The sequence below is a fragment of the Saimiri boliviensis genome, chromosome X (genome assembly GCF_048565385.1).
Source record: "Saimiri boliviensis isolate mSaiBol1 chromosome X, mSaiBol1.pri, whole genome shotgun sequence".
Lineage (NCBI taxonomy): Eukaryota > Metazoa > Chordata > Mammalia > Primates > Cebidae > Saimiri > Saimiri boliviensis.
Window position 1 is genome coordinate 52,492,766 of NC_133470.1, and position 72,089 is coordinate 52,564,854.

At 40.3% G+C, this 72,089-nt stretch overlaps 1 protein-coding gene across 3 annotated transcripts; it reads right to left on the reverse strand.

The window, feature by feature from the left end:
• Window positions 1-8,179: 8,179 nt before the first annotated feature.
• On the reverse strand, window positions 8,180-39,189 carry LOC101053519 (zinc finger X-linked protein ZXDB). Of its 3 annotated transcripts, none has more exons than XM_074392031.1 (2): window positions 25,819-39,189; window positions 8,180-23,734 (listed from the first exon to the last, which is right to left on the reverse strand). In XM_074392031.1, the coding sequence occupies exon 2, from the start codon at window positions 19,146-19,148 to the stop codon at window positions 16,710-16,712; it is 2,439 nt and encodes an 812-aa protein (XP_074248132.1). In that variant the 5' UTR covers window positions 19,149-23,734; window positions 25,819-39,189; the 3' UTR covers window positions 8,180-16,709. The 3 variants fall into 3 exon arrangements, with proteins under 3 accessions (XP_074248132.1, XP_074248134.1, XP_074248133.1); XM_074392033.1 differs by having other exon boundaries at window positions 8,180-21,585; window positions 23,616-39,189; XM_074392032.1 differs by having other exon boundaries at window positions 8,180-19,230; window positions 19,863-39,189.
• Between the last annotated feature and the right edge of the window lie 32,900 nt (window positions 39,190-72,089).

The window sequence follows — 72,089 nt, forward strand, 5'->3', positions numbered from 1 at the left end:
AGTACTAAAACCATATAATCATCTCAATAGATGCAGAAAAAAACATTTGATAAAATTCAACTTCTCTTCATGATGAAGACTCTCAGAAATTAAGCACAGAAAGAAACTCAACATAATTAAGGTTTTCTATGACCTGCACACAGCTAATACCCTACTGCATGGAGAAAAAGATGAACCCTTTCCTCTAAGAGCTGGGGAAAGACAAGAAGCCTGCATTCACCACTCTAACTCACTATGGTACTAGAAGTCTTGTCTAGAACAATAAGGCAAGACAAAGAAATAGAAGGCATCTAAATTTAACAAGAGATATTCAAATTGTCCATCTCTTCACAGAACACAATCTTATATATAGAAAAGCCTTTAAAATGTGAAGGAACAAAATGTCTTATGAGGTGCAGGTAGTATGTACTTCCTCCACAGAGAGGAATTAGAATGGTAAGTGGACACTCACATTTTTAACAGATTGTTTAGCAGAGAATGCTAGGATTCACTGAAAAGTGAAAGAAAGCACCAGAAGGAGAGGGTTTGAAGCAGCTTGCCTGGCTGAGAACTAGCTGAAAGATGGGAAAGGCTCCTGCACATGGAAAACAGTAAGAGAGAAACACTCAGGGTTCCACACTTTGAAATGGGCTTTTACAACACTGGCTATAGGAGAAACCTTTGACCTACTAGGGCCTCAAGCCTTACACACACAGCTGCCTGAAGACTGGACAGACATTATTCCAGAAAGGGAACCAATATGGAATCCCAAATCTATCCAAACCTAAAGTAGACTCAGCTGGGTGCCATTTTGATAGCCCAAATACTGGGTATCTACAGACACAGTTAATGCTGCTGTGTTGCTCCAAGAAGGAAAAGGGGAGATCAAGTGCTCCCATGTACCCCTGGGAGGGTCTCTACTGCTCTGCTGTGGGCTGCTGTTGAGACTGAGGCATGAGAAGGCTGCATTTCCCACAGCTTCGTTGGCACACTGCTAACCTGAAAGGTGCTCTGTCCTCATGCTGAGTTCAGGCTCACGTGGCTGCAACTGCCAAGAGGATTAAGAAAGATAGGTTATTCTACACATATATCTAAGACAATCCCCACTACCCTGCAATGGGACACTGTGAGACTGAGACATGAGTGAACCACACTCCCCAAAGTTTCTTGCCCATGCTGCTTGCCTAGGTGGGGCTGGCTCCTCCTTCTCTGGTCCCAGGCCCAAGGCAACATTTTGAAAGTTTAATGCTGGGCTGCACCCTGCCCCTGGGGTAAGTTGTGGCTGGCACTGCTGCAGCCACTTACCAGCCAAGGAGGACAAGTGAAAACAGGCTTTCCTATGCATATCTAGGACAATACCCCATTACCCTGCAACAGGCTGCTGTGAGGCTGAGATGCAAGGGAACCACAGTCCCCACAGCTTCCTGCCCATGCTATTTGCCTGATAAGGGCTCCACCCTCCCTTGTTGTAGGCCCACGGTGCCATTTTGAGAGTTTAACACTAGGCTGCACACCATCCTCAGGCCATGGTTGAGATAATGCAGGTACAGCTGCCACCCAGCCAAGGGAGAAAAAGGAGAGAACAAGCTTTTCCAAGCACACATAGAACAATAGGCACTGCCCTGCTACAGGCAGTTATGGTACTAGGGACTAGTATGCCCAACCCATTACACTACCAACAATACCAACATGGACTGCTTGGGTTGCAGTAGGTTGCTCCACCACTAATACTGCCATCAGCCACACCATACCAGATGCCTAGGGGCCTGAAAACCTGTCTACAAACCTGGTTCACTGTTCTCACTGCTAGCTTCTAAGCAGGCCACCTAGAGGCCCAAAAATCAGCCCTCCAGGACTCATTAATATCGGAGCAATTGTAAGCTACTCTGCGGTCTAAAAACAGGCACACTCACATCGCTGCAGCCACTACCGAGGCCCAAAGATTGGCTCAGTTGTCAACCAAGTCCCAAGCAAAACTTCACCACAACCTCAACTGATAATTGTACCCCAAGCCACTGAGAAAATCACAGATATTAATTATACTGTATACTTCTGAAGTCATACAAAGGTCACACTACTTCAGGTACCCCCAAATCAAAGCCAAAGTATCCTACCCAACCAACAACATACATAAATCTTCAAGAAATAATTCTTATCTACAAAAGCAATTTTTAAAAATTGGAATAAGCAACTGCTACACCAAATATGTAGATATCAGTGGAAGGCCACACACACACACACACAGAATATTAAAAAGCAAGGAAAGAAACACACCACTAAAGAAACACAATAATTGCCTAGCAATAGATACCAATAAAAAATAATTCTTCAAAATGTCAGATAAAAACTTCAAAATAGTGATTTTAAAGAAGCTCAGTAAGATGCAAGAGAAATCTGAAAACGAATATAAAGAAATCAGACATAAAATTCAGGATATAAATGAGAAATTTACCAAGGAGATGAAGATGTTAAAAAAAAAAAGCAGAAATTCTGTAAACAAAAATTAATTGAAGAAAATAAAAAATACATTTCAAAGTTTCAAAAACAGACCGAACCAAGCAGAGGAATCTCAGCACTTAAGCCAGTTCTTTTGAAATAATGCAGCCAGGCAGCATTTTTTAAAAAGAATAAAAAATAATGAAAAAAGTTTTTAAGATGTTTGAAACTACATAAAATGATAAAGCTTGCAAATTATCTGTGTTCCTAAGAAAGAAGAAAAATTAAAAGTTTAGAAAATCAATTTAGGTTAATAATAGATAAAAACTTCTCGAGTCTAGCAGGTGAGTTAGACATGAAGATATTAGAGACCAAGTGATCTCAAGGCAAATATATTTCAAAAAGTATTTCACCATGCCATATTATATTCAGAATTTCTAAAGCCAATGTGAAATATATAATTTTAAAATTAGCAAGACAAAAGAATCTAATCACCCATAAAGGAAACTCCATCAGACTTGCAGTGGGCTTTAAAGCAGAAACCTTATGAGCCAGAAGAGAATGAGATAGCATTTACAACGTGCTGGAAGAAAAAAAAGTCAGCAAAAATTTGTGTCTCCACAGACTAGACTTCATAAATGAAAGGGTAATAAAGACATTCCCCGACAAGAAAAAACTCAGGAAATCTGTCACCTCTGGATCAGCCCTATGGCAAATGCTGAAAGGAATATTATACGCAAAAATGAAAGCTCAATAGTCACTGTCATGAAAACATATGGAAATATAAAACTCACATGTCTTATAAGACATCCACACAAAGGAGGAAGAGAAAGGAATCAAATAGCAACATGACAGAATTTCATCAAACCACTGAGACAAGAAGACAAAGAAAAATTTAAAAAACAAGTATTTGAAAACAACAACGTGGTGGGAACAAAGCCTTACACATCAATACTAACCTTGAATGTAAATGGATTATGTTTTCTATCTAAAAGATACAGATCAGCAGAATGAATTTTTAAAATACTGCCTAAAAGAAACTTGCCTTACCAATAAAAACACATATAGACTGAAAATAAAGAGGTGGATAAAATATTCAACACAAACAGAAACCAAAAGTGAGCAGAAATAGCTATACTTCCTTGGATTAAAACAGACTTTGAATGAAAAACGGTTAAAAAAAAAAGACAAAGAATGTCATCACAAATGATAAATGGATCAGTTCAGCAAGAGGATATAACAATTCTAAACATATCCAACACTGGACCACCCAGATTCATAAAACAATATTACTAGATCTAAGGAGAGATATACACAACAATACAACAATACTGGGGACATCAGCGCTTCACATTCAGCATTAGACATGTCATCCAGACAGAAAATTAATGAAGAATCATTGGCCTTAAATCAGACTTTTGACCAAATGGACCTAACAGACATTTAAAGGACATTCTATCCAACACTTGTAGAATATACATTTTTTTTCATTAGCACATAGAACATTCTCTAAGATAGATCACATGTTAGGCCAAAAAACATGTCTCAACAAATTTTAAAGTACTATCATAATAACAACTATCTTCTCAGACCACAGTAAAATTAAAATAAAAATACCAAGAGGAACTATAAAAATCATAGAAATTAAACATAGTGTTCCTGAATGATCATTTGGTCAATGAAGAAATTAAGAAAAAAAATGAAAACTTTTTTGAAATAAATGAACATGGAAACAGAAGATATAATATAGAAGTAGCAGTGTTAAGATTAAAGTTTATAGCATTAAATGTCTACATCAAAAATATAGAAATATCTCAAACCAACAATCTAACATCACACCCTTAAAGAATGGGAAAAGCAAGAAAAAAACAAAATAAGCAGAAGAGAAGAAGTAAGAAAGATCAAAACAACTGAACAAGAGACCAAATAACCACACACACACACACACACACACACACACACACACGTACACACACACATACAAAAGAGAAGATCAATGATATGAATAGTTGGGTCTTCAAAAAGATAAAATTGATAAACTGCTATCCTGCTATCTAGAATCATCATGAAAAAAGGAGAAAAGATCCAAATAAACAAAATCCGAAATGAAAAAAAAGATGTTACAACTTATAACACAGAAATACAATAGGTCATTAGAGACTATTATGAACAACTATCCATACACTCACAAACTAGAAAATCTAGAGGAAACAGACAAATTTCTGGATACATACAACCTTCTAAGTATAAAGGATAAAAAGCCTGAACAGACCAATAACAATTAGGAAGAATTAATCTCCAATAAAACATATCCCAGCAAAGAAAAGCCAAAGACTCTGTGGATTAACAGCTGAATATTACCAAATATACAAAGAAGCATTAATACCAATCCTGAAACAGTTCCAAAAATTCTCCTTAACTCATTCTACAAGGCCTGTATTACTCTGACTCCAAAACCAGACAAGAACACAAGAAAAAAGAGAAAACTGCAGACCAATATCCCTGATGAACATAGACACACAAATTGTCAACAAAACAATAGCAAATTGAATCCAACAGCACATCATAAAGATGAAATGCCATTATAAAATGGGCTTTATACCAGGGACGCATGGATGGTTCAACATATGCCAATCCATAAATATGACATATTACATAAATATAATTAAGGACAAAATCTCTACAAGCATCTCAACAGAGTCAAAAAAAGCATTCAATAAAATTCAGCATCCTTTCATGATAAAAACTGTTAACAAACTAGGCATAAAAGAAACATACTTCAAAATAATAATAATGGCCATATATAACAAACCCATAGGCAACATCAGATTGAACAGGGAAAAGTTTAAACATTTCACCCAGAACTGGAACAAGAGCAGGATGCCCACTTTCAACACTCCTATTCAGCATAGTACTGCCCTAGCCAGAGCAGTCAGACAAGGAAAAGAAATAAAAGGCAGCCAAATTAGAAAAGAGGAAGTTAAATTATCCCTGTTTACTGATGACATGATTGCATATCTATGCAAACCTAAAGATTCCACTCCAAAAACTCTTAGATTTTATAAATGAATTTAGTAGAATTGCAGGATGCAAAATCAACACATAAAAATCAGTGACTTTTCTATACATCAATAATGATCTAGCTGAGAAAAAAAAAAATCAAAAAGGCAATTCCATTTACAATAGCTACAAAAAAAAGTACCTAGGAATACATTTTTAAAAAGAGGCAAAAGATCTCTACAAACAACAACAACAACAACAACAAAACCCTACTAAACACTTATGAAAGAAATTGAAGATGACACAAATAGGAAAACATTCCATGCTCAAAGATGTGAAGAACTAATATCATTAAAATTACCATATTGCCTAAAACAATCTAAAGATTCAGTGCAATTCCTATCAAAATACCAATGTCATTTTTAACAGAATTAGAAAAAAAATCCCAAATTTCATATGAAATCCCAAAAAAATCTTAATTGCAAAAGCAATTCTAGCAAAAAGAACAAAGTTGGAGACATCACTTTACCTTACTTAAAATTATACTAGAAGGCTATAGTAACACAAAGAGCATGGTACTCTTATTAAATACCGACACATGGATCAACAGGACAGAATAGAGAGCCCAAAACAAAAAGCCATATATTTACAGCTTTTGTCTTTGAAAATATCAAGAAGAATATACATTGGAGAAAGAACACTTGCTGCAAATGGTGCTGGGAAAATTTGATTTTCATAAGCAGAGGAATGTAACTGGACCCCTACTTCTTACCATACACAAAAATCAACTCAAGGTAGATTAAAGATTTAAATGTAAGGCTGAAACAAATATTCTAGAATAAAACCTAGGAAAAACTCTTTTGGGCCTAGGTTTAGGCAAATAATTTATGATTAAGACCTCAAAAGCACAGGCAACAAAAACAGAAATAGACAAATGGGACTCTTCTGCACAGCACAGAAAATAATAAACAAAGTGAACAGAGAACCTGTACAATGGGAGACAGTATCTGTAAACCATACACCTAACAGGGCACTAGTGTTCAGAGTATACATACAAGGAACTCAACCTACTCAACGAAGAAAGAATATCCCATTACAAAGTGGAAAAACGGCATGTATGGAGTTTTCAAAATATATACAAATGCCCAACAGGTATGTGAAAAAAAGTATTCAACATCACTAGTCATCAGAAAAAAATGCAAATTAAAATGATAATGAGATAATATCTTACCCCAGTCAGAATGGTTATAATTAAAAAGTCAAAGAATAACAAATGTTGACAAGGATGTGAAGAAAAGGCAACTTTTATACATTGTTGATGGAAATTTAAACTAGCACAATCTTTGTGAAAAACTGAGTATGGAGATTTTCCAAAGAACTAAAAATAGAACTACCATTTGATGCAGCAATTCCACTACTGGATATCTACCCAAAGGAAAAAAAAAAATCATTATATTAAAAAGATAGCTGCATTTGTATGTTTATTTCAGCACTATTCACAATAGCAAAAATATGGAATAAACCTAAGTGTTCATCAGTAGATAATTGGATAAAGAAAATGTGGTTTGTATATGCAATGAAATACTGTTCAGCCATAAAAAGAAGAAAATCACATTTTTTTTTTTTTTTTGCAGTAACATGGATGGAACTGGATGTCATTATCTTAAGTGAAACAAGTCAGACACAGAAAGACAAATATTTCGTGTTCTTCCTTCTGAAAACTCTCATAACTGATGGTGAATGTGTAAATTAGTGCAAACACTTTGGAACGCTGCTTGGCAGTACTTACTAAAATTTAACATACCCAGCTCCACTCCCATTTATTTATTTAACTATTCATAGCAGCATCATTAACACTTGCCAATAACTGGAAACAATATAAATGCCTATAAGCAGAATCTAAAAAAATTATGGGTGAGAATACACTATAATTCCACAACAAAAATAAATTAACAAGCCAGGTGTGGTGTCCTCTGCCTATAGTCCCAGATACTAGGGAGGCTGAGGTAGGAGGATACCTTGAGCCCAGAAGATCAAGGCTGCAATGAGCTATGACAGTGACATTACAGTCTAGCCTGGGTGACAAAGAGACTTATCTCTTGAAAGAAAAATGAATAAATAAATTGTTCACACATGCTAAATCATGGCTGAAGTTCACACCAAAAAAATGTTGAGTAAAAGAAGTCAAAAACAAAAAGAATATATACTTTCCATAAAGTTTAAAAATAAGCAAGGCTAATCTGTAGTTTTAATATATTTACAAAAAAAAACTTGTACACAAATATTGATAGCAAAAACTCATCATAGTTAAAGGTGGAAACAACTAAAATGTCCATTAATTAATTAACAAATAAAATGTGGTATATCTATAAAATGGGATATATTTCAGCCATGAAATGAGTGAAGTACTCATATGTGCTAAAACATGGATGCACTTAAATAACATCATACTTAGTAAGAAAAGTTAGAAACAAAAGACATATATTGTATAATTCCATTTATATTAAATATGCAGAACAGACAAATCCATAGGGACAGAAAGTAAATTAGTGGTTTCCTGGAGATGAGGGAATGGAGAATGATTATGGGATTTCTTTTTAGGGTGGCAGAAGTTTTCCTGGAATTACTCAGTTGCGATGACTCTGCAACATTATGAATGTTTTAAAAATGATTGAATTGTGCATTTTAAAATGGTGAATTTTATATTATGTAAATTTTATCTCAATAATAATAAATGAACAGAAACAAGCAAATAAAAAACCTCTTTTGGTTTTGAAAGTCAAGTTATATTTATTTTGGTACAGGATAGCAGTGACTAGCAAAGGATATGAGTGAGCTTTGAGATTCCAGTCATACTTTCTTTCATCTGAGTAGTGGTTTTATAGGTGTATTCATTTTGTAAAAATTAATAAAGTAATTTTGTAATGTATGTAATATTTTTAAAGTATGTTATTTCAGTAAAAGTTATAAAAACAAAATTTACAATTAAAAAATGTTTTAGAGCCAGTTATAATTCAATACATAGTAACTTAAAATTATATCAAGGAATTATTAAAATACACAATGTAGCCTCACAACTAGCAATCTATAGGTTGTTATCTGGATGCTTATTGAACTGAATAATCCATCAATCTTGAAAAGAAAAATCAAATAATTAGCAATTTTAAAGGCATGAATCAAAGATTCACATTTATTTTTAGTATATGTGCTGCCGAAGCGAGCACAGATTCACATTTATTTTTGAAATATTTGCAGTGGAAATATTTAAAAACAGCAACTACTAAAATTATCATGTAAAATAATCAATAGCCTCCAATTTGAAAACAATGTGGCATTTCATAGTCAGAGGCTACATTTGGAAAACTTTTGCCTTTACTTATTACTGTCTTCAAGAAACTTTCAAAAGACAGATGATATTAGAATACCACTGTTGCAATAATAGCTCTTTGATTTTTTTTTTAATCTCTAACTGTAACTGGAAAATTCTGAACATGCTCCAAAATTGTCACTGTGCTTTTATCCAGATGTTTTCAACCAAAGACACTTAGGTCAAAACACTTGGCTATAGAGCAAACTTAACCATTTGATTATTTATTTTATTTTCTCATTTCTACTTTTGAGAAGAATCCTGCATAATTTTTATAAATATAAAGCAACATTTTATATTTAAGGATTTGTTTTTGTCTCAAAAGAATCTATGGTGAATGACAACCAGAATCACTTCGCACATTAGATTCTATCCAGTGTGTTTTTGCAATATTCAGTAGATTTAGTACACAGATTTAGCAGTGAAAATGACTATACAGTGCCTACTGTAAAAATGAAATATAATACAAGTTAGTCAAATTTTTAGATTTCACAGACTCACTGCTCTAGATAAACAATTCTAAAAATAAACTGGATAAAAATATGCTGAATAATATACAAGAGCAGATTTATCAGCAAAATTTATAAATACAGAATTTGATTTAGTAAGAAATTAATCTCTTCTTCTTCCAATTGAATTTGCCCTTCATTCATTTCCATAAGTCTTCTCTGTTAACTAAAAAAATAATACAGCTAGCATAGGTTTCTCCATTTTCCAAGTGGTCACATTTCTAAAGTTATAAAAACTTATTTTAACAATGTTATTATTAAATCTTATTGCTTTCTAAGTACATAAATGACAGTGACATATCCAAATGGCAAAATGAGCCCTCACATAAAAAAGAGAAAAACAATTTTTAATTAATCAACATTATTTTGGAAAGTGAGGCAAAAATAATAAATAATAGCTTATCCTCTCTTCTAGCATGTCATAACATTTGATGCAATTCCTATTATTAATAATTTAAAATAAAATAAGAATAAGCCCCAGAAAGCACAAGAACATAAAATGACTTTAACAAGAAAGCTGTTGCATCTCTTTGGAAATACCAAGTACCAAGTTTAGCATTAACAAACTAATGCCAACACAAAGTGGGAGGAAAAGTAGTTCTCACTCTTCCTGGCAGCATATTCTAAAATTGGACCTCGCCTGGAATGAACTGCTGCTCTGTTCACTGAGTCATTGCCTATGAAATTTCCATTTTGGCGGTCTAATTTGGCTAATTTCCCACAAATGGACATGAGACAAGCTTATTTCTTTCACATGCAGTATTATGTCATTTCACACTGCAGTTATATCCCTCCACTGTGTAAACAGGAAAGGGAAATAAGTCTTGACAAAGATTAATCATTTCTTGACTTTATTCTAAGGAAAGACTGGCTTAGAGTTGAAATGTTTTCATTTTGGCTACCATTTGCAATTTTCATTGTTAAATGTATTTATTTTTTGAACTAACAAAAATTGTGTGTATTTATCATGTACAATCTGTTTGAAAATATGTATACGCTGTGGAATAACTAGATGGAGCTAATTAACACATGCATTACCTCACATACTTTTTGCGGTGAGAACACAAAATCTACTAGATTTTGATAAACTAGTATTATTTGTCACTATAGTGAGTTTTTATTTTTTTATAATGGGCTTTGTTCTCTTTTCCAAGTGTATTCACTTAGCTATATTTTATTCAGAATGTAAGATACTTGCTTGATAATTGCCCTATCCCTTACCACATGATTGGTGAAGTTTCAGGATTCTCCATGCTAAACTTCAGTAGTTGTTATTCCCAAGTAATAAAGTCTTTATATCCTTATTTTCAGCTAGTGTACCTATGTGAAATAATTACTTTCTAATTAAAGGCCTTGTTATTTTTTGTTTCAGAAAATTAAAATGTGCTTGTGTATCCAATATAAGAAAAGGAAAAATTATTTCAAAAATTACAGGTGTAAAATCATTTATTTATGTGCTATGGCTTTCTCATTTGGGAACAAAATGTTTGTTTTCTATAATTTCCAAAAGATCACTCTCAGGTTTTCCACTTAATATATCTGGGATTCCAATCTAGAATAAATCAAAATATAGCAATAATTTACAAATTATTTCCCAAAGTATTTTGCTATAATTAAAGTTGCCAGTCACAATTCTGTTTAAATTTTAATTTAGAACAGTTTAGCCTAATTGCTGCTTAAATTTTAGATTCTTAGAACTTTTTGAAATAGATTTTGATAATCTGCACATTGAAATATTTCTCATCATAACTCTCTGTCCGTGTAGTGAGAATAACCACTGCCATTCTATTTAAATCTGTTTAATTCTAATACATAACCATCTAGAACTTGATTATATATTATGCCGACTTTTTGTTTCTGTCTAGCTTGTAATGTGTGTAGGTAAAGGGCAGAATTTGTCAAATATGTGCTAAAAATGTTTGTTTGAATGAAGTAATGCAACATACTTTTGTGTTATACTTCATAGTCCCTCACACAGAGTAGGCGTTCAATAACCACCAGCTGCTTAATAAGCTGGTAATGATAAGAAGTAGTCTAAGGATTTATAGCTAGTGCTCATAAGAATAATTATTTCCATTGTTTAAAATACTGAGTTAAGATATTTTCCATAGGCAAAATGATGGTTAATGTGTTTTGCATGTGCATAAATGTCAGCAGAAAACTAGAATGAGATGTATTGTTCTTTTGACAATGCAGGACGGCAAAGTCACCATCGAACAAAATGTAATTGCTAGGTAATTAATTATACTATTATTTACTCTCTCTTTTTTTGCACTCCATGCTCATTGAGTTATCACCACTGGCAGTCAGGTCAACAATAAAATGTGTTACATTAGGGTGAAAAGAGAAAAGAGGATGTGATTTCTGTGACTGAGTTCCCACACACCATCAATTGCCATACCATGTTAGCTAACGAAAGAGAGGATTATGAGTAAGGAGCCCCAAGGATTGCGTCAAAGTTGGCTTTTGGGCAGTCCCAGTCCTGTTTCTTCCAGTTTGGGAGAAATACAGTTAAAACTGAATCTAACAAAGTTTATCATAAGAAACTACTGAAATTAATGACTAAGCAGCATCTTCCAAATTAAAGAAATCTGGTTTGTTATATTAATAAGCACCAAATAAAAATACCTGAATATCTGTAGTAGAAGAGAGTACTAGTAAGAAATAAATGGAAGCCGGAGATGACACAGCTCATTTTGATGCAGAGTAGTCTCGGCTTGTATTGTAAAAGGTTGAAGAGTCCTGCAAATTCTCGAAGGGAAATAACATTATAAACATCAAATGTTAGTCTAAGAACATTTGATGGAGACAAACAAGATAAATTGATCTCAGTGTCTAATACTGTGGAAAATCTAAAACATGCACAGTTTATTCGGAGATAGCCATAGTTTATCACTTCGTAATGAATTAAACATGTCCTATCATCTTTCCATAAATATTCCTGAAAATATTTCATTACATAACTTTGTTAATATTAATCAAATGTAATTTTTATAGTATCCAAGAAATCCTTAGGGACATTTTTAATCTTCCTTTCTCTTTCTGATAGGTGCCTATATATTCAATAAGTCACCAAATTATATTCATTTCCTCAATTCAGACACAGCTCTTATATGTCTCTCTTCTCACCACTCTAGTCCAAGCCTTCATCACAACCAACCAGAATTATTACAATAGACTCCTGACTGCACTATTTCCCCCATCGAATCCACATTATACACATCCGCTATATTAATATTTTTATATAATCACATTCGACTTCCCTTCTCAAGTATCTTCACGGCTTTCAGTCATATCCAGAATAAAGTCCTATCTACTCTGACTGGTTTGCATTGCCCTCCAGAATTTGGCTCCATACTGGCAGTCTAACCCTAATACCCAGCACTTGTCAAATATAAGCCCTGAATTTGGGTTAAGCTGTTTTTCACAGTGTTGTGTGGCCAATTCCATTTTGCGTTATTTCCTTGTGCTTTTCTCCCAGGCTGGAATTCACCAACACTCTTCTTTATATAATTAAATGTAACCACCCATTATACTCCAGCTCCTGCCCCTCCTTTTTCTCCAGGACATTTATTTGGCGTCTGAAAACATGTTTGCTGATTTTGTTTAGTTGTAAAATAGTTAATATGTGAATTTCTATGTCCTCTCCAAAATTAAGATATGACTCTTATTTTACTCTTCTTATCTGTATCTCTAGTATTCCACCTTGCATTCTGCAAGTAGTCAATAAATTAACTTGAAATATACAAAGAGGACCATAGTTAAAAAATGGTTGCCAAAGGCCCCATCTACTTAGACTTGATAAACACATAAAATTCACTTTTAATGACTGTTTTGCTTTTTATGGATTGTTTTGTGCTTAGACAATCTGTTTTCTAAACCCTTGGTCCCTAGCCATTTTGGCACCAGGGACTAGTTTAGCAGAAGAAAATTTTTCCATGGACAGGGGGATGGTTTTGGAATGATTCAAGCACATTACATTTATTGTGCACTTTATATTATTATCACATATTCACCATAATGTACAAACAGTGAGATCCCTGAGCTTGTTTTCCTGCAACTAGATGGTTTCACTTTGGGGTGATGGGATACAGTGACAGATCATCAGATATTGGATTCTCATAAGGAGTGTGCGACCTAGCTCCCTTCCATGTGCAGTTCACAATAGGGTTTGTGCTCCTATGAGAATGTAATGCAACTGCTGATCTGACAAGAGGTGGAACTGAGTTTTGCTCCCTTGCCTGCCACTCACCAAATGCTGTGCGGACCAGTTTCTAACAGGCCATGGACTAGTACCTGTCTGTGGCCTGGAGTTGGGGACCCCTGCTTTAAACCACAGCACACAATTTGCTTTTTAAAAAATTGCTAAGCAAATCTATTATATATATAAATTTCAGCTCGGCCTGACATTTCAATTATTACATATTATGAGTGAGTTGCATTTAATTTGAGTTTCATCATCACGAACTTATCAAGTGGATCTGTTTGATACCAATAATTACCAAGGGATTATGAATATTTCCATTAGGGAGTTAATCATTGCTTTATGTGGAATGAAGGAACAGTCATAAATAACCTGTAATACTAATGCCTTCTCTATTTTCCTGGATGAGAATATGAAACATTTAATCCACATAGAAAGAGGATCCTCATATTTCAAGAAGTTTCAATTTACTATTCAAGGCTTTCAATTATGTAACACTACAATGAGATAACTGGTAAAAATGTCAAGATTAGCATGTTTAAACTCATGATAAATATGCTCAACAGGATCCCCCAGAATCAAACCTTCCTGCAAGGCATTGTTTATTGTGTTTTCAATTGGCAAAATGTTAATAAATCAAAGACTGAAGATGAACAAAGGGCAAATGAGGTAAGATTAAATCATGTCCCATTGTTTAAACAAAAAGGCAAGCTTATGCCAACACTAACAGAAACACTAATATGTTTTTGTAGTCAAACTTCTGTCTGTAATTACATGCCATATCAACCATCATGCTGGAACAACAATATTGAAAGAGAAATCTTTTGGAAAAACTGTAAGCCCATGGACAATCACAAGATTTTTATCTTCAAGAAAAAAAAATAATCCTTTGAAAATTCTATAGACAATAACAAAAGCATAGCTTATGATAGTTTTAATGGGAAGAAATAGATCTGAGGGATAAAGAAAACGTGACAGAGTTTTAAAATATCTATATGGTTATATTTCTTAATGGATGTCTATGAACCTTGTGTTCACCTCAGGTCTCTGCATTTTCTATGGGAAAATAATAATCTACTCAGGAGGACTTAGCTAGTGACAACATATTTCTAAAATGGGCTTAAAATCTTTTTAAAATGCTAAGGGAAAACAGTTAAATGGTTAAAGACAAAATTCTATTTCTTTGAATTACAAATTTATGTATATCTTTTGCTTTTTCATTTAGTAAGAACAACCAACTTAAAAATTATAAAGACAGTAAAGATGCATATCAAGGTGGCAAATATTAAAGTACACTGTGAAAGTGCCATAATAATTGTTATCCCCAAGTATCCACATGTAAACAGTATTGAAAGCAACTAATACTGTTTGCTACCAGGACAACGTTGTAAAAAAAGAAAAAGTAGAAGTACTTCTCATTAATGTCTTATATAAAATATCTCCATTATTATCTGAGTCATGTATAAACACACTGCCATCTAAAATCAGAAAATAACTTCTGAGTGTACAGACAAACTTGCAGTAATACTGTGACTGAAAAATGGGCCATAAGAATAATGGCTGAGAGAGAGATGGTGACCATGTAAGAGATCTGTCTAATTTAAATGTAAATAAAAGAGATGCATGGCCAGAACTGGTATATACCCACAAGGAAATAGGATGGAGTATGAGGGATGTAAAAGAAATCAATAAAGGTGGAAGAGAGCAAATGGTTATAAACAACATAGTCATGAAACTCAAGAGTCGAATGGGAGAGTTGGAAATATTTCCTCTTTGTTTTGAGCTACACACACACACACACACACACACACACACACACACACTTAATAGCTACTAAGTGAAATACATTTGTAATCTGAGCTGGGTAAATTTTAATGTGAATTGTAGTTCTGACTTTGCCACAATTACCTCAGAGGATTGTGAGGATCAAATATAATAGTTGTGAAAGTGCTACATAAACTGTAAAAGGCTATACTCATTTAAGATAGATGGTATCCACTCAAAATATAGACAAAATTATCTCACTTCAGCTCTAAGAGTGAGCCAGCAATGAGTTCTCTAGGGCATAGAAGGGAGAAAAATCTCCCTCTGATCTATGTCCAGATTGTCTTGGAAGAACAGGCTGTATACTCATTGCATGAGCTGGCATTGAATGCAGAGCAAATACATTAGCAAACTGGTCTAATGGACCTGTTGTCAATGACACAAAAGAACTGTGTGGAGAAAAATCCTTCCTAATCTGTAGAAGAAATAAATTCCTTTTCCTCTTTCTTAACCTTTGCAAATGTTTATTGCCTACACAACCCTGATATTAATTTGTGCTAATTTCTCCACTTTGAGGAGGGAAAACAAGGGGTAGGAAAGGAAACGAACATTCACCAAAACATGCTGAAACATATACAACATTATCCTTTCAATACAACCTACTGGGGTAGAAAAATAAGTCTAGGATGTAACACATATATTCACACTGCTATGACCATTTTACATTACAACTAGCAAACTGAGGCTTAGTGAGACTAATAACTTATATAAGGCCAACTTATTCAAAAACACAAAGCAAACATTTCACTCTGGGTCTGAGTGGTAACAAAAGCCCTTGTATTTTCCACAACAAAAACACACCGTCTCATCATTTAAAAAAAAAAAAAAAAAAAAAAAAAAAAAGAATGATAAACAGCTAAGAAGAACCAAAACCTATTTTTAGCTTTTTTTTTTGTTGAGCTCTACCATTAGACTTTCAATATTTTTGTACTGTGTAAAATTTCCATTGTTTAATGTAAAACACCAAATCCTCAATCTCTCATTATTTAATGCTAGAGGGCTCAAACCGCTTTTCCTTACAAGTACAAACAATAACTAATAATTGCAAAATGCCCGAAATCTTTCAAGAAAAAGCACAAAAATCACAAAAAACAAAAACAAACAAACAAAAAAAAACTGAAAAGACCTTATGAGCAATCTACTCAAACCACCTCAATTTATAAATAAGGAAATTAAGGCTCAGATAGGTTAAGTGACTTGCTCAGGGTCACACAACTTGTCAGTTCCAGACTCAAGGTCAGAATTTAGATCTCCAAACTTGTAGTCCAGGGCTGTGCTCTTTTTGCAAACCACAAATAAATGACTGCACTTAAACATTTAGTCCAGAATATCCTCAAAATGGACTGTAATAAAAGTAAGCCACATGGCGAGGAATGAATATAGAGTCGGTTCATACCAAAAATGAGCAGCTGCCAGTCACAGTGATAAGATCTGTTTCTTTCTGAGAACCATGGTTTCCTGCCGCATTGGGGAATCCGAACTGGGCCTCTCCCTCCCGTCCAAAGAAGTCAGAGTCAGGATGTACGTTCCACTCCGCTTTGGTTGGCGTCAGTAGTTCTGAGACACTGTTTTCACAAAGGGTGCTCGAAGGAGTCAGAGCGTCTGTGTCCACCGTGAGCTTACTGCTGGGTGTCAAAGCCTGGGGCTCTGGACTGGAGTTTTTCACGGCCAAAGAGCCCAGAGATCCCAACGGCCCCACAGTTACACTTGAGACCTCATCCATATCTAAGGGGCTCTGCTGAAAACCCGTGGCGGCCGTTCCAAAAAAGAGAGAGGTATCCAGACTTTGAGGAGGGTCGCTGGTGGCCATCAAGGCCGGAGGGTCCACAGCCTGCCCTAAGGAATTATTATTATTATTATTATTATTAGCGGGGAGGTTCCCCGCCAGAGTGGAGCTCACGGAAGCCACGTCAATAGTCAAGATTCCCGAGTTCACCAATGCCGTGTCCAGCACTGCAGCAGAAGTGCCGTCAGGCACATCGGAGAAGAGAGACACTATCTCTGCATCGCTGAGATCATTCTGTCCCTGGCTGGTAAGTTCACTGCTGGGTGTAAGAGAATTTGCCGCTTCCAGCTGAGCTAAGAGATCCTGGCCCACCTTGTGCCTTTTGGCCATGTGCGTCTTCATGCTGTGCTTGGATGTGAAGAGTTTGTTACAAGTGGAGATCGGGCAACGGCTTTTCCAAGTGTCCACATCCTGCAGGTGTTTCTTGGAGTGAATATAGAGGCTACTGCGAGCGGAGAACCTGGCACAGCAGCCTTCCACAGGGCACACGAAAGGCTTCGTGCCCAGGTGGGTTATGCTGTGGCCTTTCAGATGTTCGGCCCTCGTGAAAGACTTCCCACAGCCTTCCACGGGGCAGGTGAACCTCCGGTCATCGTCGTGCTTCCTTTTGTGCCTTAAGAGTTTGGACATGCTGGTGAAGTTCCAGCCACAGCCATCAAAGTCACAAAGGAAAGGTCTCTCGCCGGTGTGACTCCGCAGGTGAATTTTCAGCCGGCAGGCCTTGTCATACTGTTTGCTGCAGCCAGGAAAAGAGCAGGAGAAGAGTTCCTGTTCCCTGAAATGGGCGCGGTTATGGGAAAACAGAGCACTCACTGTGATAAACGTCTTCTTGCAGCCGGAAAACGCGCACTGGTAAGGCCTCTCGGGCTCGAAGTGGCTGCGCTGGTGGGCGCTGAGTTTGGCCTGCGTGGGGAAACTCTCGTCGCACACTTCGCATTTGAACGAGTTCTCCTGCTCGTGGCCCTTCATGTGCGCCTTGAGGTTGTACACGGTGGTGAAGCTCTTGCCGCAGCCCTCCGCCGGGCAGCCGAAGGGCCGCAGTTTGTCGTGCGACTGCAGGTGCCTCTTGAGCTTGTAAGAGGTGGTGAAGGTCCAGCCGCAGCCACCCAGGGGGCATTTGAAGGGCCTCTGGCCCTGGCTGCTGCTGTGCGTCAGTAGGTGCACCTTCAGCTGGTGCTTCTTGGCGAAGGTTTGCCCGCACTGCGCCTCGGGGCACAGGTACAGCACCACGCCTGGGGCCGAGCCCAGCGGTCCGCGGGGGCCCAGGGCGGCGGCCGGGCCCTCCGCCTCCTCCTCGGGCGCCGGGGCAGGCGCGGGTTCGGCCGACTCGGCCAGCAGGAGGTCCGGCGGCAGCTCAGGGCAGTCACCGGACTGCGCGGCCTGCGGGAGCGCAGCCTGCGGGAGCCCGGCCTGCGGGGCGATCAGGCACCCGGGCTGCTGGGCAGGCGCGGCCCCCGGGTCCCAAGCGTGTGGTGGGGGCGTGGCCAGGGTGAGGACGCCGTTCTCAAAGCGCAACAGCAGGTCCTGGTTGTGGATAGTGACTGTGCCCGCGAAGGCCGCGGCGGGGCCGGGGGCGGAGATGGGGGCCGGAGTGGAAACCGCGGACAGGCAGCGAGGGCCCAGCGCAGGGCGGCCCCCGGGGTTCGCGCCGCTCTTGCTCCCCTGGAGCCCCGGGCCCGCCTCGGCCTCCTCCCTCAACACAGGCCCTGCGGCCTGACCCGAGCCCGCGGTCTCCACGTCGCCACCCACCGGGTCAAGCAGCACCAGGAAGAAGTCGTCGCCGCCGCTGCCGCCGCCGCTAGGTTGATCCGGCCTCGGCGCCAACAGGCTCGGGCCCGGGCCCCGTGAAGCCGTGCGGGCCTGCTCGCGCCGCCGCCCGGGCCCGCCATCTTGGGGGCCTCGGAGCAGCAGGAGGCGGCGCGTGGGGACCTGGCCCGCCAGCGGGTCAGGGCCTCGGTGGACCCGGCCGCCGCCCGCGGGGATACCGCCGCTGCCGCCGCCCTGTAGGGTCCCGCGAGCCGGGAGCAGCTTCGGGATTTCCATCTCTGCGTCCGTGAGGCTCGGCTGGAACCGGAGCCGCGGCGGAGGCGCGACCCCGCCCCCTGCCGCGGGCCCGAACACGTTCCTGAAAGGGAAAAAAAAAATGTGCAATGCGCAGAAACTGGCCCTATCAGATATTAAAACGTATTTAACGCCACGGTGATTTAAATATTCTGTTACTGGGTCTCTGGAACAGAACAGAAAGCCCAGAGGTCGAGCCTGGTATGCCTAAATACGTTCTACCATTAATATAACTAAGCAACTAAGGAGGTCTTCTGAGGTAATGGGGAAATGACGACAGCTTGTTCATTAACGCTGTGGAACACCTAAGTAGCTATCCGCTAAAAGCAATTTTAATCCGTGACTCATTGTATATACCCAAATAAACACACCCCGGCCCCTCCCAGTGTTAGACGTGTTGCTTCGTACTTTTTGTGTGTGAAAATTTGATTACGTTCTTGCATGTTCTTCACATGTACCCCAAAACCTAAAATGCAATTTAAAAAATAAATTTAAAAAAATTAAATAAATAAGAAAAAAAAAAAATGATTACGGACTGCCCAGCTGGCTGGCTGGCTGGCTGGACCGATGGATGAAAGATACTTCCTGAGAGAATAAACTGTCTCTGTGTCAGCATTAGACCACCATAGTGTTGGCATTTCTGCTGAAAGTGTCCTTCCCTTTCCCACCTCCCCGCGGGACAACTGCCATACTCACGATTGTCTTGAGCAGAGTCCTCGGTAAAATTTGCCACATAGTTCAATTTTTGTCTTGCTGATACAGAGATTACAACGAGTGAGCAATGTGGCCAAAACACCTTAGCACGGTTCAGTCTAGAAATGCAAAGCCTGGAGGATGAAACAATTTATACCGAAATCTGGAAAAAAAACCAGCCCACTCCAGGCTTCTCCTGATACAGTGCACAACCCAAACCAACTCTTCGCCCTTCCACCATCGGTTGTACCGTGATAAATTTCATGTCCAGGCTCAAAGCACAATGAGGGCCTTCCTCAGTTGACTCCGCATGCTCTAGCACATGGAGGCCTCTGGGCAGGAGTTCCGGTTAAATGTGTTGAGGTTAAACCCTCAGTCACCGCAATGGACTCTGTCGGGGACCGGTCCGGGACGGCACGTCTGCCGGGGGTCTCTCGACCTGCAAGAGGGTCCCAATACCTGGAAGAGAGCGTGCGCTTGAAGAAATAAAGACAGAAAGTACCGGGGTCTGGAGGACTGGGTAAGCCGTGCCTAAACAGCGAATTTTATTTTTCAAAGGCCGGGAATAAATACACTTTCTTTGCTCTGGTTTATGGCATTGCAAGAGGAAATGCAAATCTACACCTTACGTGGCCTGTACAATAGAGAAGTCAGATACGCAATCAGTGGTTGCAAGAGGAAATGCAAATCTATACCTTACATGGCCCATACAATAGAGAAGTCAGATACACAATCAGTGGTTGCAAGAGGAAATGCAAATCTATACCTTACATGGCCTATACAATAGAGAAGTCAGATACACAATCAGTGGTTGTAAAAAGTAACGGAATTTCCTGTGATCACAAAGCTTGTTTACATCCAGACATTATTCCTCATGGCTGCAGGTATTTCTGGTTTGATCTTGTTTTAGGACTGAGATGTGAAAAGGTTTTCTGGTTTTGCTCATCAGAATATCTTTTAACCAGATTCTCCTTTGTCTGCTCCTGACTCAACTTATCTCAACTCCCCCATTCAGGAGTCTCTGAAAGCGGTTCTTAAAGAAACAGTCATAAAGATTAAAAGCAGAAACTGGTTGCTGGTAGGGAGACACTCAGTCTAGCAGCACCGCAGAGTTTTAGGCCCAAACGATATCGTGGTTGATATTAGAAACTGATCAGTCATCTTTCAGTCCCTTCTTTCTGATAGCTCAACTGCCTCCAGTAGGAAACTGTGTTTGGGATCAAGCTCACCGTACAGTGAGACCCACACCTTTTGGGGGTCTCACACGGGAATGAATGTTCCCCACAGACTCTGCCAAGTAAAAGGCACAGACGATCATGTCCAATCGCCCTGGTGTACCTGCTCGCATTTGAGTGTGGTGGCCCAGTCCTGCTGGGCCTGCGGTGCCTAATGATCCTATTAACGGTGACGACATTCCTCCAATTTGTATGTCAGGAATGAGTTGGGAATTGACACAGATATAGGGTGAAATATCTGAGATGAGAAGACTTACAGAGAGATGACTAGATTGGCGGTGGTGGTGGTGGTGGTGGTGGGGTGGGGGCGAGTAACCCGTTGTTTAAATACTCCCAGCTCTCTCGCCCTCTTTTAATGACAGCGGACACTTGGTCTCTTGACTGGAAGATCAAGTTTTTCATCCATAACTATTCAAACCTCTTCAAAATTTCTACTCCACATACTTTTCTTTCTGGTACTTTTCCTGGAGGAAGCGTTTGTCACATCTGAGCTGTAGAAGAGTGCATAAACTGTATCTGTATGGTTTAGATTATTTCACAAAAGTAGACACCTGTGTAACCAGAACCAAGGTCAAGCAATAGGCCACTGCCAGCCTTCCGGAATACAACCACCATACTCCTCCCAATCACAACCCACATTCTCCTATACGGGTATAGTCATTGCCCTGACTTTGTAATAATCATTTCACTGCTTTACTTTATAGCTTTATCACTTTTGTACGCATCCCTAAACAATAGAGTTGATATGCAGTTGTCTAAATGAAATCGTAAGGCATGCTCCCTTTTATAGCTTGCTTCCGTCACTCTGTATTATACCTGAGAGACTCGTCCATGGTGTTCATAATAGCTGTAAGTAAGCACATCCTTTGTCTCCATCGTTGACTGTCGTTCCAGCATACGCTTATAGCAGAGTGATTGTGGTACGATTACGCCACTCCATTCTACAGCGGATGGACATTAGGATTGCTTCTAATTTTCAAGGATTATCATGAACATTCTTGCACATTTCTCATGGGACACATGTGTAAAAATCTCTCTAGGGTGTATATCCAAGAATAGAATCACAGGGCCATAGGGTATGGATATCCTCTGCTTTACTAGATGATGCCAAATTGTTCTCTGTAGTGGTTGGGCCAGTTGTCAATCCCACCAGCAGCACAGAGAGTCCCTACTGCTCCACATCTTCACCTACACCACGTATTGCCAGAATTTAAATGTTGCCAGTCTACTCGTGGGCAATACCCAAATTACTATTAAGCTTTTGCACATTTTCGTGTTTATGAGCCTTTTGGAGTTTCTAGTCTGAGGAAGGCCTATTCAAATTTACCTCTTCTAACCCATTCTATTTTTCACCTGGTACTTTCTGACTTGATGAGTCTGTTAAATATTCTAAATACGAGTCCACACCTGTGGCCAAAATATTCCCCGGCTCTGTTTGTGTTTTCCCTTGCATTGTGTTGTGTTTGGTGAGCAGAAGATCTTAACTATAATATAGTCAAATTCATCATTTTTCCTGATGGTTAGTGCTTTTTTAAGAAATCTGTTTTAATAAATCTTTTCTTTTCTAAGAAACCGTGGGCCATGAAAGCAATCTCTATATTTTCTTCTAAAATATGTATGCTATTGCCCTTCACAGGCAGGTCTTAATCCAACAACAATTGATGTCTGTTTGTGTATGGTGTTGAGTAGAGTTTATTTATTTATTTATTTATTTATTCATTTATTTATTTATGTGAATATCCAGTTTTCTCAGGAACCACTTATTGAAAATTCTGCCTTTTGCCAAGTGATGTACAGTGCCATAAATGAAGTATCTATACACATATGGGCCAGTTTCTACACTCTCTATTAAGTGCTCGGCCCCATTTGTCTGTTTTAAATACCACTGTCTTAATTACTAAAGACCGATAGTCAAGTTTGATATTTGGATAGGGCAAGTCAGGTCTACCTTGTTCTTCAAAAGTGTCTTGGCTAACTTTGGCCCATTTCAGTTCCACTTAAATTGTAAACTCATCATGAAAACTTCAACCAACAGCTAGTTTGGAGTTCTAATTCAGGTTGTGCTGAAATTGTAGGTTTGACCTCTCAGTATTGAATGTTTGATCCATGGTTGTGGTCTGTATCTCCTTTTAATAAGCTCTCCTTTGATGTGCCCAAATAACATTTTATATATTTCCCAGAAGGTAATTTTTTTTTTATCCTAGCCACGTCATAGCTTGTAAATCCTGTGTTGGAAATTTTCATTGTCTAAATTTGTAGCTGGTAAATAGGATGCAATTGGTTTTTGTTCATTAACATTTTATCCTACGGGTGTATAAACTCTTCTATTGATTCTAATAATTGGTCTGTAATACTCTGTAGAATTTTATGTACACTGTCATATCATCTGCAAACAGTGCCAGTCTTTCTTCTTCCTTTCCAAATATCTTATTCCTTTTTCTTGCACCACTGCTCGGTTCGGAACCCCACCCCCACCCCCAGCATACCATTGAATAGAAGTGGCAGTAGTGGACATCCTTACTTGATGCAGCTCTTAAAGAGAAAGCTTTCAGTGATTCTCTACTAAGAATAATGCTTGCTGGAGATACTGAGTTCTGTAGCAGTATGGATCCAGTCAGGAGATAGAAAGCACACAGTGATCTAGAAGGAGAAAGTTTAATATAAAGAATCATTAAACTATGAAAAAAGATCTTGTATAGCAGGCGTCCCCAAACCATGGCCCGCGGGCTGCATGCGGCCCCCTGAGGCCATTTATCCGGCCCCCCCACCACACTTCAGGAAGGGGCACCTCTTTCATTGGTGGTCAGTGAGAGGAGCACAGTATGTGGCGGCCCTCCAACGGTCTGAGGGACAGTGAACTGGCCCCCTGTGTAAAAAGTTTGGGGACGCCTGTTATATAGGATATAAGACAACTCTATCTGGGGTTTTCTGGGGCTGGGGGCAAGTACCCAAGGAAAGACAAATTTAGAATGAAAACTTCTCCCAAAGGCTGGATTTTACACCACATTGGAGAAGAACCCACTGGATGGCAGAGAAGTTCCACAGGTTTGCCAGTACCTGAGCTGCTCTGCAAAGCCAAAACTGGTCTACAGTCAGAGAGGAAGCAAGAAGGCACCCTTTGGAGCACGGTAGTATGGACGAGCCATAGCTCGTGTCTAGTATGTGGCTGTGAGGTAGGGGTTGGGGGTCCTGGCTCGGTTGGAGGCCTGAAGTAAACAATGACCCATGCACAGGATCAAGGTGGGGGGCTCAGTGTTGAGAGGGTTGCAGTACTGAAAGGATTACAGGAACCTGGTCGGGTGTGTGTGTGTGTGTGTGTGTGTGTGTGTGTGTGTGTGAGTGTGTGTGTGCTGGGGGGTGGGGCTATGCAGCAAGTCAGCAGAGGGAAGCAGTGGACAAATGACTTGGAGTACAGGGTGTCCCTATCAAGAGGGCCACGGAAAGCTGATCATCAGGCCACACCAGGACTGAAGGTTTGCTGAGGGACAGTTGTTCTGGGCCTAGGCCTGGGACAAAGCATCCTCAATGTCCTCACCTCTGCACCTCTGAGAGTCAGAAATCATAGAAGTACCACTTCCGTTTTCAATGTCTGTCCCTCCAGAGCCCTCTATTACGTAAGTGTAACATCCTGCTCTTCACTGTTACTTTAAAGGAGAGATACATTAAAAATCTCTCTATTATCAGAGAATATATATTGAAGGGCGAATTTGGAGGTGGGAGGCAACAAACTGATAACCAGCTTCATATCTTTCATCAGGTTCGAGAAGTACCTGCTCTCTGTAGTCGGTATGAACAGTAGGCACCCTACCTGCCAGGGTTGCAGCTGTTGGCTGCACAAGGGAGATGATCTACCACCCTGTTGTTGCTCTGGTAAGCCTAGACTTCACCACTGGGTAATATGTCCATGTAACAAAACTGCACTTGTACCCCCTAAAGGTATACAGATAATACTAATGATTAAAGAAATAGGTCTGTCTATTTCGGGGGGGTTAGTTGACTATTTAGGTTTCTTGGTAGGCCCAGTGCTCCCTGGCCTGGACTGAGTTTGCTACAAAACCCAGCCTCTGGCACAAAGGAGCATCACTGGCTCAGGGCATAGAGCCTGTGAGCCCTGTAGTCTAGCCCCACCCAGGACTTGCCTGCTCCACTCACAAGGAGAGCTTTATTGTGTTGTGAGATTGCTTCTTCCACCACAAATGTGACTAGCAAATGTTCTCTTCAGGAATAGACTAATTTCATTTATACCTTAAATGCTGATCTGTTCTCCTGCACTAGAGCTAAACAGATGGAGAAAAGGTCTTTGGATTTCATTTAAAGTCCTGCCTTACGGAGCCCTATCCATGGAGAAGCAGGGCAGGAGATTCTCGAGTTAGTCTTCCAAAGTGTATCCATCTTACTGTATTGGCATTTTGAGTGTTCTAATCATGCTTTTCTCAGTTTGGTTTAGGGTCTCAAATAGGCAAAAATTCATGGGAGAAAATAGCCCATGTTTTTGCCCTTCTTAACGTGGCAAATAATCCATTATTTAGTGATTGAATTGGCAACTGGTATTGAGAAAGAGAGACATTTTAGTAACCAAAAAAAGAAGAAGAAATCAACAAACCAAAATAACAACAACAGAAAGAAAACAAACAAAAATTCCCTTTTCTTTTGGTGTGTCTATAATCAAGAGATATAATGAGATACCATTAAATCATGAGAAAAAATACTAAAATAGTACTCACCCTTGAATACTCTCTTCCTGGGGCTGTACAGAGCATATTCACCTCTTGTGTTCAGAAGGCACAGATGACAAATTAACCCACAGCCTTCTACTCACATGCAGGACTGTGCTGGCTTCCCACATATTGCTGCACGACCTTGAACACAAGGACGTGTATATGAACTGGGAGTTTATCTTTTAAGTGCTGGTCCTGCCTGCTGCCAGGTCCAACTCTCTTAACTGTCACTCTGGCAATGCTGCAATGCAAATGTAAAATCTGAAATTCATTCACTACCAGGAGAATCCACTACTTAAGCCGGACCCCTGGGTAGCTGTCACCATTAGGCTTCCAATCAGTCACTCTCACTTGCTAGAAATGGCTCAGAACTGGGTTCTGTGGAAAAACAGACCTCCAATCTGCAGTTTCTAAAGGAGGGATGCACAGCTGTGGTGTCTTTCCTTGCAGGAAACGGGAAAGGCGAATTGGGAGCCTCCCATGTTGAACTGTCTGGGAGGGACCAACCAGCGGTCGCATCCTCCCACTGACAATCTTAGTGACCCCTGCCTAGTAACCTCTGACCCCACACACAAGAGCAAAAGGGGGAAAGAGGAAGTGCTAGCAGTGCGAGGATGCGGTTCTTGTTCACCCTGTTCCTCACTCTAACTTTCCTTTCTGTGGCCGAGGGTGCGGAGCTAGAGCCAAGGTTTGGGAATTTCTGAAAATTTCAGTAGTTGTTTCTCTCTCTGGTCCAGGTGGAGGATGAGGGTAGGGGTTAGGGCTAATTCCGCGTTTCTGCCAAGGGTAATTCAGTGATTCTGTCGGAATTTGGGGAGCTTGACAATTACTGCAACACGGAAACCAGCCCAAACACAGAACTCTGTGACCCCTTCCGAGAATGTAATAAAATTTCCTAGCATGACTGGTCTCTGTTACATTAAGCTGCAGTTTTCCCTCTAAGTTTGTAGGGGTGCAGAGTTTTCTTTCTCCCTCTGTTTCATCTTAGTGAAAACACTCTGAACCACATTCAGGGATCATTCGGCCACTCCAAGACTTTGCCCAGGTTCTGATTCCCTTCCATCTGCAAACTTGTCATCTTCTGACTGGCTTAGCAGAATTTCTAAAAAGGGAATCATTTGTGCAATGCTCTCGCAGTGGAGGATGTTCTGATCAGCTTCTTTGTGGGGCCAGAAGAGGGACCAGGGACTGATGGTCTGAGCCTTCTCCAGGAAAATTCCACACTGTCTGCCAGTAGAGCACATCACTGGTAAGAACTGTCTCCGTTATTTGCACAGTGGGGGACTTGACAAGACCTGACCCCCTGCCTTCCATGTCTGTGGAACAATCAGCCATCTTTGTGTCCTATCGGCTTCTGTTGTCTGTCATCCATGTGACCTAGTGAAGATAGAATATCCACATGTATCTTAACCTTCTGGTCATTTCACTGTCATCCTCACCTCTGCCCTCCTGATTCCAGGAGTGTGGTCCCTAGGACCTCAGACAGCAATCAGACAGCCTCACTTGGGCCTGGGCTCTGACTCTGGCTTCTCCATCAGGTGATCTGTGGACTCAGGCTCAGCTCAGGGATCAGGGCCTGGTGCAAAATGAGGTTCAACAGCCAGATGGTCACCTTGATCAGAAGAAAAGCCTTTCCCTGCAGCTGGTTCGGCAGCAGAGTTAGTGGTTTTCACATCATTTATCCCACATGTACAGATGCAAGACCCCTGCTTCAAAGCCCAGTGGACTCAGATGGTTGGCTTTTCTTCCTGAGCTTCTACCGAACTCTCAAGGCCCGGGAGGAGGAGAGGTCTTTAAGTCCTGACTGCTGGCTGCATTTTGCCTCATTCCGCTCTGCACATGACTTACCTTTCAATTAAAAAATAAAAGCACTTCCCCAAAGGTCTGACAAGCTATCAGACCTTTGAGTGGGACCTTGTAGGATGAGGAGGCATTAGGAATGAGAGTTTACAAAGTGTCCACAGGAATTGATTGGAATATTTTGATAATAGAGTGGTCTAAACCCAGGTAGTATGTCTGAGTACTTGACTCATCACGTGGTATTTAGATAAAGTGCTCATCACTTTTTCATTTTCTTACCAGTGGAAAACTAATCCAGAGTGTTCCTTATGTATCAGACTTCCCACCCATAAGCCACGAGTGGTTCAAGTGTGAGTCAAATATGCTTCTATACCATTAAAGTAGAAAGCAGGACCTTGCTTGAGATGCTCTTTACTAATAGTGAAAAAAAAAAAAATCCCATACGTGTACAGAATGTGAAACAATACTTTGAAAATATGACCCGGAATGTGAAAAAGCAATAGCACACTAAAATAAACAAATAGAAACAAACAGGTGTTCACAACTTTTATTTATTATTGATGTTTAAAGAAAAGTTAACTGGTGAATAAGTCATGTTAAGGTGTTGTTTTGAGGGTTCTTTGACGCAAGACATGTTGCCACTCCTTAAATTTAAAACTAAATGCAGTTATATGTAATTTATATAATTTATAACATACATTATAGTTTTATAAGCATAAGCCCTTACCACAGTCAAAAAGACGATCATTTCCATCACCTCCAAAGCTTTTCTCATGTCCCTTCATGTTGCTTCCCTCCCTACCCATCCCCATCCCTGTCCTTAGGCAACTACTGATCTGCTTACTCTCACTTTAGTTTTTGCTTTATAGAATTTTATATAAAGAGAATTATATACTATATACTCTTTCTTGTCTTCTTCAAATCAGCATAGTTATTTTCAGATTCACCCATGCTCTTAATTCTATCAATAGTTTATTACTGTTTGTCATAGTATAGTATGTCACTATACGGTTATTTTGGTTGTTTCCAGTTTTTCCCTAGTACAAATGAAGTTGCTATAAACATTCACCTGCCAGACTTTATGTGGACCTATGCTTTCTCTTCTCTTAGATAGAAACTCAATAACAGTATTGTATCTCTGCTCTTAACGTTTTAACTTCGGGTTAATGATGCTGCAGATTGATCTTACCTTGCTGCTTAGAGTCCTGTTGATAATACAAATTGAGTGGATCTGATCTCAGACCACACCAGACAGATCAATCAGAGTGGCTGAGGAAGTGGCATATTGCTATATCAGTGGGTTAAAGATGGCCTCCATATATTGGCCTCTGTGTTGCCATTATATGTCCTCACAGTGGGCTCAAAGGCTGTCAGTGCCAAGCTCAATTTTTTACACATGCAATTGCTTTAAATATAGCTCAAGTAAGCATATGTGTAGCCATTTAGGGCTTGCCTGCTTTGCATGCCCCACAAAAGTGCAGCGGCATTTGCTAGCCACAGTTAAGGCAAACCCAGGGGCTATACAAGACCCCATGCCACTGCTTGCCTCCAGAACTCTCTGGCCCAGAGACTCCCTCTTTTGCTGCTGAGTCATATCTCCCAGGTACATAAGGTTGTCTCCTATTCTCCTCTACCCCAGGATTTGCCTTGCCCTTTTCCCCTTCTGGGCAGTGGCCCTCTGCTGCTGCCTCGGAAGGTCTCCTGATGTGACAGACTTCCCTTCTCAGGCAACCCGTCAAAGCACCGCCGAAATCAAAAGCTTCTGGACTGGGCACGGTGGCTCACGCCTGTATTCCCAGCAGGCGTGCCTTTGGGAGGCCCAAGCAGGTGGATCACCTGAGGTCAGGAGTTCGAGACCAGGCTGGCCAACATGGTGAAACCTCGTCTCTACTGAAAAATACGAAAATTAGCTGGGCGTGATGGCGGGCTTCTGTAAATCCAGCTACCCCGGATCTGAGGCAAGAGAATCGCTTGAACCCGGGAGGCGGAGGTTGAGTTGAGACGAGATCTCACCACTGCATTCCAGCCTGGGCAACAGAGTTGGGACTCCTCTCAAAAACAAAAACAAAAATCAAAAACGTTCTTGTGCGCTACTGCCATCTCTTGGTTATGTCGTTTTTCTTGATCAGCCCAGAAATCTTGGAACTCACCACAAGTGGTGATAAGGATGGGATTTTGGTGAACAAGAAATTAGCACGCAGTCTACCCAGTCAGTAGTAGGACAATCAATCGGAAAGTCAGTCCTAGGCAGCCTTAAGTTCTCAGAGTCTACATTTAGAATGTCTCTGTAGCAGTTTGGCGTAGCGTCGCACATTGCTGTACTGCAACAATATACTTTTTGCAGTCTCGTCCTATGCCTCATTGACCTGGCCTAGAGGTAGCACCAGTAGTTGAGTGAACCCACGCCGTTAGAACTGACTTTTGAGGTCTGAGATGCCAAAATACCGGGGAAGGAGGTCAGCCCACTGGCCTGGGTCCTCCCCCGCCCCTCAGTAGACATTGGACATTGTACACCTGGGTAGAAAAAGAGAGGGAGTACATGCCTCTGGAATCAGAGTGAGCCAGTCTGGACTGCGTAACAGGCCGGGCTATAGTGGCAAGAGTTCCCTGTGGCTGGCTTGACGATTTCAGGTAGTCTGAGATGTGAGGATGTCTTCCTCCCCGGAGACGGCTAGGCAAGTAAATGAGCCAATAAGGCAGAGACATCAGGCCAAGGCTTGTCTCTTAAGGGCAGCTGGTGGAGAGGTCTTTGCAAGCAGGTATAGCATGTGTCTGCTGTGGTGACACTCAATTATGATGTGGCAGTTGTCATCATGCTATCCCTTGCCCAGAGAGATATTAATATCCCAACCTTTGGGCTGAGCCAGCTAGAGTGTTACTTATAGTGACTGAAGACAAAAACGTTTATATCCGTGCCCATCCCGGGACTCTGCAGGAGGTTGCCGTCAGGTAGACCAGGCATTCCTAACCATGAGGCCTGTGCTGGCCTTGCTGGCAGTAGCTTATCACCAGGTTCCACCCAAACAGGAGGTAAGAGCCCAAACTCCTGGGAGAGACAGTGTGGATGAGAAGTCTCTGGAGAGGAGGATAGGTGGTCTCCAGAAGAAAAGGCAGCACAGTGTCACCATGGTAGGGACTGGGATAATTTACCCTCTGCTTTGTTTGCAGCCACCCAGAAAGTAATACAAATGGAAAAAACCAAAAGGGAGAGCCAAGAAGAAAGGGTCAGTTCTTGCTCTGAGACGGAGTCCCACCCTCTCTCTTACCCGAGGCCCAGCGTCTCTTTGAGACAGGAACCAAACCAAGGGCTGCTTGGCTCACTGAATGTGCCCGGCAGGGAATGAATTCCACCTAACGGGGAATGAAACCAATTAGGAGTGATAGTACATGATGGAAAAATTCGGCCCCCAATTAGGATCCTGTATAATTAGCGCAGAATTTGGGAAGAGGCCACACAGAGGCATTGGACCTCTGTTCACATTTGTATTGCTGATGTGTATTTTTGTGGCTTAGAAGGCTGCCCACCCTACATTAGACCTCATAATGGCCTGGGAGGTCTGTCGATGGAAAAGTTTAGCCAAGGCCAAAGATCTCCTCCACCCGTTAGACATGTTGGAGTGAAGACAACAAATGAGGTGGGGCAGGATGACTTGACAAGACTGGATGAGTCTGAATCTAGTCCTGAGTCTACTCGATTATTTCTCAGGGGGCGGAGCTCTTGAGAAAATCTTTACTGGGCGTGGTGGTTAGTGCTAAAATGATTCAGGAGGCCATAGCTGCACTGGATTTAATAGAAACTCTTGAAAGACAAACTCAGAGTCAGATGTTGCCTACTAACACTACAATATCTTACCTGGCCTAAATCAAAGTTACTGTCAACACTGAAGCTGCCCACTCCTGGGCCAAACAAACCACCTATGGCCAGGCCTCCATGTATGCATCAACCCTGAGGTGAACAAAAGAGGCTATCTTAGACCCTAAGGCGCAAGAAGGTCCCACGTTTGATGATCTCTGGTGAGATCATCTTGGAGCAATTGCAATACTTACTAGGATTAGATTACTATCCCCCAGCTGGCTTTCCCTTCGGAGGCAACCTTGTCCTTCATACCTGTCTCTGATCGCTGCCAAGTGCCTAAGAATCCTCTTCCACACAGGGATCCTGCAGTGTGGGAAGGTCACTTCTGACAGACAGTTGCCCTTTTACCATATTAACTGTGGCTTGGGTTCCTACAAACAACACTGGTTAACTCTGTCAGTGAGGGGTGAACAAATCTCCCTAATGCCAAGAAACACTCATGCTTCAGAAGGAATCCCCTCCCCCTCCAGTAGATTACCTGTTTGGGAGGGGGTTAATTAAAGGAATAATTCTCTTCTTAACTACTAAAATTGACCCAGTTTTGCTAAATATATGCTTCTGTCCTGCTAGCCGCCCCCTCTTCCCCCCACCACAAGATTATCCGTTGCCCCATTATTGGAACAGACTTATCGAGGCAGCAGATAAACTGATGACACAAGACTAAAGTTTTATGCTACTGGTGGCGCTTCCTGGTGGGAACCAGTTAACCTTCCCCTACTGGTTCATACACCACAGCAGAAGCTCAGGCAAGACACTAAAGGATTATGGCCTGTCACAGGTGACATAGATAAATGAGCACTGATTCCTACTACCTCCCCTTTCAGTTCCCCATATGACCCGCAATAAGAGACACTAGCAAGGAGTGGAAGCTAACTATAGACCATAGAGAGTTCAACAGGGCTGTTCCCTTTATTAGAGCACCTCTATCAGACATTGTTGCCATAATCGGTGTCATTCAAAACATCAGTGGTAAGTGTCTACTAATCCAGGGCATCTAACACCCACTGAATCTGAATTTTGAGTTATAAATTTGGCTAACATGTTCTATTCTGTACAAATTTCACAGCGAAGTCAAATACATTTCACTTCCACCTTTGAGAGTCAATAGTACACTTTTACCCACTTGCTTTTGGGGTATTTATTTTGTTTCCCCTCATCTTCATTGTGATGCTAGCTTGATTGGGGGTCCTTAAATGACCCTCTGATTGCACAGTCTTTGCCAACAGGACATAGACAGCTGCCCCACAATTTCATCAGAAACTAAGCTTTGGCATTATATCGGTGACATCCTCCTGGCAGAACCTGACCAAGACTCTGTTTCACAGTTCATCACAAGCCTGAGTAAACAACCTCTCATTGAGAGTGGATGGGCAATTACACCATGTAAGGTATTCGTCTGTAAAATTTGGGGACTACGCTAAGAACTCGGAAGGGTGAACCATTTCCAATCTGATAAAAGACAAGCTCCTCATGCTTAAACCACCCACATCAGTAAAGAAGCCCCAACATTCAAAGGAATGAGAGCCCAACCCATTCCTCACCTCCAATATTTGCTGATCTTTGCTGAATGTCTATCGAGACACCTGTAAAGCTTCCCTTTTGCAGCGAGGACCTGAGCAGCAACAGGCACTGGGTGACCTAAAGGAGGCTAATACTTTGGCTCTCCCTCTAGTGCTCCCAAGGGCAAGATTTGCAATGACAAGTTTCCACTGCCCTCAAATTTACTTCCTGGAGCCTCTGGACCAAATGGACAAGTAAATGCCTACCCATGGGCTTTTGGTGTAAGTAGCTCTCAGACTCAGCCTAAAGTATTCACTAGAAAGACACCCATGGCAGCATATCGGGCACTTATCAAAACTGAAGCCCTCACGGAGCATAGACAATACCCTATGAACCGAGATTCCTGTTTTGCCCTGAATAATAGACAGAGCTGCCTGGAAAACTGGATCAGCAACAGAAGCTTCTTTATTAAAATGAAACTGATATCTACAGGATCAAACTAAACCTGGCCCTCCTGGAGTGTCACTACTGTGTGAGGAAAGAGCCACACACTCTGTCAGTGAGGTTAACTTGCCAAAAACCCTGGAAATACACCTGGCTCTTGCTCACTGGGGAATGGAGGGAAGATGGCCAGCACTCTCAAAACAAGAAAATTAATGCTTTTCTTTATCAACGGAATGAGCAGAGGGTATAAGAGAGCCAGATGAAGGACAGCCATAGCCTATCACCTTTATTCAGATACCCCAATTTCCATTTGGGGATGGGCCAAAGTGCCCAATGGGCCTGGCTGTGTGCAACACTGCTAGAAACAGAGAAGGCATTTGACAAACATTTTACTAAGCTTCCCATTGTTGGCAACTCCTGGTCAGTGGCTAATGGGCTATTTTGTTCAGACTTGGGCAAAATCAGGACTGGAACATACGAGGCTGAGACATTTGGGGTAACAAGATGTGGGAAAAATATCAGCACGTTGGCCTCCACTCTGCACATCTTTGTACACTATACCTCAGCTCACACCAAATAGACATGGAGAAGGTGCAATACAACGTGGAAGCTGACAAACTAGCTAAACTACCAGAGCAGCCAATGCTCTTGAAGGGAGGGGAGACACCAGAACTTTGGTAAGAGCTACCCTACACCCTACACAGGAGAGTTCAGAGCATTTGGGCATCATGAGAATATGAAAATCAACTCACAAAGAGAAATAGACCCAGCAAAGAGACATTTACATGAAACTATTAGGGACTATACCACAGACCACAAATCTAGAGACTTGGACCTACTGCACGGCAGGAGAAGGTTCATATCAGAACTGGCAAATCCAGTCAATTTCATTGGGCCTCTCTCTGAAGCAGCAGGAACTATTACATATGCCACAACAATGTAGTAATCCTACACAGGCTTACTCTTGGCTCACCCACGAAAGGCACCAACCTCTGTTAATGTGATTGAAGAGTTGATAAAATAGTTTGTATGGCCTTTGGGTGTACAAAAGTTATACAGAGTTACTCAGTGAGAGCAAGACTCTCACTTATGTGCAAAGAAGATTCAACCATAGGCATTACCAAACAACACTGATTGGATTTCTCATTTATTCTCTAGTCCTACAGTAACAGGTATCAGAGAATGACACAATGGGCTTTTTAAAACAAGGGATATTGAAAGAACATGCCAGACAATAGCATTCCCAGCAGCCAAAGATACCGCCCATAGTCATGCTTACATTAAATTCATACCCTTCTGGCATAACCGCACCATATTTTAATTCACAGCAAATCAGAAAACCACCAACAGAGATGCTGCAACCTCTGCTGATATATGTACCCACTGGACACAATATGATTTACCAGGATTCACGAACATGGTGGGCCCTGACGTGACCACTCCCAGCAAAGAAACTTGCCTCTTTCACCTCTTCCTTCTCCGTCATAGAAAATCCAGAGACTGCGCATTCTTTTCCCCTCAATCCTGACAAGGACCTGGAATGAACCACTGACTATGGGTCTATTCTCAGTCTTAGTCTGTTCATCTTCCAGCATAAACCTAGCAAACCACCTACCACTACCTAGAGAGGGAAGCATCCTCATTTTCTGCCCATGTATTTTGCTCCACTAAGGGCACTGTGGAGCAATCCTTAACCTATGCTGTTGCTCTGCCCTTTCCTTACCTGAGAAAGTTCCTACCCTCATCAATGTCAATTTTGCCTTGATTGGTGGATCGCCCTAGTCCTGGAGATCCACACCCTACTGCGGGCAAAGTATGTATGGAAACAGCATGCCACATATACACCGCAGGGAGACCCAACATAGGTCAGACTGAGGACAAAGGGAACCATGCTCCTGTTTCACTGGGTCAGTCCACAGACATCAGCACCGAGGCTAGCACTTCTCCTCCTCTCTCTGCTACCACTTAGTACCATCCTTCCAGCTAAGTCAGATTCTACAATTTCACTTGTGACTCATAGATGCCTTCTAAGGTCTGTGGGTCACCTTTTCCTTCACAACAGATGAAACCCACTATTATTAACTCATGTGCCATTAAACAAATGGAGTAATGGGCCGCTATCTGTGGAGCCTCATTTAATGAATGTCCAGCGATAGTATGCACCAAATATTACAACCAGGATGCTTGTGATTGGTGCTAATGTTATTAATGCTGATGTTTTACTGCATTAAAATACTGTAATCCAGATCCAATACCCACAAGTCCTATGGGATTGCAGAGATAAAATGATAGCTTTTTCTGATGCCTGGAATGATAAATGCAGTCACCACCCACAGTGTGTACCTTTACAATTGTTGGCTTATTTTTTTATTAATTATAATAGTCTTTCTCTCACTCCATTAGAAGCCCCGCTATGGAGATGGAAAGAAATTGTATTAGCCAAGCAGCCAAGTGAACCTTACCATGGACCTCCTCCCTGGTTGCTAATCAATGTATACAAGGGAGGCAATGCATACCACACGACATTACCTGGCCAAGGCATTTCTTAAACACACACACGGACATGCACACACAGACGCACATACACACAGTACAACCAGCTTGGCAATTCTTTCCTAACGTAATCTCAGTATACTAACTGCAAGTTTTACTTAACGCTCAGGGGAAGTGGACTCTACAGCAGTTGCAATGCCGGCTGCCCACAGGGAACAAATCATAGCTCATGGGTGTCACAGCAAAGACAATTCCTACAAAAAACATATTTGATCCCATGGGGAAATTTAACTACTCTTTGCATGGGAGTTTCTCCAGCCACATTGACAACTATCTGCTGTGGCTATTACGAAATTTGTCAGGCCTACCAAAACCACAATTTTTAAAAACTTAGAAAATATCTGAGGGAAGTTGTTGCCCCATGTTACTTTCCTAGGGGCTCCTTAAAAATCCATACACACTCCAAACCTACAGAGGATAGAAACAATCATGAGAAGACCTGTAGTGAAACTAACTTGGGAGGAATTTTTTAAATCTTTATTAAAACATTTTTATGCCTTGTCATTTCAACTTTTATTTAAGATTCAGTCGGCACATGCACAGGTTTGTTACCTGGGTATATTGCATGATGCTGAGGTTTGGGGTACAAATGACCCCATCACCCAGGTATTGAGCATAGTACCTAACAGTTTGTTTTTCAACCCTTGTCCCCTTCCCCTGCTCCCTCTAGTAGTCTCCAGTGTCTCAATAGACACCTTATGTCCCTGAGTACCTGGGAGGAAATTTATTGGTGTAGTCACACTGCCACCTCCCAAGGGGCCACTCCTGAGGTTATTAAAGGTATACAAACCACTTCCTTATAAATGTTTCTTCTAAAATGGAGTCTGTGGAGCATTTGGTCCCGCACTGAAACACCACAATGTTGCAATACAAAGGAACATAAATGGGACAAATGTCATGATACAATTGATATTTCTTTTTTCTTTTTTTTTTTTTTAAGACAGAGTCTCTCTCTGTCACCCAGGCTGGAGTGCAGTGGTACGATCTCGGCTCACTGCAACCTCCACCTCTTGAGTTCAAAAAATTCTTCTGCCTCAGCCTCCTGAGTAGCTGGGACTACAGGCACAAGCCACCTGAAGGACTGAAACAGCCTGACACAGCCCAAGGACTGAAACACTTGGCTGAATCTCACTGTACGAAAGTACCATGGGGCCATGGTGTGAGATAACTGCATAGCCCTAGGTCAGGTATTGGCTGCTGGAGGGGGCGAAGGGCACGGGGGCTGTGTGCTTGCTAAAATTATCTTGCTCCATGTGTGAGATAACATCAAGTTTTACAGATAGCTGGGACCATGTACCAAAGGGGTTATAAATGCCACTCTATTAACTAAACGGATTGGACAAATCAAAATTCTCTCCTTTTCTAATCTATTCTGCTGGCTGAGGAAGTGCACAGACTGACTGAGAACTAGCTTTAAAATCTTACTTTGTAGTTTTATAGCTTTCTGGGTCTTGAGGATGCTTCATCGCTGGCTCCCAACTCGAACTCTGTGAAATAACATACAACTTAGATTGTAGAACCACAAGGGGCCAAGACATGGACTGTGATATAAGTGGGTAAATATCTTTAGATGGTGTCATGTATTTTGTCTCCTATATTCAGAGGCTAAGACCATCAGCTCAAAGCTCATTGGAACCAAAATCAAATGTTTACACATCCAATTGCTTTAAATATGGCCCCCACTAAGCACATTTTTACCTATTTAGAAACCACCCACATTGCACCCTCAGTAAAACTAGACACAATATGTGCTATCCCTAGATAGAACATACTCTGGCGCTGGAAAAAAGCCCCAAGCCTCTGATGCCCATGGGAGCTCTCTGGCCCAGAGACTCTATACCTGGCTCCTGAGTAACATCGCATAGACACGTAAGTCTCCTGTCTGGTTCTTCTCGCCCTTGGAAGTTGCCTTGCACTCTTCCTCTTCTGGGTAGTAGCCTCTTGCTGCTGCCTCTGGAAGGTCTCCTGCTGTGAGGGAAGTTCCCCTTTCCTGAAACCTTTCAAAGGACTGCCCAAATAAAGCACGTTGTGTGCTACTGCCATCTCGTGGTCTAGACTTTTTCCTTGCTCAGCCCTGACGTCCAGAAAATCACCACACATACTTAATAGCAAAATTTGTCAGAAGCCAAGATAGTGGAGAAACAACGGTTGGATATTGCTGAGATATTTCTCCATGGCCTTTCTACATTTATTGTGACTGTTTTTGTCTCGAGTTATAGTTTGAAGAAAATTTGTATGTCAACATTTGAATGGCTGTTTCTCATTTATCCTATGTGATTTGGGGCAGGGGGCACGGGGAACTAATGCAAACATTAACCAAAACGAACTCTGACCCAGTATTCTCATATATTCTACCAACATCTATGAAACTATGGTATGCCAGTTCGTGAACTTGCAAGTAGAGTGCAATCTCAAACTCTTCATGTTTCTTGACAGCTTTGGTAATGAGGATGAAACATTGCGTTCTGGAAAGTGATAAAACAAGGGTACTCCACTAGCCTGCTTAGTGGATAGGAGAATACTCCTTGAGACTGGAGAGCAAATGCTTTTTCCCAACTGTATTGGCACTAAGTGGAGTAAGGGCCCTTGTCCCCTCACTCTCCTACCTATTGTTGAAGCTGAGGGACAGGATGCAGAATTAAAACAAGCTGCTTGAATCATTGTTTGGTTGTTGTTCACTCTCCTCTGGGTGGCAGGAAGAAGGAATAGCAACATGCTGCTGAGGCAGTGACTTGCCAAACATGAATAAATGCTGTCAGCAGTGAAGATATAAAGTTTGCAGTGGAACAAAACCATCCAAAGTTTGTTTCATTTTCTAACTACTGCTGCTCTTTCTTTTCTCACTTCAGCTGCTATAAGAAGAAAGATGATTAGTGATGAGCCTGAAGTCTCTCTGTCCTCAAGAGAGACGGAAAGGCATATGCATGTTAGGGTACTTCAGGAAAGGGAAGGGCTCACATGTTCACAGAGCTGTTAGATATAAGCTCCCTATACACTACCTTACCTGAGTTTCTGTGAGTGGGAATGTCGGGGGAACGGGTGCTAGATATGGGGTAGATGAAAGCACCAAGGCTGTGGAGCAGAGCTGCTGGGGAAATTAAGGGACAGAATGTAAGAATCCCTGAGCCCTTACAGCTCTGCACAAATGGAGGTACAGAGGAGAGGATTTAGCATACAATCTGGGGAAAAGAGCAAGAGGGATTACAAAAAAGGTTTATAGTTCCTGCCCACCCACTCCCCCGCCCCTGGCCTCCACCTCATCACAAAACTCCCCGGCAATCCCTATGTTCTGGCAAGGACATAGGGAAATCCCCCAACAGCTCTTGTTGTAAGCCCTGAAATGCCTGTGGTGAACTCTAGGTCTGAGTTCTTTTGAGGGAAAAATGTCCACCAAAGCAATTGTTGGGGTGTGTGCATGGTTCACAGTGGGGTATAGAAGCCCGTGTCACTTTGTGTGGAGGTGCCTTTGGGACAGTTCGTTAAATTGTTCTTGTTGCTTCTACATATAAATGGCAGGGTATGGTGGGTCATATGCTTGTAATTTTTTATTCTACAGATCTCAGATGAAGTCCTCCCTGTTTTAGAGAGAAAGAGATAGAGGGAAGTGCTTATAGAACAAATTGCTATGGTATTACTCAACAGTGGTTGGCTCAGAATTTAGCATTAGTTCAACATTAGTTCTAATGTTCAACTTTTTTTTTTAATATTATACTTTAAGTTTTGGGGTACGTATGCAGATCTTGTAGGATTGTTACATAGGTTTACACATACCATGGTGGTTTGCTGCCTCCATAACCCCATCACTTACATTAGGTATTTCTCCTAATGTTATCTCTTCCCAATCTCCGCATCCCCTGCTATCCCTCTCCTAGCCCCCAATCCTCTACAGACCCCAGTGTATGATGTTTGCCTCCCTGTGTCCATGTATTCACATTGTTCAACACCACGTACAAGTGAGAACATATGGTATTTGGTTTTCAGTTCTTGTGTCATTTTGTGGAGAATGACGTTTTCCATGTTCATCCATGTCCCTACAGAGGACATTAATTCATCCTTTTTTATGACTACATAGTATCCCATGGTGTAAATGTGCCACATTTTCTTTATCCTTTTTATCATAGATGAGCATTTGGGTTGGGTCCAAGTCTTTGCAATTGTAAACAGTGCCTCAATGAGCATACTTGTACATTTGTCTTTATAATAAAATCATTTATAATCCTTTGGGTATATACCCAGTAATGGGAATGTTGCATCAAATGGTATTGCTATTTGTAGATCCTTGAGGACTCACCACTGTCTTCCACAATGGTTGAACTAATTTACACACTCACTAACTGTGTAAAAGCATTCCTATTTCTCCACATCCTCTCCAGGATCTGTTGTCTTCAGATTTTTTAATGATCGCCATTCTAACTGGCATGAGATGGTATCTCAATGTGGTTTTGATTTGCATTTCTCTATTGACCAGTGATGATGAGCATTTTATCATATGTTTGTTGGTCACATCAATGTCTTCTTTTGAAAAGTGGCTGTTCGGAATGCTGGGAAGATGGCCACCTAAGAACAGCTCAGGACTTCAGCTCCCAGTGAAAGTGCAGAGGGTGAGTGGACGCCGCATTTCCAGATGAACTCTTATTGCCCACAGACCAGGAGATACCCAGGCAGAGGGGTCGCCAGCGTCGCAGTCCCAGCCGGTGCGGCTGTTTTGGCCCCTGTGGGGCTGATTCCGCCTGAATGTGATGAAGAGAATGAATCCAAGCTGGAAAATACTCTTCAGGATATTATCCAGGAAAACTTCCCCAACCTAGCAAGGCAGACCAATATTCAAATCCAGGAAATACAGAGAACACCACAAAGATATTCCTCAAGAAGAGCAACCCCAAGGCACATAATCGTCAGATCCACCAGGGTTGAAATGAAAGAGAAAATGCTAAGGGCAGCCAGAGAGAAAGGTCGGGTTACCCACAAAGGGAAGCCCATTAGACTCACAGCAGATCTCTCAGCAGAAACCCTACAAGCCAGAAGAGATTGGGGGCCAATATTCAACATCCTTAAAGAAAAGAACTTTCAACCCAGAATCTCCTATCCACCCAAACTAAGCTTCATAAGTGAAGGAAAAAGAAAATCCTTTGTGAACAAGCAAGCACTCAGAGATTTCATCACCACCAAACCTGCTCTACAAGAACTCCTGAAAGAGGCTCTACACATATAAAGGAACAACCAGTACCAGCCACTCCAAAAACACACCAAATGGTAAAAGAGCATCAACACAATCAAGAATCTGCATCAACTAACCAACAAAACAACCAGGTAGCATCAAAATGACAGTATCAAATTCACACATAACAATACTATCCCTAAATGTCAATGGACTAAATGCCCCAATCAAAAGACACAGACTGGCAAATTGGATAAAAAGCCAAAACCCATCAGTGTGCTGTATCCAGGAAACCCATCTTACATGCAAGGATACACAAAGGCTCAAAATAAAGGGATGGAGGAAGATCTACCAAGCAAATGGAGAGCAAAAAAAGGCAGGAGTTGCAATTCTCATCTCTGATAAAATAGACTTTAAAGCAACAAAGATCAAAAGAGACAAAGAAGGACATTACATAATGGTAAAAGGATCACTGCAACAAGAAGAGCTAACGATCCTAAATATATACGCACCCAATACAGGAGCACCCAGATACATAAGGCAAGTTCTTAATGACTTACAAAGAGACTTAGATACCCACACAATAATAGTGGGAGACTTTAACACCCCATTGTCAATATTAGACAGATCATCCAGACAGAAAATCAACAAGGATATCCAGAACCTGAATACAGACCTGGAACAAGCAAACCTAATAGACATTTACAGAAGTCTCCACCCCAAATCCACAGAATATACATTCTTCTCAGCACCACATCACACCTACTCTAAAATTGACCACATAATTGGCAATAAATCACTCCTCAGCAAATGCAAAAGAACAGAAATCATAACAAACAGTCTCTCAGACCACAGTGCAATCGAGTTAGAACTCAGAATGCAGAAACTAACTCAGAACCGCACAGCTTCATGGAAACTGAACAACTTGCTCTTGAATGTTGACTGGATAAACAATGAAATGAAGGCAGAAATAAAGATGTTCTTCGAAACCGATGAGAATGAAGACACAACATACCAGAATCTCTGGGACACATTTAAAGCAGTCTCTAGAGGAAAATATATAGCAATGAGTGCCCACATGAGAAGAAAGGAGAGATCTAAAATTGACACCCTATCATCAACATTGAAAGAGCTAGAGGAGCAAGATCAAAAACACTCAAAACCTAGCAGAAGACAGGAAATAACTAAGATCAGAGCAGAACTGAAGGAAATAGAGACACAAAAAACTCTTCAAAAAATCAATAAATCCAGGAGCTGGTTCTTTGAAAAGATCAACAAAATAGACAGACCACTAGCCAGATTAATAAAAAAGAAAAGAGAGAGTAACCAAATTGATGCAATAAAAAACGATAAAGGGGATATCACCACAGATTCCACAGAAATCCAAACCATCATCAGAGATTATTAAAAACAACTCTATGCATATAAACTAGTAAACCTGGAAGAAATGGATAAATTCCTGGACACCTGCATCCTCCCAAGCCTAAACCTGGAAGAAGCCAAAACCCTGAATAGACCAATAACATGGTCTGAAGTCGAGGCAGCAATAAAGAGCCTACCACCCAAAAAAAGCCCAGATCCAGATGGGTTCACAGCTGAATTCTACCAGACATACAAAGCGGAGCTGATAGCATTCCTTCTGAAACTATTCCAGACAATCCAAAAAGAGGGAATCCTTCCCAAATCATTTTACGAGACAAACATCATCCTGATACCAAAACCCGGCAGAGACTCAACAAGAAAAGAAAATTTCAGGCCAATATCCATGATGAACATAGATGCAAAAATCTTCAATAAAATACTGGCAAACCGATTGCAACAGCATATCAAAAAGCTCATCCACCATGATCAAGTAGGATTCATCCCGGGGATGCAAGGCTGGTTCAACATACGCAAGTCCATAAACGTAATTCACCACATAAACAGAACCAAAGACAAAACCACATGATTATCTCAATTGATGCAGAGAAGGCTTTTGACAAAATTCAACAACCCTTTATGCTAAAAACCCTCAATAAACTAGGTATTGACGGAATGTATCTCAGAACAATAAAAGCTATTTACGACAAACCAACAGCCAATATCATACTGAATGGGCAAAAACTGGAAGCATTCCCTTTGAAATCTGGCACTAGACAAGGGTGCCCTCTCTCACCACTCCTATTCAATATAGTACTGGAAGTTCTAGCCAGAGCAATCAGGCAAGAAAAAGAAATAAAGAGTATCCAAATTGGAAAGGAGGAAATCAAATTGTCTCTATTTGCAGATGACATGATTGTATATCTGGAAGACCCCATCATCTCAGCCCAAAATCTCCTGAAACCGATAAACAACTTCAGCAAAGTCTCAGGATGCAAAATCAACGTGCGAAAATCACAAGCATTCCTATACATCACTAATAGACTTCAAGAAAGCCAAATCAAGAACGAACTGCCATTCACAATTGCTACAAAGAGAATAAAGTACCTAGGAATACAACTAACAAGGAACGTAAAGGACCTCTTCAAGGAGAACTACAAGCCATTGCTCAACGAAATAAGAGAGGATACAAACAGATGGAGAAACATTCCATGTTCATGGTTAGGAAGAATCAACATCGTGAAAATGGCCATACTGCCCAAAGTGATTTACAGATTCAACGCTATTCCCATCAAGCTACCAATGACCTTCTTCACAGAACTGGAAAAAAAACACCTTAAACTTCATATGGAACCAAAAGAGAGCCCGCATAGCCAAGTCAATTCTAAGCAAAAAGAACAAAGCAGGAGGCATCACACTACCGGACTTCAAACTATACTACAAGGCTGCAGTAATCAAAACAGCATGGTACTGGTACCAAAACAGAGATATAGACCAATGGAACAGAACAGAGGCCTCACAGGAAATACAACATACCCACAACCATCTGATCTTCGACAAACCTGACAAAAACAAGCAATGGGGAAAGGACTCCCTGTTTAATAAATGGTGTTGGGAAAACTGGCTAGCCATGTGCAGAAAGCAGAAACAGGACCCCTTCCTGACACCTTACACCAAAATTAACTCCAGATGGATTAAAGACTTAAACATCAGACCTAACACCATAAAAACCCTAGAAGAAAATCTAGGCAAAACCATTCAGGACATAGGTGTAGGCAAGGACTTCATGACCAAAACGCCAAAAGCAATGGCAACAAAAGCCAAAATAGACAAATGGGACCTAATCAAACTCCACAGCTTCTGCACGGCAAAAGAAACAGTCAGTAGAGTGAATCGGCAACCAACAGAATGGGAAAAAATTTTTGCAGCCTACCCATCTGACAAGGGGCTGATATCCAGAATTTACAAAGAACTAAAGCAGATCTATAAGAAAAAAACAAACAAGCCTATTCAAAAATGGGCGAAGGATATGAACAGATACTTTACAAAAGAAGACATACAGGAGGCCAACAAACATATGAAAAAATGCTCATCATCACTGGTCATCAGAGAAATGCAAATCAAAACCACATTGAGATACCATCTCACACCAGTTAGAATGGCGATCATTAAAAAATCAGGAAACAACAAATGCTGGAGAGGATGTGGAGAAATAGGAACACTTTTACAGTGTTGGTGGGAATGTAAATTAATTCAACCATTGTGGAAGACAGTGTGGCGATTCCTCAAGGACCTAAAAATAGAAATCCCATTTGACCCAGCAATCCCATTACTGGGTATATATCCAAAGGATTATAAATCATTCTACTACAAGGACACGTGCACACGAATGTTCATTGCAGCACTGTTTACAATAGCAAAGACCTGGAACCAACCCAAATGCCCAACGATGATAGACTGGATAGGGAAAATGTGGTACATATACACCATGGAATATTACGCAGCCATCAAAAACGATGAGTTCACGTCCTTTGTAGGGACATGGATGAATCTGGAAACCATCATTCTCAGCAAACTGACACAAGAGCAGAAAATCAAACACCATATATTCTCACTCATAGGTGGGTGTTGAACAATGAGAACACATGGACACAGGGAGGGGAGCACTACACACTGGGGTCCGTTGGGGGGAATGGGGGAGGGGCCGGGGGGTGGGGAGGTGGGAAGAGATAGCATGGGGAGAAATGACAGATACAGGTGAGGGGACGGAAGGCAGCAAACCACACTGCCAAGTGTGTACCTATGCAACAATCTTGCATGTTCATCACATGTACCCCAAAACCTAAAATGCAATTAAAAAAAAAAAAAGAAAGAAAAGTGGCTGTTCATATCTTTTGCCCATTTTTTGTTGGAGTGGTTTGTTTTTTTCTTGTAAATTTGTTTTAAGTTATTTGTAGATTCTGAATATCAGCCCTTTGTCAGATAGGTAGCTTGCAAAAAACTTTTTTCCCATTCTGTTGGTTATCATTTCAATCTAATGATTGTTTATTTTGCTGTGCAGAATCTCTTAAGTTTAGTTAGATCCCATTTGTCTATTTTGGCTTTTGTTGCCATTGCTTTTGGTGTTTTAGTCATGAAGTATTTGCCTATGTCTGTGTCCTGAATAGTATTGCCTAGGTTTTCTTCTAGAGTTTTTATGGTGTTAGGCCTTATGTTCAAATCTTTAATCAATCTGGAGTTAACTTTTTTATCAGGTGTAAAGAAGGGATCCAATTTCAGCTTTCTGCACATGGCTAGCCAGTTTTCCCAGCACCATTTATTAAACAGGGAATCCTTTTCCTATTACTTGTTTTTGTCATGTTTGTCAAAGATCAGATGGTTGTAGATGTGTGATGTTACTTCTGAGCCTTCTGTTTTGTTCCACTGGTCTATATCTCTGTTTTGGTACCAGTACCATGCTGTTTTGATTACTGTAGCCTTGTAGTATGGTTTGAAGTCAGGTAGCATGATGCCTCCAGCTTTGTTCTTTTTGCTTAAGATTGTCTTGGCTATGCAGACTCTTTTGGTTCCATATAAAATTTAAGGTTTTTTTTTTTTTTTTTTTTTTTTTTTTTTTTTTTCAGTTCTGTGAAGAAGGCCAATGGTACCTTGATGGAGATATAAATTACTTTGAGCAGAATTGCCATTTTTAACATATTAAGTCTTCCTAACCACGAGCACAAAATGTTTTTCCTTCTGTTTGTGCCCTCTCTTATTTCCTTGAACAGTGGTTTGTCATTCTTCCCGAAGAGGTCTTTTACGTCATTTTTTTAGTTATATTCCTAGGTATTTTATTCTCTTTGTAGCAATTGTGAATGGGAGTTCACTCATGATTTGGCTGTCTGTTTGTCTGTTACTGATGCATAGGAATGCTTGTGATTTTTGCACACTGATTTTGTATCCTGAGACTTTGCTGAAGTTGCTTATCATCTTAAGAAAATTTTGGGCTGAGACAATGGGGTCTTCTAATATACAATTGTGTCATCTGCAAATAGAGACAATTTGATTTCCTCTTTTAAAAAAAATATATGTTTTATTGCACTTTAGTTTCTGGGGTAAATGTGCAGAACATTCAGGATTGTGGATAGGTACATACATGGCAATGGTTTGCTGCTTCCATCCATGTCACATGTATCTGGCATTTCTCCCCATGTTATCCCTCGCCAATTCCCTACCCCACAGTCACTCCCCAAGTCCCCCCCACCAGACCCCAGTGTGTGATGCTCCCCTCCCTGTGTCCATGTGTTCTCATTGTTCAACATCCACTATGAGTGAGAACATGTGGTGTTTGATTTTCTGTTCTTGTGCCAGTTTGCTGAGAATGATGGTTTCCAGGTTCATCCATGTCCCTACAAAGAATACAAACTCTTCATTTTTTATGGCTGCATAGTATTCCATGGTGTATATGTGCCACATTTTTCTTGTCCAGTCTATCGTCAATGGGCATTTGGGTTGGTTCCAGGTCTTTGCTATTGTAAACAGTGCTGCAACGAACATTCATGTGCATGTGTCTTTATAATAGAAAGATTTATAATCCTTAGAATACATACCCAGCGATGGGATTGCTGGGTCAAATGGAATTTCTATTTCTAGGTCCTTGAGGAATCGCCACACTGTCTTTCACAATGGTTGAACTAATTTACACTCCCACCAACAGTGTAAAAGTGTTTCTATTTCTCCACATCCTCTCCAGCATCTGTTGTCTTCAGATTTTTTAATGATTGCCATTCTAACTGGCATGAGATGGTATCTCAATGTGGTTTTGATTTGCATTTCTCTAATGACCAGTGATGATGAGCATTTTTTCATGTGTTTGTCAGCCTCATGTATGTCTCCTCTTGAAAATCATCTCTGTTCATATCCTTCACCCACTTTTGAATGGATTTGTTTTCTTTTTTTTTTCTTGTAAATCTGTTTTAGTTATTTGTAGATTATGGATACTAGCCCTTTGTCAGATGGGTAGATTGCAAAAATTTTTTCTCATTCTGTTGGTTGCTGGTTTACTTTACTGATTGTTTCTTTTGCTGTGCAGATGCCGTGGAGTTTGATTAGGTCCCATTTGTCTATTTTGGCTTTTGTTTCCAATGCTTTTGGTGTTTTAGTCATGAAGTCATTGCTGATGCCTATGTCTTGAATGGTTTTGCTTAGGTTTTCTTCTAGGGTTTTTATGATGTTAGGTTTTATGTTTAAGTCTTTAACCCTTTAGGAGTTAATTTTAGTGTAAAGTGTCAGGAAGGGGTCCAGTTTCTGCTTTCTGCACATGGCCAGCCAGTTTTCTCACCATGATTTATTAAACAGGAAATCCTTTCCCCATTGCTTGTTTTAGTCAAGTTTGTCAAAGATCAGACGGTTGTAGATGTGTGGCATTGCCTCCAAGGCCTCTCTTCTGTTCCATTGGTCTGTATCTCTGTTTTGGTACCAGTACCATGCTGTTTTGATTACTGTAGCCTTGTAGTATAGTTTGAAATCAAGTAGCATGATGCTTCCAGCTTTGTTCATTTTGCTTAGGATTGTCTAGGCTATGCAGGCTCTCTTTTGGTTCCATATGAAGTTTAAGGTGTTTTTTTTCCAGTTCCGTGAAGAGGGTTATAGGTAGCTTGATGGGGATAGCACTGAATCTCCATATTACTTTGGGCAGTATGTCCATTTTCACTATATTGATTCTTCTTAACCATGAGCATGGAATGTTTCTCCATCTGTTGTGTCCTCTCTTATTTCATTGAGTTACAGTTTGTAGTTCTCCTTGAAGAGGTCCTTTACGTCCTTTGTTAGTTGTTTCCTAGGTGTTTAATTCTCTTTGTAGCAATTGTGAATGACAGTTGGTTCTTGATTTGGCTCTCTTTAAGTCTGTTATTGGTGTATAGGAATGCTTGTGATTTTTGCCCATTGATTTTGTATCCTGAGACTTTGCTAAAGTTGCTTATCAGTTTTAGAAGATTTTTGAATGAGACGATGGGGTCTTCTAAATATACAATCATGTCATCTGCAAATAGAGATAATTCAATTTCTGCATTTCCTAATTGAATGCCCTTTATTTCTTTTCCTTTCCTGATAGCTCTTGCTAGAACTTCCAATACTATGTTTAATAGGAGTGGTGAGAGAGGGAATCCTTGTTTAGGGTTAGATTTCAAAGGGAATGCTTCCAGTTTTTGCCCATTCAGTATGATATTGGCTGTTGGTTTGTCATAAATAGCTTTTATTATTTTGAGATATGTTTTGTAAATATCTAGTTTATTGAGGGTTTTTAGCACAAAGGGCTGTTGAATTTTGTTGAAGGCCTTCTCTGCATCTATTGAGATAATCAGGTGGTTTTTGTCTTTGGTTTTCTTTATGCAGTGAATTATGTTTATAGACTTGTGTATGCTGAACCAGCTTTGCATCCCTGGGATGAAGCCTACTTAATAGTGATGAATAAGCTCTTTGAAGTGCTGTTGCAATCGGTTTGCCAGTATTTTGTTGACGATTTTTGCATCTATGTTCATTATGGATATTGCCCTGAAGGTTTTTGTTTGTTTGTTTTTTGTGTTGTGTCTTTGCCAGGTTTTGGTATCGGGATGATGTTAGTCTCATAAAATGGTTTGGGAAGAATTTCCTTTTTGGATTGTTTGGAATAGTTTCAGTAGGAGTGGTACCAGCTCCTCTTTGTATGACTGGTAGAATTTGGCTGTGAACCCATCTGGACCTGAGCTTTTTTTTTAGCTGGTAGACTATTAATTGCTGCTTCAACTTCAGCCCTTGTTATTGGTCTATTCAGGGTTTCAACTTCCTGGTTTAGGTTTGGGAGGGTGCAAGTGTCCAGGAATTTATCCATTTCTTCCAGGTTTACTGCTTTATGTACATAGAGTTGTTTGTAGAAATCTCTGATGGTAGTTTGTATTTCTGTGGAATCTGTGGTGATATTGTCTTTATTATTTTTTATTGCATGTATTTGATTTTTCTCTCTTTTCTTTTTTACTAATGTGGCTAGTGGTCTATTTTGTTCATCTTTTAAAAAACAAAGTACTGAATTTGTTAATTTTTGAAGGTTTATCTGTGTCTCTATCTCCATTTCTGCTCTGATCTTAGTTATTTCTTGTCTTCTGCTAGCTTTTGAGTATTTTTTATCTTGCTCCTCTAGCTCTTTCTATTTTGATGATAGGTGGTCAATTTTAGACCTTCCCTTGCTTCTCGTGTGGGCATTTATTGCTATAAATTTTTCTCTAGACACTGCTTTAAATGTGTCACAGAGATTCTAGTATGTTTTGTCTTCGTTCTCGTTGGTTTCGAAGAACATCTTTATTCTGCCTTCATTTCATTGTTTATCCAGTCAGCGTTCAAGAGCCAGTTTATCAGATTCCATGAAGTTGTGTGGTTCTGAGTTAGTTTCTTTCTTTTCTTTTTCTTTTTTTTCTTTTTCTTTTTCTTTTTCTTTTTCTTTTTCTTTTTCTTTTTCTTTTTCTTTTTCTTTTTCTTTTTCTTTTTCTTTTTCTTTTCTTTTTCTTTTTCTTTTTTTTTTTTTTTTTTTTTCTTTTTTTTTTTTGAGACAGAGTCTTACTCTGTTGCCAGGGGCCAGGCTGGAGTGCAGTGGTGCAATCTCAGCTCACTGCAATCTCTGCCTCCTGGGTTCAATCAATTCTCCTGCCTCAGCCTCCCGAGTAACTGGGACTATGGGTGTGTACCACCATGCCCAGCTAATTTTTATATTTTTAAGTAGAGATGATGTTTCACTATGTTGGCCAGGATGGTCTCCATCTCTTGACATCATGATCTGCCTGCCTCGGCCTCCCAAAGCACTGGGATTACAGGCGTGAACCACCACTCCCAGCCCTGAGTTAGTTTCTTAATCCTGAGTTCTAATTTGATTGCACTGTGGTCTGAGAGACTGTTTGTTATGATTTCCATTTCTTTGCATTTGCTGAGGAGTGATTTACTTCCAATTATTTGATCAATTTTAGAGTAGGTATGATGTGGTGATGAGAAGAATGTATATTCTGTGGATTTAGGGTGGAGATTTCTGTAGATGTCTATTAGGTTCACTTGGTCCAGATCTGAGTTCAAGTCCTGGATGTCCTTGTTAATTTTCTGTCTCGTTGATCTGTCTAATATTGAGAGTGGAGTGTTAAAATCTACCACTATTATTATGTGGGAGTCTAAGTCTCTTTGTAGGTCATTAAAAACTTGCTTTATGTATCTGGGTGTTCCTGTATTGGGTGCGTATATATTTAAGATCTTTAGCTCTTCTTGTTGCATTGATTCTTTTACCATTATGTAATGCCCTTCTTTCTGTCTTTTGATCTTTGTTGGTTTAAAGTCCATTTAATCAGAGACTAGGACTGCAACTTCTGCTTTTTTTAGCTCTCCATTTGCTTGGTAAATCTTCCCCTATCCCTCTTTTTTGAGCCTATGTTTGTCCTTGCATGTGAGATGGGTTTTCTGGACAACAGCACACTGACGGGTTTTGACTTTTTATCCACTTTGCCAGTCTGTGTCTTTTGATTGGGACATTTAGCCCATTTACATTTAAGATTAATATTGTTATGTGTGAATCTGATCCTGCCATTTTGATTCTAGCTGGTTATTTTGCCCATTAGTTGATGCAGTTTCTTCATTGTGTCGATGCTCTTTACCATTTGGTACTTTTCGGGAGGGCTGGTACAGGTTGTTCCTTTCTATGTTTAGTGCTTCTTTCGGGAGCACTTGTAAGGTAGGCCTGGTGGTGACAAAATCTCTCAGCAATTGCTTTTTCATAATGGATTTTATTTCTTCTTCACTTATGAAGCCTAGTTTGGCTGGATATGAAGTTCTAGGTTAAAAGTTCTTTTCTTTAAGTATTTTGAATATTGGCCCACATTCACTTCTGGCTTGTAGGGTTTCTGCCAAGAGTTCTGCTGTGAGTCTGATGGGCTTTTCTTTGTGGATAACGTGACCTTTCTTTCTGGCTGCCCTTAGCATTTTTTCCTTCATTTTAACCTTTGTGAATCTGATGATTATGTGCCTTGGGGTTGCTCTTCTTGAGGAATATCTTTGAGGTGTTCTCTGTATTTTCTGGATTTGAATATTGGCCTGCCTTACTAGGTTGGGGAAGTTCTCCTGGATAATATCCTGAAAAGTGTTTTCGGCTTGGATTCATTCTCTCTATCACATTCAGGTACACCTATCAAATGTAGATGAGGTTTATCTCACATAATTCCCTATTTCTTGGAGGCTTTTTTCATTTGTTTTTACTCCATTTTTCTCTAATCTTGCCTTCTCATTGTATTTCATTGAGTTTATCTTCGGTCTCTAATATCCTTTCTTCTGATTTGTCAATTCGACTATTGAAACTTGTGTATACTTTGCAAAGTTCTTGTGTTGTGTTTTTCACCTCCATCAATTCATTTATATTCTATTCTAAGCTGTTTATTCCCATAGCATTTTGTCAAACCTTTTTTCAAGGTTATTAGTTTCTTTGCATTAGGTTAGAACATGTTCCTTTAGCTCAGAAAGGTTTGTTATTACCCACTTTCTGAAGCCTGTTTCTGTCAACTCATCAGACTCATTCTCCATCCAGCCTTGTTCCCTTGTTGGTGAGGAGTTGTGATCACTTGGAGGAGAAGAGGCATTCTGGTTTTGAGTGTTTTCACCTTTTTTTGCACTGCTTTCTTCCCATCTTTGTGGATTTATCAACCTGTGGTCTTAGTTGATGACTTTTGGTAGGGGTCTCTGAGTGAATGTCCTTTTTGTTGATGATGAAGTTATTTTTTCTATTTTTTCAGTTTTCTTTCTAACAGTCAGGTTCCTCTGCTGTAGGACTGCTGGAGGTCCACTCCAGACCCTGCTTGCCTGGGGATCACCTGCGGCAGCTGCAGAACAGTAAGGGTTGCTGCCAGTTTCTTCTGTTATCTTTGTCCCAGAAGGATACCCGCCAGATGTCAGCCTGAGCTCTCCTTTATGAGGTGTCTCTTTGCATATATGGGGGTCAGAGAGCTCCTTGAGGAGACAGTTTGTCCCTTATGGGAGCTCAAGTGCTGAGCTGTGAGCTCCATTGTTCTGTTCAGAGCTGCTGGGCAAGTTTGCTTAAGTTTGCTGCAGGAGAACTCATAACCACCTCTTTTTCCCAGATGCTCTGTCCTGGGAAAGTGGGGCTTTATTTGTAGGTTTCTGATGTGTTGCTGCCTTTTTTCAGAGATGCCTTTCCCAGGGAGGAGGTAGCCTAGTCACAGTCTGCCAGCAGAGGCATTGCTGAGCTGTCATGGTCTCTGCCCAGCTGCTGTGTGGACTTTCTTGTGGTTTTGTTTATAAAGGTATAGTTAGAACTGCTTCAGTAATGGCGGTCTGCCTCAATAATGGCTAACTGCCTCTGTAATGGCAGATTGTGTCAGTAATGGTGGATGGCCTTGGTAATGGCCACTGCCTCCATAATGGTGGACTGCCTCAGTAATGGTGGACTGCCTCAGTAGTGGTGGACTCCCTCAGTAATGGCAGACGCCCTTCCCCCCACAGAGCTGGATCATCCTGGGTCCAGCTGCGCCTGCTGTGAAACTCTCAATTCGGAGCATTTCAGATTGCTGGTTTTGTGGGGATGGGACCTGCTGAGCCAGATAACCTGACTTCCTGTTTCAGCCCCATTTTTTTTTTAGTTGAATGGGCAACTCTGTCTCCCAGGTGTTCCAAGTGCCAGTTGAAATGACCACCCAGATTTGTGTGAGTTTTTGTGGGGAGACCCACTGCACCAGCTGAAACAACCATGCTGAAGACTCGTGGCACTTTTCTGCCCTGGAATATCCTGGTCTGTGGGCTGTAAAAACTCATTTGGAAATGTGGTGATCACTCACCATCTGCCTTCTCACTGGGAACTGCACTACAGAGCTGTTCCTATTCGGCCATCCTCCTCTTTTCTTAATTAAATACCCTTTATCTCTTTTCTTGCCTGATTGCTCTGGCTAGGATTTCCAATACTATGTTGAATAGGAATGGTGAGAGAGGGCACCCTTGTCTAGTGCCAGTTTTCAAAGGGAACGCCTTCAGTTTTTGCCCATTCAGTATGATATTGGCTGTGGCTTTGTTATAAATAGCTTTTATTATTTTGGGATATGTTCCATCAATACCTAGTTTATTAGGAGTTTTTAGCATATAGGGCTACTGCATTTTGTCAAAGGCCTTCTCTGCATCTACTGAAATAATCATGTGGTTTTTGTCTTTGATTCTGTTCATGGATGGATTACATTTATAGATTTGCATATGTTGAACCAGCCTTGCATCCCTGAAATGAAGCCTACTTGATTGGGTTGGATAAGCTTTTTGTTGTGCTGTTACATTCAGTTTGCCAGTATTTTACTGACAATTTTTGCATCAATGTTCATCAAGGATATTGGTCTGAAATTTTCCTTTTAGTAGTGTCTCTGCCAGGTTTTGGTATCAGAATTATGCTGGTCTCACAAAATGAGTTAGGGAGGATTTTCTCTTTTTGTATTGTTTGGAATAGTTTCAGAAGGAATGGTGCCAGTAACTGTTTGCATGTCTGGTAAAATTCAGCTGTGAATCCATCTGAACCTGGACTTTTGTTTGGTTGGTAGGCTATTAATTGCTGCCTCAATGTCAGAACTTGTTATTGGTCTATTCATGGATTCAACTTCTTCCTGGTTTATTCTTGGGAGAGTGTAAGTGTCCAGGAATTTGTCCATTTCTTCTTGATTTACTGGTTTATGTGCATAGAGTTGTTTGTAGTAATTTCTGATGGTAGTTTGCATTTCTGTGAAATTTGTGGTGATATCCTCTTTATTATTTTTTATTGCATCTATTTGATCCTTCTCTCTTTTCTTTTTTTATTAGTCTAGCTAGTAGTCTATCTATTTTGTTTATCTTTTCAAAACACCAGCTCCTGGACTTATTGATTTTTTTGAAGGGCTTTTTGTGTCTCTATCTCCTTCAGTTCTGCTCTGATCTTAGTAATTTGTTGTCTTCTGCTAGCTTTTGAATTTGTTCGATCTTGTTCCTCTAATGTATTTATTTGTGATGATAGGGTGTCAATTTTAGATCATTTCTCATTCTCATGTGGGCATTTACTACTATACATATCCCTCTAGAATCCTTCCCAAATCATTTTATGAGAACAGTATCATCCTAATACCAAAACCCAGCAGACACTCAGCAAGAAAAAAAACTTCAGGTCAATATCCATGATGAACATAGATGCAAAAATCTTCAATAGAATACTGGCAAACTGATTGCAACAGCATATAAAAAAGCTTATCCACCAATCCACCATGATCAAGTGGGATTCATTCTGGGAATGTAAGTCTGGTTCAACATACACAAGTCTATAAACATAATTCAGCATATAAACAGAACCAAAGACAAAAACCACATGATTATCTCAATTGATATAGAGAAGGCCTTTGATAAAATTCAACAGCCTTTTATGCTAAAAACCCTCAATAAAGTAGGTATTGATGGAACATATCTCAGAATAACAAAAGCTATTTATGACAAACCAACAGCCAATGTCATACTGAATGGGCAAAAACTGGAAGCATTCCCTTTGAAATCTGGCACTAGACAAGGATGCCCTCTCTCGCCAGTCCTATTCAATATAGTACTGGAAGTTCTAGCCAGAGCAATCAGGCAAGAAAAAGAAATAAAGGGTATTCGAATAGGAAAGGAGGAAGTCAAATTGTCTCTATTTGCAGATGACATGAATGTATATCTAGAAGACCCCATTGTCTCAGCCCAAAATCTCCTGAAACTGATAAGCCACTTCAGCAAAGTCTCAGGATACAAAATGAATGTGCAAAAATCACAAGCATTCCTATACACCAATAACAGACTTAAAGAGAGTCAAATTAAAAATGAACTGCCATTCACAATTTCTACAAAGAGAATAAAATACCTAGGAATACAACTAATAAGGAACATAAAAGACCTCTTCAAGGAGAACTACAAATCATTGCTCAGTGAAATAAGAGAGGACAAAAACAGATGGAGAAACATTTCACTTTAATGGTTAAGAAGAATCAATGTCATGAAAATGGCCATACTGCCCAAAGTAATTTACAGATTCAATGCTATCCCCATCAAGCTACCAATAGCCTTCTTCACAGAACTGGAAAAAACCACCTTAAACTTCATATGGAACCAAAAGAGAGCCCACATAGCCAAGTCAGTTCTAAGCAAAAAGAACAAAGCAGGAGGCATCACATTACTGGACTTCAAACTATAATACAAAGCTACTGTAATCAAAACAACATGGTACTGGTACCAAAGCAGAGCTATAGACCAATGGAACAGAACAGAGGCCTTGAAGGCAACACAACACATCTACAACCATCCGATCTTTGACAAACCTGACAAAAACAAGCAATGGGGAAAGGATTCCCTGTTTTATAAATGGTGTTGAGAAAACTGGCTAGCCATGTGCAGAAAACAGAAAATGGACCCCTTCCTGACACCTTACACTAAAATTAACTCCAGAGGGATTAAACACTTAAACGTAAGACCTAACAACATAAAAACCGTGGAAGAAAATCTAGGCAAAACCATTCAGGACATAGGCGTAGGCAAGGACTTCATGACTAAAACACCAAAAGCATTGGCAACAAAAGCCAACATAGACAAATGGGACCTAATCCAACTCCACAGCTTCTGTACGGCAAAAGAAACAGTCATTAGAGTGAATCGGCAACCAACAGAATGGGAAAAAAATTTTGGCAGCCTACCCATCTGACAAAGGGCTGATATCCAGAATCTACAAAGGTCTAAAACAGATTTACAAGAAAAAAACAAACAAGCCCATTCAAAAGTGGGTGAAGGATATGAACAGACACTTTACAAAAGAAGACATACATGAGGTCAACAAACATTTGAAAAAATGCTCATCATTACTGGTCATTAGCGAAATGCAAATCAAAACTACTCTGAGATACCATCTCACACCAGTTAGCATGGCGATCATTAAAAAATCTAGAGACAACAGATGCTGGAGAGGATGTGGAGAAATAGGAACACTTTTACACTGTTGGTGGGAGTGTAAATTAGTTCAACTATTGTGGAAGACAGTGTGGCAATTTCTCAAGGACCTAAAAATAGAAATCCCATTTGACCCAGCAATCCTATTACTGGGTATATATCCAAAGGATTATAAATCATTCTACTATAAGGACACATGCACACGAATGTTCATTGCAGCACTGTTTACAATAGCAAAGACTATTATTTTTTCATTAAATTTCTTCATCAATCTTCTTTAAAGTCAATTGACTACAAATATCACAGTCTACTCCTGGGATTTCAATTATATTGCATTGATACATATGCCCATACTTATGCCAGTGTCACTTTGTCTTGAAAATAATAGCTTTGTAGTAAGTTTTGAAATAAAGAAATGTGGGTTCTCCAACTTTGCTCTTTTCATTCAAGATTGTTATGAATATTCTGGAACATTTGCAACTGGAGGCTGGGAATAGTGGCTTATGCCTGTAATCCTAGCACTTGGGAGCTCAAGGTGGGTAGATCACCTAAGGCTAGGAGTCTGAGACCAGCTTGGCTAACATGGTAAAACCCCATCTCTACTAAAAATACAAAAATTAGCTGGGCATGGTAGTGCACACCTGTAATCCTAGCTGCTTGGGAGGCTCAGGCATGAGAATTACTTGAACCTGGGAGGTGGAGGTTGCAGTGAGTCAAAATCATGCCATTGCACTCCAGCCTAGAGGACAGAGTAAGATCTTGTCTCGATAACCAATCAACCAACCAAAACATGTGCAACTAGATATAAAATTTAGACTCATATGTTCGTTTCTGCAAAAAACTGTATTTTTACAGAGATTGTCTTAAATTTGTAGATAAATTTTTGGTACATTATAGTCTTCTTTCCATTTCATTCATATGTGATGTCTTCCAATTCATTTAGATCTTGTTTAATTTATTTGTAATACATTTTGTATTTTTCAGTATAGAAGTCTTGCATTTCTTTTATAATTAATTATTATTGTAATATGTAATTTTGTATAAAATTATTTTATTAATTTATTTTTTTAAGTGAAAACAAGTTTATTAAGAAAGTAAGAAAATAAAAGAATGGCCACTTCATAGCAGAACAGTGGAGTGGCCTGCTGGACTGAGGCTACTTACTGCTACTTCTTGATCATATGCTAAACAAGGGATGATTAATTCCCAGAATTAAGGAATTTTCATTTTTTAGACCATATAGGGTAACTTTCTCATGTTGCATTGCAAAAGTGCATTGCATTTGTAAACTGCCATGGCACTGGTGAGAGTGTGTTTTAGCACACTAATGCATTATAGTTAATGATCATGAACAGTGAGGGCAATAGAAGTCATTTTTGTTACTATCTTGGTTTTGGTAGGTTTTGGCTGGCTTCTTCACCACATGCTGTTTTATCAGCATGGTCTCTGTGGCCTGTGTCTTGTGCAGACATCCTATCTTATCCTGTGAATTAGAAAGTCTTGACTTCCTGGAAATGCAGCTCAGTAGGTCTCAGCCTTATTTTACTCAGCCCCTATTAAATATGGAGTCACTTTAGTTCAAACATCACTGACATTTTTTCCTCCTCCATTTTATAATAGAATCCTAATCCTGAGGGTTGTAGAGAAATGAAGATCTATCTTCTCTAATTTCTCTAGGCTGATTAGGGGTGATGATATCTCTGCTTAACTATTAGGATCTCCATATTCAGGGTAGCGAGTAACTCAGTCAGAAGGCATTGGTTTGTTGAGGGCCATTTATAACTGAGTTCTGACAAAAGGTGATTTCTGGAAGATTAATAATTGTTCAATTTAAGAGAACATTGAGTAAGCTTATCCTGTCTTCCTATACATAGAGTACAACAGCAATGTATTTCACAAGAATAAAGCAAAATAAGTTAAGCTATCCAAAGTTAACTAAACTAAAAGGCTTTCTATTAACTGGGAATCTGGTGGAAACAAGATAATATGAGGCTGCTAGCTGATTCCAATACAACCCCAGATTTTTACATTACCCATTCCTCTTTTTTTTCTCAGCAGCAGTCAGAGATTACTGGTTGGTTCACAGGAGTTAAGTAGGGTTAGTCTAAGTTGCAGTAAATGAAAAATTCAAAACAACTAATGAGACTAGAAACTAATAACAGGTGTGCCATAATTATTGAAACAATAGTTTCTCTCTCCAGTCTCCCATATTTTATTAAACACAAATCATGGTAAGACTGATTTGCTTTATTATACTTGGCCTGATTATTTGTATAAAGTGCAGCAAAAGCCATCTCTGGAATTCCTATGGAACAGAGTTACACCAATGCCCATTTAAAAAGGTTATGTGAAAAAGCCTATTTTTTAACTATTTTTTTTACATAGGCTTTTTAAATGGGCTTTTATGAAACTCTATTCCATAAAGAATCTCAGGTAAGACTTAAAAAAAAAAAACAACTGAGCCCAGCTATGGATTTGTACGGTCAAATACCTGTATGTGTCGGGCAAATTCCTCTTCTCTTGAGGTCTCAAGATAACTTGAGGCTCCTGGGCCTGTCAGGAAGTAACATTTTTTACTTACCACAGAACAGAAACCCTGTACCAGGACTATGTAGAAAAGGTGTGGGGTCAGTTTTCCCAGAGGGCTTTTATTGACTTTCTATAAATCAAGTTTGATTGCTTAAAGGACTGTATGCTATTTTAGTCAAAGCCTTGGTAAAGTAACCAGTTTCTCCAATTGTCTTCTTACAAAAGAAACAGATTCTTATTGCACTTATGCAAATTTCTATTGTCATAAGTTTAGAATATTGATAAATAGTCTCCAAATTCTGGAGAAATAGGATAGAGAGAAACAAATATGTTCCAAATTTTGTTCACTTAAGTATACTTTACTCAATTGTTAAATGCTGTCAATACCTCAAAAGTTTCCTTGACTCTGAAAAACAAAAAGGAAGAATCAGAAACATTTTAAGCAAAAAGTAAAAAAAAAAAAAAAAAGAAAAAAGAAAAAAAAGAAAATTACTTCTGTCTTTTATTAGTTTATTCCATGCAGTTAACACTTGTTCTGCTTGATATTCGTGAACATTCCAGCTCTCCACAAGAGCCTTGAAAGTTGTTTTCTTTATTCTAATATTAAAATTTCCAAAGTTATCAAAAACCTGCTTTCAGGAGCACCTGTCAAAATTATATAGCTGATTATAAGCCACCATTTGAAGAGGATCAAAACAAGACAACAATTGTCTGTGGATGACAAAAATTTCTAGGACAGCCATTATTAAAGCCACAATTGACTAAAAATTTTGGTTACTTCTGTGGCATAAAACAATTTCAAATAGCAATTCTAACTATTAATAACATACACCAAGTCACATCAGAATCATAGGAGTTTTCCATAATTTTGGAACAGATACCAATAACATATTTTTACAAATACAGGCCAAATAAAGCCAAACACCATTTTATATGTGACAATGATTGCTGTATGATTTGTATACCAAATAAGCCAAAAGTGTCATTTCTATACTTTAAAGGATCTAATATCTAAAAAAATATTTAGGTCAGAAAAAGACATAATTTATTATTTGGTTTTGGAAAGTTTGTCAAATATCAAAGGTTAAAATAGAATTCCAGGCTACCAAAAGTCATTCATTTAACTCAAACAGTAACTCCAAAATTTAAAAAAGGCAGAAACCTTTATTCATTAAAGAAGAAAGACTTAGCTTTCCAAACAATTTAATTTTTTTCATTTCTTTTTTCTACAGTTTATTCAAAAGGCCTACAAAAAATTTTCATTTTTTAGAATATTACATAAAAATCTCGTTCAAGAGAAAAAAACAAGTTTCATCTTTGCATTAATGTACTATTGATGTCAAGCCCAATTCTTAATATAACCTTGTAGACAAATGTATTCAATCTTAAAAAGTTTGATAGACTGGATAGGGAAAATGTGGTACATATACACCATGGAATATTATGCAGCCATCAAAAACGATGAGTTCACGTCCTTTATAGGGACATGGATGAACCTGGAAACCATCATTCTCAGCAAACTGACACAAGAGCAGAAAATCAAACACCGTATATTCTCGCTCATAGGCGGGTGTTGAACAATAAGAACACATGGACACAGGGAGGGGAGCACTACACACTGGGGTCTGTTGGGGGGAAATGGGGGAGGGGCGGGGGGTGGGGAGGTGGGAAGAGATAGCATGGGGAGAAATGACAGATACAGGTGAGGGGACGGAAGGCAGCAAAGCACACTGCCATGTGTGTACCTATGCAACAATCTTGCATGTTCATCACATGTACCCCAAAACCTAAAATGCAATAAAAAAAAAAAAAAGAAGAAAAAAAAAAAAAAAAAAGAAATAGAAATACCATTTGACCCAGCAATCCCATAACTGGGTAGATACCCATAGTATTATAAATTATTCTATTATAAAGACACATGCACATGTATGTTTATTATGGCACTGTTTACAATAGGAAAGACTTGGAACCAACTCAAATGCCCATCAATGATAGACTGGATAAAGAAAATGTGGCACATACATATACACCATGGAAGTCTATGCAGCCAGAAAAAAGGGATGAGTTCATGTCCTTTGCAGGGAGATGAATGAAGCTGGAAACCATCATTCTCAGAAAACTGACACAAGAACAGAAAACGAAACACCACATGTTCTCACTAATAAGTGGGTGTTGAACAATGAGAACCATGGACACAGGAAGGGGAACATCACACACTGGAAGCTACCGAGGGGTGGGGGAAAAAAAAAAAAAAAAAAAAAAGTTTGACAAGAAGATAAGATTCTTGTATTACCTGACTTTAGCCAGGGCAAATGGCAAATGTTTCTGTGTTCAAATAAAGGAAAATTGAAGACATTTCATGGAGAGGAAGAAAATCAACAAATACTAAAGGTGACACAGATACCAAACCTTAAAGAATTCATTCCCTAAGCTGATAATTGAACCTGGGCTGCCCTTGTAAAATGGCAAAACAATAGCTGTTATGCTATAGCATTGAACGATTTCCACTACACTTATCAGAAGGATCCTAGAGGAGGCAATTTTGAGCTTGCAAAAGCTTTTAAGCTCAAGATAACCTTGAAGACTAACTATGACATGGACCCCCAAATTACTGTTTCCTGGAAGTCAGAGCCCAAGAGAAAGTACCACCACATGGTTGTGAAGTCAAGCTCCCAAGGACATAACAGACTAGTTTGCTGGGCCATCGTGGACAGCAGTCTTAAGGAGTCAAAAGCTTGTGTTCTGTATTCAGGTAGTAAACCTGTTTCTGACTGAAAGATACAGAAAAAGAAATTCATAGCAAAATGTCCAACAGATCTGCTACATCTTAAGACTAGCCTCACTAATCCCATTTCTGATTAATCAAAACTACAGAGGAGATAGAGAGTGACTTTTACCATTCATTCCACCAGTTTTTAGAGAGAGAAAGGAAAAGGAAGAGAGAAAAGTATTGCTTGTGGTAAAGTGGCAATGGTAAGGAGCACAGGGGTGCCAGAGAAAGGCCCACTCATTCTAGAAACTCTAAATAAAAAGTTCAGATGGCCACTTGTCAGTAGTAAAGGGAAATTTTCCAGTAGTCCCATCATCTCACAAGCTTCCCCTTTTGCGGAAAACAAAGCTCCCCATGTCCCATGATCCTATACATGCCTAATTCTTTCACCCATGACCATCAGCAAAGAGTGCAGATTAATTCAAAGAGAATATTAGTTAACGTCTATAGTGACTAATCTATATTTAATTAAGAGAGACTTTACAGAGGGGCCTCTAACCCCCAGAGTTTTAGAAAGGATGCTATCTTTCCTAAGTTGGGCCTCAAACCCAAGTTTTGTCATGTCCTTACCTTTTATTAAGAGGAGTCTTTAACCCACTCTGACTTAGGAAAAGCTCCAACTTCGCTAAATTGAGCCTCTAACTTTATCCCATTCTTTACCCGAGTACTCCACCACTTTACACGAAGTTGGCCAATTGGTATTTCTGTCTATTTCCTTTAGATCAGGGGTCTCCTCAGTATCATCCCTTCATCATTCCCTAGGAAGATGTTACCAGAAAGCGGCCCTTATTCAGATACCAAGAGATTATTCATGGATCTCATGCAAGAAAGAATTTGAGGCAAATTCCTTTTTTTTTTTTTTTTTTTTTTTTTTTTTTTTTTTTTTTTTGAGACGGAGTTTCGCTCTTGTTAGCCAGGCTGGAGTGCGATGGCGCGATCTCGGCTCACTGCAACCTCCGCCTCCTGGGCTCAGGCAATTCTCCTGCCTCAGCCTCCTGAGTAGCTAGGATTATAGGCACGCGCCACCATGCCCAGCTAATTTTTTGTATTTTTAGTAGAGACGGGGTTTCACCATGTTGACCAGGTTGGTCTCGCTCTCTCGACCTTGTGATCCACCTGCCTCGGCCTCCCAAAGTGCTGGGATTACAGGCTTGAGCCACTGCGCCCGGCGAGGCAAATTCTTAAAATGAAAAAGTTTATTAAGCAAGTAGAGGAATAAAAGAATGACAGTTCCATAGGCAGAGCAGCCAATTTGATCTGCAGATTGTTTGTTGGTAATGTATATATATGATTGACTTTCTATTGATATTATATCACTATGCTGTAATTTTGTTCATTCTAGTTTTTCAGTGGAACCTTAGAATTGTGTTTATACAAGATTAAATAATCTGCCAAGAGATCATTTTACCTCTTGTGTCCAGATCCCCTCATTTGATTTCCTTGTCTACTTGTTCTTGATGTAACATCCAGGATAATGTTAAATAAAAATGATGAGAGCAGACATATTTGTCCTGTTCATTTTGTTTGAATTTGGTTTGTTTTATTTGCTCTCAGGAAGAAAGCATTCAGTCTTTCACAATTTAGAGGGATGTTTACTGTTTATATGTATAGATGTCCTTTATCAGATTGAATAAATTTTCTTCTATTTCTAGTTTTTGTGTATTTTTTTTTTTAATTTTAAGTTCAGGGTACAAGTGCAGCTTTGTTAAATAGACAAATTTGTGCCATGAATGTTGGTTATACAGAATATTTTATCCAGGCATTAATTCTAGTACCCATTAACTAATTTTTTCCATTCGTCACCCTTCTCCCACCTTCCAATGTCCAAAAGACCCCAATGTTTGTTGTTTTCTTCTGTGTGTCCATGTGCTTTTATTACTTAGTTCTCACTTTTAAGTGAGAGCATGCAGTATTTATTTTTTTGTTCCCATGTTACTTAGCTAAGAATAAAGACCTCCAACTACCTCAATGTCCTTGCAATGAAAATTATCTCATTATTTTTAATGGGTATATAGTGTTCCATGGGGTATATATACCACATTTCCTTACCCAGTCTATCATTAATGAGTATTTAGGCTGATTTCATGTCTTTGCTAGTGTGAACAGTGCTGCAATAAACATACACATGCATGGGTCATGTATGTTTAATAGAAACATTTATACTCCTTTGAGCATATATCCACTCAGGGTGGCTAGCAAAATATTAAAGAAATATTAGAAAAATATTAGAAAAAGTTATATATTAGTCTCAAACCTTTTGGAAGTCTGAAAGGTTTTACTGGGACAGGCCAAAGGCAGCAGGTCCATTAAGTTAGGGAGAAGATAGGAACAATAAGAGGCTTTCCCAGTTTAAGTTTGTTTATCACAAGTCCCTTTGTCTCTACTCTACCTATGTACTCATGTTAACCTTGTGCTAGATTGGTCTTCTCAAGGGGAGACCAAAAGTTAATTACCCATTAATAGTGTTTACTCTGGGCCTGGAACCTAAAGCTTTTGTTATTTGTAAAACCAGTCTTTTAACTATGTTAATTATCCATAAGTGTGTTGACTTAGAACCTCTGTTGTAAAATTTATACTGAATAAATATAACAATGGATAGGGAATCTTGATCAATTGACTGTATTTTGCCCTCTGAAAGCAGTCAACTACCATCCCTAGCCCACTTGAATCACTAAACTAGGTATGAGAGTGTATTTATTCATCTATTGTTGAGTCAGGGTCTGCAGGACAGACTTCCACAGGTGGTGGTCAACGTCTCAGGTGGTGACCCCAATGTGATACTATCACAGCAGGTGCTCAAACATGGAGCAAACTAGTCATCATTTCTGCAAAGAAGAAATGGCAGACCTTTTGAGAACTGGAAAGTAAAGAGGACTGCATGGTCAGGTCAAGTAGTCAGTAAATCATTGGTACACACTGGGGATGGCTAAACTCAGGGAGGCATTTGTTTCAGGCTCAGGATTCATCATGAGACAGTAGTTATCAGTGCAGTAGTGGCAGCATAAGAAAGTACTGAAAAAGGTGCTTAAGGCTAGTGAGGCCTCAGTCTCACAAGTTCAATTAAGAGAGTTAATACAAACTATTGTCTTTCATTATCATTGGTTTCCAGCAGAGGGCATGTTAGATCTAGATATCTGGTCAAAAGTGAGAAGGAATCTTAAGCAAAATTATGTTCAAGGGATACAGATCCCTGTAACATATCTGATATCATGGGGCCTTAATGAGAGTGGCTCTAGTCCCATTATACATAAAAGAGCCCAATGAGGGAAAGGAGAAGGAGCCACTATTTACCTTACCACCTCTGGCCTCTTCCTCAGCTTAGCTATTATCTGGGACAGCTAATAAGGAGGAAATGGAGGTTTTGCCTGAGCCTACTTCCTCCAACAAGTAAAAAAAAAAAAAAGAAAAAGAAAAAGAACAAGAGAGGCTCCACATTTATGGGTCCTTGTCTTAAACAAGGAGATTTGGAGGCTGAACTCCTGGCTTTCCTAGTTGACAACTGGCAAGGCAATCAAATACATGAACCCATTTATTTTAGCAGTTATAAAGAGCTAAAAATAAGTCTTAATAAAAATATAGACACTAGCCCATTTATGAAAGGAATGATTGAGATTTTAGCAGACAACTTCCAAATGACCCCATGGGACTGGTCAATGCTAGTTAAAACCACTTTGGAGTTCAGCCAATACCTCCTCTGGAGGGCAGAATATGATGAGTTGTGTGAACAAGCCAAAATGAAACAGGTTGCAGGGCAAGATACAAAAGCTGCTATGCTCCAGGGGAAAGGTCCCCATGCTGACCTACAACAACTAGATTTTGATCTCTAGGTCTATAATCAAGTGTCTTTTTGTGCCCTTAGGGCCTGAGACTGAATTCCCCAGAGTGCAGCTCAGCAGGGGTCCTTTGTAAATCTTCATCAAGGGCCTCAGGAGCCATGTGTTGAATTTATTGATTCTTTAACCCAGGCAATTAAAAGACAAATTAGTCACAATCAGGCTGTGGATATTTTTGCAACTGGCTTATAAAAACACTAATGCAGATTGCTAGCAAGCAATGCAAGCAGTCAGAGGAAAGGCAGCCACAGTTGGGGAATTTATAAAAGCATGCCAATAGTAGAAACAGAGACACAAAAAAGCCAAAATATTGGCTATGATATTAAGGCCTACTAGAATGAAAAGGGAGGGAAACTTTGTTTTCTATGCAGAGAGTCAGGTCATATGAGAAGGGACTGCTCAAAGAATAGAGACCAAGGTAAATCAGAGGAAGAACCCCTTTCTATATGTCCATGATGTAAAAGGGGGGGGGAGACATTGGGCAAATCAATGCAAATCTAAATTTGAGAAAAATAGCAACCCCATAGGTAATCAGACAGGAAACTTCATGAGGGGCCATCCTCAGGCCCTGATTCAAAATTGGGCAATACCAGCAGGTTTCCTCGGCCAGAGAGAAAGCCCACGATTCTCTTGCTTTGAGCAGTCGCCACTCGGAGTGCAGGGCTGGACTTAATCTACCGAAACGAATTAGTGTTAAAAGAAGAGAACCCCAAAAGAGTTGCTACCAGGATCTGTGGTTCAGTGCCTCTGGAAACAGTGGGATTAATTCTAGGAGTGTCTAGTCTAACCAGTAAAGGAACTAAGGTGCTCACTGGGGTTATTGTTAGTGATTGTCAAGGCAAAATATTAGTGATGATGGAATGTAAAGGTCTGCATATTCTTCCCCCTGAATCAAAGATTACTGATTTTAGAATGCTGGGAAGATGGCCGCCTAAGAACAGCTCAGGACTTCAGCTCCCAGTGAAAGTGCAGAGGGTGAGTGGACGCCGCATTTCCAGATGAACTCTTATTGCCCACAGACCAGGAGATACCCAGGCAGAGGGGTCGCCAGCGTCGCAGTCCCAGCCGGTGCGGCTGTTTTGGCCCCTGTGGGGCTGATTCCGCCCGCGCGGCTGCTGTGACCACGCCCTGTTGCTGCGGTTCTCCTTACAAAAGCCACTGGTCTGGGAGCCCTCTTAGCTGGCGATCGGAGCCCTGAGATGGCAGAGTTGCCCATACATCTGAAATAGCGAGCCAGGCCATGAGATTCCTAGGCAAAAAATCCGCCAGGAGCCGGCGCCGCAGTTCAAGCCGACTCCGTGAGTCGCAGCACGGGAGATCCCGGCGCCTTTTCAACAAGCGACCGGAACGTGGGGTCGTTCAACTTAAAAGAAAAGACTCTGAGTCAGGGAGCCAGGTGATCAGGCTCGGTTGGTCACACCCCTCCACCCCCAACAACAATGAAAACAAAAACAGTAATTGGAAACCCTCTGGGTTGAGCCCTACAAACCAAGCACAGCTGAACCTGGACAGTCCGGCTCGGCGGGGGAGGGGCTTCCGCCATTACTGAGACTCTCTACCTCTACAGAGGCAGGCTGCCATTGCCGAGGCAACCCACTGTTGCCGAGGCAACCTGCCACAACAGAGAGAGTCCGCCATAACAGAGGCGGGGCCACCATTGCAGAGACAGTTCTAACTACGCCCATACAAACAGGACTGCAGGAAAGAGCTCAGGGCAGCTGGGTGGAGCCCACAGCAGCTCAGCAAAGCCACTGCGGGCAGGTAGTGGCTAGGCCTGCTGCTAGCTGGGCGGGTCAGACCTGAAAGAAAAATCAAAAAAGGCACTACTGCAACGGAAACTCATAAAGCTCCAACTCCCTGGGACAGAGACAGACAACAGGTGGATAAACCCACAAAAATGGGAAGAAACCAGCGCAAAAAGGATGAAAACTCCGGAAACTAGAACACCTCTCCTCCTAAAAGGGATCACAACTCCTCACCAGCAAGGGAACCAGACCAGATGGAGAAGGAGGGTGATGAAATGACAGAATCAGACTTCAGAAGGTGGGTAGAAAGAAACTACAGTGAGCTAAAAGAACATGTTTTAAACGAACGCAAAGAAAAGAGGAACCTTGAAAAAAGATTGGACGAACTGCTGACGAGAATGGACAGCATAGAGAGGAGTATAAGTGAATTGATGGAGCTGAAAAACGCAACACGAGAACTTTGTGAAGCATGCACAAGCTTCAACAGCCGAATTGACCAAGCAGAAGAAAGGATATCAGAGGTCGAAGATCAACTCAATGAAATAAACAGAGAAGGCAAGAACAGAGAAAAAAGCAGAAAAAGGAATGAACAAAATCTTCAAGAAATGTGGGACTATGTGAAAAGACCTAATCTACGTCTGATAGGTGTACCTGAATGTGATGAAGAGAATGAATCCAAGCTGGAAAATACTCTTCAGGATATTATCCAGGAAAATTTCCCCAACCTAGCAAGGCAGACCAATATTCAAATACAAGAAAAACAGAGAACACCGCAAAGATATTCCTCAAGAAGAGGAACCCCAAGGCACATAATCGACAGATTCACCAGGGTTGAAACGAAAGAGAAAATGCTAAGGGCAGCCAGAGAGAAAGGTCAGGTTACCCACAAAGGGAAGCCCATTAGACTACAGCAGATCTCTCAGCAGAAACCCTACAAGCCAGAAGAGATTGGGGGCCAATATTCAACATCCTTAAAGAAAAGAACTTTCAACCCAGAATCTCCCATCCAGCCAAACTAAGCTTCATAAGTGAAGGAAAAAGAAAATCCTTTGTGAACAAGCAAGCACTCAGAGATTTCATCACCACCAAACCTGCTCTACAAGAACTCCTGAAAGAGGCTCTACACGTATAAAGGAACTACCAGTACCAGCAACTCCAAAAACACACCAAATGGTAAAAGAGCATCAACACAATCAAGAAGCTGCATCAACTAACCAACAAAACAACCAGGTAGCATCAAAATGACAGTATCAAATTCACACATAACAATACTATCCCTAAATCTCAATGGACCAAATGCCCCAATCAAAAGAGACAGACTGGCAAATTGGATAAAAAGCCAAAACCCATCAGTGTGCTGTATCCAGGAAACCCATCTTACATGCAAGGATACACAAAGGCTCAAAATAAAGGGATGGAGGAAGATCTACCAAGCAAATGGAGAGCAAAAAAAAAGCAGGAGTTGCAATTCTCATCTCTGATAAAATAGACTTTAAAGCAACAAAGATCAAAAGAGACAAAGAAGGACATTACATAATGGTAAAAGGATCACTGCAACAAGAAGAGCTAACGATCCTAAATATATACGCACCCAATACAGGAGCACCCAGATACATAAGGCAAGTTCTTAATGACTTACAAAGAGACTTAGACTCCCACACAATAATAGTGGGAGACTTTAACACCCCATTGTCAATATTAGACAGATCAACCAGACAGAAAATCAACAAGGATATCCAGGACCTGAATACAGACCTGGAACAAGCAAACCTAATAGACATTTACAGAACTCTCCACCCCAAATCCACAGAATATACATTCTTCTCAGCACCACATCACACCTACTCTAAAATTGACCACATAATTGGCAATAAATCACTCCTCAGCAAATGCAAAAGAACAGAAATCATAACAAACAGTCTCTCAGACCACAGTGCAATCGAGTTAGAACTCAGAATGCAGAAACTAACTCAGAACCGCACAGCTTCATGGAAACTGAACAACTTGCTCTTGAATGTTGACTGGATAAACAATGAAATGAAGGCAGATATAAAGATGTTCTTCGAAACCAATGAGAATGAAGACACAACATACCAGAATCTCTGGGACACATTTAAAGCAGTCTCTAGAGGAAAATATATAGCAATGAGTGCCCACATGAGAAGAAAGGAGAGATCTAAAATTGACATCCTATCATCAAAATTGAAAGAGCTAGAGGAGCAAGATCAAAAACACTCAAAACCTAGCAGAAGACAGGAAATAACTAAGATCAGAGCAGAACTGAAGGAAATAGAGACACAAAAAACTCTTCAAAAAATCAATAAATCCAGCAGCTGGTTTTTTCAAAAGATGAACAAAATAGACAGACCACTAGCCAGATTAATAAAAAAGAAAAGAGAGAATAACCAAATTGATGCAATAAAAAACGATAAAGGGGATATCACCACAGATTCCACAGAAATCCAAACCATCATCAGAAATTATTACAAACAACTCTATGCACATAAACTAGTAAACCTAGAAGAAATGGATAAATTCCTGGACACCTGCATCCTCCCAAGCCTAAACCTGGAAGAAGCCAAAACCCTGAATAGACCAATAACATGGTCTGACGTCGAGGCAGCAATAAAGAGCCTACCACCCAAAAAAAGCCCAGGTCCAGATGGGTTCACAGCTGAATTCTACCAGACATACAAAGAGGAGCTGATACCATTCCTTCTGAAACTATTCCAGACAATCCAAAAAGAGAGAATCCTTCCCAAATCATTTTATGAGACAAGCATCATCCTGATACCAAAACCCGGCAGAGACTCAACAAGAAAAGAAAATTTCAGGCCAATATCCATGATGAACATAGATGCAAAAATCTTCAATAAAATACTGGCAAACCGATTGCAACAGCATATCAAAAAGCTCATCCACCATGATCAAGTAGGATTCATCCCGGGGATGCAAGGCTGGTTCAACATACGCAAGTCCATAAACGTAATTCACCACATAAACAGAACCAAAGACAAAACCACATGATTATCTCAATTGATGCAGAGAAGGCTTTTGACAAAATTCAACAATGCTTTATGCTAAAAACCCTCAATAAACTAGGTATTGACGGAACGTATCTCAAAACAATAAAAGCTATTTACAACAAACCAGCAGCCAATATCATACTGAATGGGCAAAAACTGGAAGCATTCCCTTTGAAATCTGGCACTAGACAAGGATGCCCTCTCTCACCACTCCTATTCAATATAGTACTGGAAGTTCTAGCCAGAGCAATCAGGCAAGAAAAAGAAATAAAGGGTATCCAAATTGGAAAGGAGGAAATCAAATTGTCTCTATTTGCAGATGACATGATTGTATATCTGGAAGACCCCATCATCTCAGCCCAAAATCTCCTGAAACTGATAAACAACTTCAGCAAAGTCTCAGGATACAAAATCAACGTGCAAAAATCACAAGCATTCCTATACACCAGTAACACACTTAAAGAGAGCCAAATCAAGAACGAACTGCCATTCACAATTGCTACAAAGAGAATAAAATACCTAGGAATACAACTAACAAGGAACGTAAAGGACCTCTTCAAGGAGAACTACAAGCCATTGCTCAACGAAATAAGAGAGGATACAAACAGATGGAGAAACATTCCATGTTCATGGTTAGGAAGAATCAACATAGTGAAAATGGCCATACTGCCCAAAGTGATTTACAGATTCAACGCTATTCCCATCAAGCTACCAATGACCTTCTTCACAGAACTGGAAAAAAAACACCTTAAACTTCATATGGAATCAAAAGAGAGCCCGCATAGCCAAGTCAATTCTAAGCAAAAAGAGCAAAGCAGGAGGCATCACACTACCGGACTTCAAACTATACTACAAGGCTGCAGTAATCAAAACAGCATGGTACTGGTACCAAATCAGAGATATAGACCAATGGAACAGAACAGAGGCCTCACAGGAAATACAACATACCCACAACCATCTGATCTTCGACAAACCTGACAAAAACAAGCAATGGGGAAAGGACTCCCTGTTTAATAAATGGTGTTGGGAAAACTGGCTAGCCATGTGCAGAAAGCAGAAACAGGACCCCTTCCTGACACCTTACAACAAAATTAACTCCAGATGGATTAAAGACTTAAACATCAGACCTAACACCATAAAAACCCTAGAAGAAAATCTAGGCAAAACCATTCAGGACATAGGTGTAGGCAAGGACTTCATGACCAAAACGCCAAAAGCAATGGCAACAAAAGCCAAAATAGACAAATGGGACCTAATCAAACTCCACAGCTTCTGCACGGCAAAAGAAACAGTCAGTAGAGTGAATCGGCAACCAACAGAATGGGAAAAAATTTTTGCAGCCTACCCATCTGACAAGGGGCTGATATCCAGAATTTACAAAGAACTAAAGCAGATCTACAAGAAAAAAACAAACAAGCCCATTCACAAATGGGCGAAGGATATGAACAGATACTTTACAAAAGAAGACATACAGGAGGCCAACAAACATATGAAAAAATGCTCATCATCACTGGTCATCAGAGAAATGCAAATCAAAACCACATTGAGATACCATCTCACACCAGTTAGAATGGCGATTATTAAAAAATCAGGAAACAACAAATGCTGGAGAGGATGTGGAGAAATAGGAACACTTTTACAGTGTTGGTGGGAATGTAAATTAATTCAACCATTGTGGAAGACAGTGTGGCGATTCCTCAAGGACCTAAAAATAGAAATCCCATTTGACCCAGCAATCCCAT

Bases quoted from the DNA above. Each gene is read 5' to 3' on its own strand.
- LOC101053519 (XM_074392031.1), bottom strand. From the start codon at position 19,148: ATGGAAATCCCGAAGCTGCTCCCGGCTCGCGGGACCCTACAGGGCGGC.